This window comes from Xenopus laevis, chromosome 2S (genome assembly GCF_017654675.1).
Source record: "Xenopus laevis strain J_2021 chromosome 2S, Xenopus_laevis_v10.1, whole genome shotgun sequence".
Lineage (NCBI taxonomy): Eukaryota > Metazoa > Chordata > Amphibia > Anura > Pipidae > Xenopus > Xenopus laevis.
In genome coordinates, this window is record NC_054374.1 from 159,458,394 (window position 1) to 159,530,482 (window position 72,089).

General features: G+C 41.8%; 1 protein-coding gene across 1 annotated transcript; it reads left to right on the plus strand.

Annotated features, from left to right (window-relative positions):
- Positions 1-22,434: 22,434 nt before the first annotated feature.
- rab38.S (RAB38, member RAS oncogene family S homeolog) lies at positions 22,435-52,026 on the plus strand. The gene is made up of 3 exons (XM_018250368.2): positions 22,435-22,868; positions 37,420-37,700; positions 51,440-52,026. The coding sequence occupies exons 1-3, from the start codon at positions 22,667-22,669 to the stop codon at positions 51,593-51,595; spliced, it is 639 nt and encodes a 212-aa protein (XP_018105857.1). The 5' UTR covers positions 22,435-22,666; the 3' UTR covers positions 51,596-52,026.
- The last annotated feature ends 20,063 nt before the right edge of the window (positions 52,027-72,089 follow it).

Consider the following 72,089-nt stretch of genomic DNA (forward strand, 5'->3'; position numbering starts at 1 on the left):
GGGGGGATGTGAGTTGGTAAGTACTTTGTCTGAAGGAGATCTTTTAAAGTGGAGATTGCTAATATTTGGACAGGTGTAATGTAGAGGGTCCTTGGGATTAGAGAATACCTAAACTGCAAACTACACTGTAATATTTTTTTTTTCTACCTTTTATATAAGCAGAAGCAAAATATCGAGGAATTCCAAGCTGTGCTGCTTTGTTATTGACTGCTGGCAGTTTCAGTCTTGCTAAGGGCTCTTTAGCCAAAGTGTGAGGGCTGCTGCTTACCCAGTTTTTCCTGGGCTCCCTTTATTCCGTTCAGCTTCAGCAGAGCGCAGGAGTAGACGCACTCAATTATTGTGAAGGGGCTGTACTCACACAGACTCATGTATGCGCTGAACACAGGTGAAATGCAACATGCTGCGTCCCACCTGCATTTGGCACTTACATGCGTCTGTGTGAGTACAGCCCCCTTCACAATAATTGACTGCGTCTACTCCTGTGCTAGCGCAGGTAAAACCGCCTATTTGTAAGAGCCCTAAGCCTTCATAGGGCTGCCCACGACTTTCCTCATTAGTAGAGATGGGTAAGCAGCAGCCTTTACACTTTGGCTAAACTGCAACTCCCATCACTCTCCAACAAAACCCAGTGGAACGTCTGCTTTGGAGCCTCAAGTTGAAACCCTGGAAGCGTTAAGAATAAGGGGTTGGGTGGTAATGGAAGTTGTATTGTGAGAGCAATGGGGACCAGCATAGTTGTTATATGAGAATTTAAATGTGTTAATAAATCACGTTCCCATTTACATTATTAAAGGTTAGATATAGGCAGTGGGTACCAGCAAGGAACAAGACGAGTGCAAATTTAGGGTTAGGCTAGGTGTATGGTAAATGTGTTGCCAGTTTCATTTATAAACCTGCAGATCCCTTAGATAAATGCTGAAATAATAATGTCCAATAATGATATTGTTGAATTGTTCCCCCAGAATACAAAGTAATTGGATGTAGGAATATGACTTACCCGCATGGTCAGCGAATCAGGGATTTTCTACCCACAACTCAACCTATTTGCAGGTATTAGGCTGGTACCCTACCTGCTGCAGGACTCTTATCTTGTCCTTCTACCTTCCCTGCTGTGGTTTCCTCTCCTCATTCTTTCTCTCCCAGTTTGTTTTTCCTCCTTTTTATTATTGTATTCCTCATTCTCTCATCTTCTGTTCCTCCTCTCCTACAGGAGAGTTCCACCTCCCAGTACCACTGCTCGGCTCCCCTCAATTCTATACATATAAAAGAGCACAGTCCAAAGTGCATGGGAGTCCGGCCAATCACTATATCATGTACACCAGTGGTCCCCAACCAGTGGCTTGTGAGCTACATGCTCCTCACCAAGCCTTTGGATGTTGCTCTCAGTGGCCTCAAAGCAGATGCTTATTTTTGAATTTCAGACTTGGAGGCAAGTGTGGGTTGTATAAAAACCAGGTGTACTGCCAAACAGAACCTCCTGTAGGCTGCCAGTCCATGCAAAGTCTATCAAATGGCCAATCACAGCGCTTATTTAGCATCCCCAAGGACTTTTTTCATGTTTGTGTTGCTCCTTAACTGTTTTTAAATTTGATTGTGGCTCACTGGTAAAAAAAAAAAGGTTGGGATTCCTGATCTACACTAAACCAGTGGTTGGTGTGACTTACAAGTACTTTGTATACAGAATTGGAAGAAGAACTACATTAATTCTTAGAGCAAGATGCCATGAAACCACAGGCTAAAACTTTTTATCCCAAGAGAGGAACTCCTAGAGGAGTTATATGTCACACACTTGCAGTTCCTTTCTTGGGATAACTATTTTTGTTACCAACATAGGTATTGCCCTTTACTAAGCTCAATTCTGCAAGAACAGCCCTATATATTTGCTCATAGGCTGTAAAGAAGCTCTTGTAACTGGCCTTTAGACTACCTTCACCCCATCTTCAACTGATTTGGAACTTCCATGGGAAGGCCTCACACCTTGGATACCTGTGCCTTAGCCAATGGAAGGTTCCTATTATCTGGTAATAACCTTAGAGGTAAAGTTATGGACTTTTTTTGCACCCAACTCATGCCCATGTCTATCTGCTCTGTACTCTTGCCTGTGGTTGCAAGACAGGGAAAAGGGAGTTACTTCCCCAGTCTAACCCAACTCCAAGCAGCAATGGTCACCCAAATTTCAACCAAAGCCACTCCCAAACCATTGGTCTCCAGTCAACGGGCACATCACTAGTTTGAACATTTATGATGGGCTCTGTGCAGGTCAGTCAGGTTCTTCTACTCGGCAACTAGCTCCTAGTCTACTCGCCAACTAGCCGCCAGTCTACTTGGCAACTAGCCACTAGGGGGTGTTTTTATGCTGCCCCAGACAACATGAAGCAGCTAAATTCTACTCTATATATCTCAAGAGCAAAACCACATGTACTGCTAGAAATACAATCACAAGTAGCTTCGTTAGGCTTAATATGTCATGTTTTTATTCTCATCATTATTACTCTAGCAAATTTCTGGGGTTTAAAAAACAGAAAAAGCTCTTTATAATAATCCTGTCTGGCTCCAGGTTTGTCTCCCTGTGTACCACCATCTGACCCACAAATATGGCATTCATATACCCTAAAGCATACGGTCAATTACGTATCAGCTGAATATTCAAAATGGACGGCCTCTTTTTCATGTGAAGAGCGAATGTTTTTCTCGAATGTTAAAAAATCATCTGGGACATAAATCTCCCTGTCACCGTAAAATGTTTGTGAAACACAAAGATAGGATGAACCACTAGACCTTGGAATTCAATAAATACCATGCTTCCTGGCTAGAAATAAAGTTTCCTCATTTGTATAACTAAGCCTGCAGCCTTGTGCCTTTATATGGTCATAGAACCCCTCAGTGACTTCTAATATCCTTATCATTTACAGTAGGGGGTACATTATTCCTTATAATACATGAGTGATACTCAGAGTTCCCTGTATAACTCAGCCTGCAGCCTTGTGCCTTTATATGGTCACAGAATAACCCCTCAGTGACTTCTAATATCCTTATCATTTACAGTAGGGGGTACATTATCCCTTATAATACATGAGTGATACTCGGAGTTCCCTGTATAACTCAGCCTGCAGCCTTGTGCCTTTATATGGTCACAGAACCCCTCAGTGACTTCTAATATCCTTATCATTTACAGTAGGGGGTACATTATTCCTTATAATACATGAGTGATACTCAGAGTTCCCTGTATAACTCAGCCTGCAGCCTTGTGTCTTTATATGGTCACAGAACAACCCCTCAGTGACTTCTAGTATCCTTATAATTTACAGTAGGGGGTACATTATCCCTTATAATACATGAGTGATACTCAGAGTTCCCTGTATAACTCAGCCTGCTGCCTTGTGTCTTTATATGGTCACAGAACAACCCCTCAGTGACTTCTAGTATCCTTATAATTTACAGTAGGGGGTACATTATCCCTTATAATACATGAGTGATACTCAGAGTTCCCTGTATAACTCAGCCTGCAGCCTTGTGCCTTTATATGGTCACAGAACAAACCCTCAGTGACTTCTAATATCCTTATCATTTACAGTAGGGGGTACATTATCCCTTATAATACAGGACACCTGGTCATTACATTTAAAGAATCAACCAAAGAAAACCAACCTCACTGTACAGACGGTTCAGAGGCATTAGAACATTTGCTGTTATATTCTTTAGAATTCAACCCCCTTGAGCCAAATGGATAATAAGGTGAGAGCCATAAAAGTCACGTGTGAATGAATGAAAGTCACTAAAATGACAGGTCCGTAATCCTTTGCCGTTTCTTATTCATGTGATATGTCAGACTGATGAGCTTGACCCTTTGAGTCATGTGAATATTTGGGGTGGGCAGGGGCAGCAGGAATTCTGTCTGTACAAGGACTCTTTATTCCGGGGGCTCATCTGCTATTATTTACCCCAGGGGAGTGTGGCCACCAATCTGTGCCGGAGTCAGTTTTCCAGGGAAAGTAAATCAGGAGGAGAAGGAAAGTTCTGCAAGCCGGACTCACCCGGCAAACCGGTTTTATTTCCTAATGGAGTCAAGATGCAATAAGGAGAAATGATTAACCCCTTAAGTACAGAAGGAGCCACCATCTGATGAAAATTTGCACAAATAAAAGGGAGGGGGCAGCGGGCCTAGGGGAGCCCCCTATGTTAAAGGGATACTGTCATGGGAAAACATGTTTTTTCCAAACGCATCAGTTAATAGTGCTGCTCCAGCAGAATTCTGCACTGAAATCCGTTTCTCAAAAGAGCAAACAGATTTTTTTATATTCAATTTTGAAATCTGACATGGGGTAGACATATTGTCAGTTTCCCAGCTGCCTCCAGTCACGTGACTTGTGCTCTGACAAACTTCAGTCACTCTTTACTGCTGTACTGCAAGTTGGAGTGATATCACCTCCTTCCTTCCCACCCCCCAGCAGCCTAACAACAGAACAATGGAAAGGTAACCAGATATCAGCTCCCTAACACAAGATAACAGCTGCCTGGTAGATATAAGAACAGCACTCAATAGTAAAATCCAGGTCCTATCAGTTACATTTAAGGCATACTGTCATGGGAAAACATTTTTTTTCAAAATGAATCAGTTAATAGTGCTGCTCCAGCAGAATTCTGCACTGAAATCCATTTCTCAAAAGAGCAAACAGATTTCTTTTAGATTCAATTTTGAAATCTGACATGGGGCTAGACATAATGTCAATTTCCCAGCTGCCCCAAGTCATGTGACTTGTGCTTTGATAAACTTCAATCACTCTTTACTGCTGTACTGCAAGTTGGAGTGATATCACCCCCTCCCTTTTCCCCCCAGCAGCCAAATAAAAGAACAATGGGAAGGTAACCAGATAGCAGCTCCCTAACACAAGATAACAGCTGCCTGGTAGATCTAAGAACAACACTCAATAGTAAAAACCCATGTCCCACTGAGACACATTCAGTTACACTGAGAAGGAAAAACAGCAGCCTGCCAGAAAGAATTTCTCTCCTAAAGTGCAGGCACATGTCACATGACTTGGGGCAGCTGGGAAACTGACAATATGTCTAGCCCCATGTCAGATTTCAAAATTGAATATAAAAAAATCTGTTTGCTCTTTTGAGAAATGGATTTCAGTGCAGAATTCTGCTGGAGCAGCACTATTTACTGATGTTTTTTGGAAAAAACATGTTTTTCCATGACAGTATCCTTTTAATCCAGCCCTGCCTTGCACAGTCATACAGAAATATATTTTTTGTGGAAAGCCTTTATTGAAACAGGGTTTTCAATATACAGGTATGATATCCATTATCCAGAAATATGATATCCAAAACGCTCCGAATTATGGAATGGCTGTCTCCCATAGACTCCATTTTTTTATATAATCGAAATTTTTATAAATGATTTCCTTTTTCTGTGTAATAATAAAACAGTCGCTTGTACTTGATCCCAACTAAGATATAATTAATCCTTATTGGAAGCAAAACCAGCCTATTGGGTTTATTTAATGTTTACATGATTTTCTAGTAGATTAAGGGCAGAGACACACGGTCAGATTCGGGGAGATTAGTCGCCCAGTGACAATTCTCCTCTTCTTCAGGGCGACTAATCTGCCAGAACTGCCTTCCCATCGACTAGAATCTAAATCGCAGGAGGGATGGCAATTGGAGTGCTTTGTTTTCCAAAGTCGCCCGAGGTTTCCTCCTGAGGCAACTTTGGGTGACTTTGGAAAACGAAGCGCTCCAGGTGCATACCTCCCAACATTTGGGAAACGAAAAGAGGGACAAAAAATTTGGTCCGCGTAGTATGGCGAAATTTGTTTTTGACCACGCCCATTTTTGTGGACACACCCCCTAATGTCCATGTTCATTTTACAAAATTTGTCAGGTTATGAAAGTTTGAACATATTTCTGTGTTCAGTTATTACAGTTTTGCTAATGAAGGTGAATTGCCCTTTAAACTTCTCCCAAGGGACCTGTTATCTTATATTGTTACAATTACTTATTTGCTTGTCTCAAAATTGTTACAAAAGTATCATAACTGAACCTTGAGGCTGTTCTGGGCTCTCTGCCAAAAGCCAATTAACTTAGAAACTTTTTTCTTTTTACTTTTTCTGGCTGTTCATTGCAGAGAAAAACATGACTTTCCAGTACAAACGAGGGACTGCGGATTGAGCTGTCAAAAGAGGGACTGTCCTTCTGAAAACGGGACAGTTATAGAACATTTTGCAAGGATAACATGGGATGAGGGATAAGGAAAAAATATCCAATGTTGCAAGAACTTGCTCTGAGATGTTCCTTTTTGCATAATAAATACTTTTTATTTGCATCTATTTTGGAGTGAAGTCCAGTTTCTGTGCCACTGAATTCTATGACAGTTGGGAGGTATGCAAGTGCCATCCCGCCGATGATTTTCATTCTTGCCGGTGGGAAGGCAGTTTGGGGAGATTAGTCGCCCCGAAGAAGAGGAGATTTGTCACCAGACGACTAATCTCCCCAAATCTGACAGTGTGTCTCTGCCCTTAAAGTATGAAGATCCAAATTACAGAAAGATCCGTTATCTGGAAAACCTCAGGTCCTGAGCATTCTGGATAACAGGTCCCATACATGTATTGTGATCAGACTATAAGGGGCTGTATTTCCATTATATAAGGTACAGTCTGCTCAGTGTGTTGTTAGAATACCCCTGGGCAAGGAATGGAGGAATGACCTTATTATACAGAGCCCCGTTCCTTTGCTGGTTCCTATAGCAGATCCCAGTAACAAAGGGAGGCCTCATGTCATGTGCAGGATGGTGACTATAAGGAATTCCCTAATGAGTTGCTCCCACGCCAGGAGCTGCCGGCAGGAATTCTTACTTCTTAATCTCTCCATAAACCATGATCCCTGCTATAAACTCTTCCTACAGACACACAGCGGGGACTTATACATATATTTCCTCATGTATTCCTCCATCTGTCACTCTTTATCTGTCATATTTATCTGTCTTTTGCTGAAATGTACCTGCTATTTAACCCTTTAAATGCCCCCGGCATTTACTGGCGGCACAATTAGATCAAACTATTCCAGCACATAGAGGGTTAAATGCAGTTCTACACAACTTCCCAACATGCACTCATTCATAAACTGTCAGTTATGTGTAATTTCTATTGGAAGCAGCAGCTTATAGTTCCTTTCTGCACTGCTGGTTCTGTACGTTGATACCATGAGGCAGAAGTCAGCTTTTCCCTTGTAACTACGCTGGATTCCGCAAATTAACATTCTTTTTGCTTATTCTCTCTTACATAACGTAGTAAATAGGTTGATAAAAGACACACGTCCATCAAGTTCAACCTTTTAACTCTATAAACTGTTTAACCTGCCTAACTGCCATTTGATCCAGGTCTCAGATATTCTTTAACTCAAAGGTGGTTTATCAAAGGTTGAATTTTAGAGTAATGTGAATTGTTTTTTAACTCGGGGCAGATTTATCAAGGGTCGAATTTCAAAGTAAAGGGAGTTTTTTTTGAACTTCGAATTAAATTTTTATGGCCGAATAGGTCCATTTTCGATCAAATTCGAAACTTACGCATCGAATTAACAGCGCATTCGCATTTTTCCAAAAGAACCTTAGATTTTTCAAAGACCACAAATTGACTACAAAAAGGTTCTAGGAGGTCCCCCATAGGCTAAAACAGCAATTTGGCAGGTTTTAGATGGCGAATGATCGAAGTCGAATTTTTTAAGATACAGTACATGATAAATTTTGATATTCGAATTTTCAAATTTTTTTCAAATTCAAATAGATTTTGGACTATTTCCTAGTCGAAGTACACAAAAATTTGCTTGAAATTCTGATGTTTTTTAATTCAAATTTTCACTTCGACCTTTGATAAATCTGCCCCTAATAAATTTGATTGTATTTACAATTTGAATGGCATGTTATGTATGAAAAAATGGGAACGTCTTAAAATTCGATCGAATAGTCCCGACCTGAAAACTTGAATTGAGTTTTCCTCTGAGAAAAAAACACTTGACTTTTACGCGTCAAATTTTTTTTGACAAACAACATTTATTTTGACATGTGACATTTTTCTTCTCCCATGGGGTTTCATTTTCAAAGTGAAACTTGGCAAAAATGTGGCTCATCACTACTATTAACATCTTGCCGTTGACTTCTACATGAACTCAGCAGGTTTAAGTGGAGAATATTCAAATTAGAATCTCACATTCGAATTCAAATTGGAGTTGGTGGTTTAAATTTGAATTTGTAAGTTTTGACCAAAAAAAAATAATTTAAAATTCGAATTCGAGTTTACCATTCAAACCTTAGTAAATCTGCCCAAAAATGTTGGTTTCTCTGGGATCCTACAGAGTTTCAAGATGTGAAATTGCTCTAAGGGTCAGGGCAAACGCTCAGATTCGGGGAGATTAGTAGCCCGGTGACTAATCTCCCCGAACTGCCTCCTGATGGCTAGAATGTAAATCGCCGGGCGGGATGGCACTCGGATCGTTTTGTTTTCCGAAGTTGCCCCGACATTCTAGCCGGCTGTAGACAGTTCTGGGAGATTAGTCGCCCCCGAAGAAGAGGAGATTTGTTGCCGGGCGAGTAATCTCCCCGAATCTGAGCGTGTGCCCTGACCCTTAGAGACTCTTCTGCTCTAAGACATTCTTCTTTCTAATAAAAAACTTACTTTAGTTAAAATTCCAAGCTGCAGCACTGTATAAAATACACCCCTATAATAACACTTGGGGCAGATTTATCAATTAAAAATTTGAAGTGAAAATTTTGATAAATTTCGGTTGCTCTTTTTTTATTTGAATTTTGAAGTTATGGGAGTTCAAAAAAACCAAATTCAATAAATCTGCCCCTAAATTTTAATAATGACCCTGAGGGGTGGGGCATAAAAATCCCATGGAGGGCCACATTTGGCCCCAGCCTTCTCTGTAGTGGGCTTGAGATGTTGCCTCTAAAATATCTGAGGTTAGTGATGATCACATCTATCCCGTTTTGCTTCAGCAAAAAATTCACGAAACTGCTAAAAAAATTCGCGAGATGGTTAAAAATTTACGAAATGCATTGAGGTCAATAGGCAACAAATTTTTTTTAGTCGCAGCTATTTTTTATGTGCACAACTTTTCTTTCTCACTCCAAATGCCGACTTTTTTTCATGCCGATGACTATTTGTCCAAATGCATTAAAGCGAATGGGCATTTTCTTTCTTATGGCGACTTTTTTGTCTCCCCAACTTGAATAAGCTGTATTCGATCATTCGAATCGAATCCGGAACATATTCGATCGCATTCAATTCAAAGTTTTTCCCAAAAAAACTTAGATTTTTCAAGTCCACCAAATGACTAGGAGGTCCCCCATAGGCTAAAACAGCAATTTAGCAGATTTTAGATGGAGAATAGTCAAAGTCAAATTTTTAAAGAGATAGTAGATGTTGAATTTTAATATTCGTATTTTCGATTTTTTTTTCAAATTCGATTAGAATTTGGACTATTCCCTAGTCAAATTACACTAAAATAACCTTGAAATTCAAATTTAAAAATTAATTTTTTAAATTAGACCCTTGATAAATCTGCCCCTTAATGTATTGAAGTATCTAGAAGTTACTGTGCTGCACAGCAAAGTCATTTTAGGCATCTCCATACCCATACAATACACATACAATACCCATAAAATACCCATATAATGCTCATACAATACCCATACAATACCTATGCAATACCCATGCAATGCTCATACAATACCCATGCAATACTTATACAATACTCATACAATACCCATAAAATACCCATACAATACCCATGCAATACTCATACAATACCCATAAAATACCCATGCAATACCCATACAAAACTCATAAAATACCCATGCAATACTCATGCAATACCCATGCAATACTCATACAATACCCATACAATATCCATCCAATACCCATCCAATACTCATACAATACCCATACTATTCCCATACAATACTCATACTATACTCATATAATACCCATACAATTAGAACCTCCATTGGGCCCTTATTAGTTTTTGTCTTTTCTCTGTTACAACCTGCATCAGAAAAGTGACTATATTTGGTGAGCAAAGTTGGAGAAGGTGCTGAATCAAATGGTATATTTGCCACAAACAGGTTTCTTCTACCATGGGAAGGTACAACGGGGCTGCAGGCAGAGTTACTGTCCGGATTGGATGGACTCCATATGCCAGCCGGCAATTGCACCCAATCCTGCTCCAGATCCGCCTGCACCCGTTTACTGGGACTGTCCCATCCTGATGGGGGTGCCAACAATATGCAATTATATGCAAGCTCCACACCCCTTCAAGTGGGATGTGACATGTTCCAGTAGATACAGAGAACTTCAATGTAGAGAGAAATCTCCGCCGCTTGTGAAGTGTCAGCAGTGCGGTTTTAGAGACTGAGACAGGGCACCAGGCACATGAGCTTTATTTTGGGAAACAGAGGCAAGTTATTTCAGAGCCTATACACCCGGGACACAATATTGTGTATTATACATGGTAGATATGTTCTTCCCATACAATATCTGCAGTTTATCAGCACTGCCTGTCATTCCCAGTAACATTTGTATTTGCCTGTTCTGCGTCGCTTCCCCTGCTGCCATTAATCTTGTCTTCCCGTGGGAAATTTCCAGCATCCCAAAATACAGTGACTGGCAGTCTGGAAATAGAGATTTGGAGACACGGAATCCAGGGCACTACAATGTATGTAACACATCCAGCACATACATAAGCTCCATGTAGAGGTGCCGCCTTCTTGGCTGAAAGTTTCCCTTTTCTGATAAATGACAACATTGACTGATTTGGCACATTTCTAATTTTATTTATAATCATGAGATATATTTGTACATTTGTTAGTGTGTGTCCCCATTTAACATTGTCATACTGGAAAGATTTGTAATTCCAGAGATATTGTTTATATAAACTATAGTAGTACTTATCTGTTATCTACTGTGTATCCTGTGCTTGAATGGCTGCCCCCATGGCTACACAGCAGCTTGTTTATATAAACTATAGTAGTACTTATCTGTTAACTACTGTGTATCCTGTGCTTGAATGGCTGCCCCCATGGCTACACAGCAGCTTGTTTATATAAACTATAGTAGTACTTATCTGTTAACTACTGTGTATCCTGTGCTTGAATGGCTGCCCCCATGGCTACACAGCAGCTTGTTTATATAAACTATAGTAGTACTTATCTGTTAACTACTGTGTATCCTGTGCTTGAATGGCTGCCCCCATGGCTACACAGCAGCTTGTTTATATAAACTATAGTAGTACTTATCTGTTAACTACTGTGTATCCTGTGCTTGAATGGCTGCCCCCATGGCTAAACAGCAGCTTGTTTATATAAACTATAGTAGTACTTATCTGTTATCTACTGTGTATCCTGTGCTTGAATGGCTGCCCCCATGGCTACACAGCAGCTTGTTTATATAAACTATAGTAGTACTTATCTGTTAACTACTGTGTATCCTGTGCTTGAATGGCTGCCCCCATGGCTACACAGCAGCTTGTTTATATAAACTATAGTAGTACTTATCTGTTAACTACTGTGTATCCTGTGCTTGAATGGCTGCCCCCATGGCTACACAGCAGCTTGTTTATATAAACTATAGTAGTACTTATCTGTTAACTACTGTGTATCCTGTGCTTGAATGGCTGCCCCCATGGCTACACAGCAGCTTGTTTATATAAACTATAGTAGTACTTATCTGTTAACTACTGTGTATCCTGTGCTTGAATGGCTGCCCCCATGGCTAAACAGCAGCTTGTTTATATAAACTATAGTAGTACTTATCTGTTATCTACTGTGTATCCTGTGCTTGAATGGCTGCCCCCATGGCTACACAGCAGCTTGTTTATATAAACTATAGTAGTACTTATCTGTTAACTACTGTGTATCCTGTGCTTGAATGGCTGCCCCCATGGCTACACAGCAGCTTGTTTATATAAACTATAGTAGTACTTATCTGTTAACTACTGTGTATCCTGTGCTTGAATGGCTGCCCCCATGGCTACACAGCAGCTTGTTTATATAAACTATAGTAGTACTTATCTGTTAACTACTGTGTATCCTGTGCTTGAATGGCTGCCCCCATGGCTACACAGCAGCTTGATTATATAAACTATAGTAGTACTTATCTGTTATCTACTGTGTATCCTGTGCTTGAATGGCTGCACCCATGGCTACACAGGAGCTTGTTTATATAAACTATAGTAGTACTTATCTGTTAACTACTGTGTATCCTGTGCTTGAATGGCTGCCCCCATGGCTACACAGCAGCTTGTTTATATAAACTATAGTAGTACTTATCTGTTAACTACTGTGTATCCTGTGATTGAATGGCTGCCCCCATGGCTACACAACAGCTTGTTTATATAAACTATAGTAGTACTTATCTGTTATCTACTGTGTATCCTGTGCTTGAATGGCTGCCCCCATGGCTACACAGCAGCTTGTTTACATAAACTATTATTTCATGAAAGTACAGTAGAGTCTGTTTGGATGCATCCAGCACAATTGTGGCAGACAGTTAGAGTTGCCACTGGACACTGGCCTAGCTGGTAAAATACTAGCCAAGGGCCAATTGGCAATGTACTTGCTGGTAAATCTGTAATCCCTAGTTGTTCAGCCTCCAGCTCGCCCCTGATCTGTTCCCACTCCCCCCTTTATCCTGCCCATTAGCGCTTTCACCCTGCCTCAATCCAAGTTTAGTGGGCAGTCAAGCTTTTCAACAAAGTAATTGCCAATACTTATTGGGTCAATACTTGTTTGGGTTCTTGGTGCCGTGACTTTTGGTCAAACAATATTCACTCGGCCCTGAAATGGGCCATTGAGCATAGACAGAATCATAGCAGAAAGTTAAATAGGGCCCAATGATGGGATGTAGTTGATGGCTAAACATTGGTGCTCCCAGCATGGAAAAACCCTTATCCAAAGAAGTTTATTAAAGTTAATAATTAATAATAATAATAATAATAATAATAATTAATACTAACAATAATAATAATTAATAGATCATGTAGCTGCTTTGCCTCTCAGCTCCATACAGTAACTGCTGCATTCATTCCACATGCAGAATGGGGTCCCTGAAATTTACAAAACGAATGCCTCTCCCACAGATAATGCAAATTTCAACGTTTGTAATTAAAATATTTGATTAGGCTGACGTTGCCATGACAGCTAATCCATCCCATGAAGGTATGCTTTGTCTAATGAATTAAAATAAACCTGGGAATAAGAAACGGCGCTACCATGTCACAATTAGATGGCACATATCACAAATTTACCAATAAGCTTGTAAGACGGTAAACTTCATTGCTTATACAATAAACGTTTGAGTTCTCATTTCTGGTTGGATAGACATTAAAGGGATACTGTCATGGGAAAAAAATTTTTTTCAAAATGAATCCGTTAATAGTGCTGCTCCAGCAGAATTCTGCACTGAAATCCATTTCTCAAAAGAACAAACAGATTTTTTTATATTCAATTTTGAAATCTGACATGGGGCTAGACATTTTGTCAATTTCCCAGCTGCCCCTGGTCATGTGACTTGTGCCTGCACTTTAGGAGAGAAATGCTTTTTGGCAGGCTGCTGTTTTTCTTTTTCAATGTAACTGAATGTGTCTCAGTGGGACATGGGTTTTTACTATTGAGTGTTGTTCTTAGATCTACCAGGCAGCTGTTATCTTGTGTTAGGGAGCTGCTATCTGGTTACCTTCCCATTGTTCTTTTGTTTGGCTGCTGGGGGGAAAAAGGGAGGGGTTGATATCACTCCAACTTGCAGTACAGCAGTAAAGAGTGATTGAAGTTTATCAGAGCACAAGTCACATGACTTGGGACAGCTGGGAAATTGACAATATGTCTAGCCCCATGTCAGATTTCAAAATTGAATATAAAAAAATCTGTTTGCTCTTTTGAGAAATGGATTTCAGCTCAGAATTCTGCTGGAGCAGCACTATTAACCGATTCATTTTGAAAAAAAAATTTTTTCCCATGACAGAATCCCTTTAAGTGCTGGAGCACTGTGGCCCTAATGTGCAACTCACTTGCTTCTTATCAAACAGAGAGGTGCAAAGGGCTCACTGTATCTGCTCTGGTTGCAGATGAGACATGTATTGACCTGGGACTAATTGGGAATTAAGCTTTTAATATGGTTTCTACATGCCAAAAAGAGCAGCCATTGCTGTACAATGCTTTCCATCTCTAGTGGGTCTTTCACAAATTGGTTTTAATGGAACACAAAGGAGACTTTTAAGCCATATGGCCCATGCTGAGGCCCCCAACCACACAATTCAGACTTTCTGGTATCAGTTCTGAAAAGGAAGAGCTTCATAGGAGACATGGTTGGTGTCCTCCATATCTGACCATGCTAGTGGTCCACTCCTACTAGTGTCACTACCTCTGTGTAAGACAGATGCTACCTATTGCTGCTCAAATGCTTTTTCCTACCTGGCCATAGTCTTCCCTGGTACTCCCCTATTTCTGGCTATTCACAATCTGATTAGTTCCCTTCCACTTGTGTCTTCTTCTTACCGGCCTTCACAAAGGTGATTCCAGACCATTTATTGCTCTAGATCTGCTCACTCGTGTCTTTATGCTTCCTGGGAACCACTCGCTCTCCTCTACTCCTGCCCAACAGCTTCATATATATTTGCCCCTTTGGGTGCCCACATTTAGGAACATCCATAACATGCACACAAGCTACACCCAAGGGTTTAGAAGGCACCATAGTAGATCCATCCAAGAAGAGAAGTCACTGGTAGAGGAGTATCCCTTAAATCACACATTGCAGTACTGTAGTAGAGTATGGAGAGAATGGAGGGGGATGGAGTATGGAGAGAATGAGGGGGATGGAGTATGGAGAGAATGAGGGGGATGGAGTATGGGGAGAATGGAGGGGGATGGAGTATGGAGAGAATGGAGGGGGATGGAGTATGAAGAGAATGGCATTGAGAAGTATGGGGGATGAACAGTCAGCAGATGATTTATAAGAATGATGTAAATGGAGGACTGAACCTGATGCATCAAAGATGAGTCTCACTAATGTCATCACTGTGGAAAGGGATTGTTTATTATACAAGCTATTTTATTTGAAATAAAAGGATATAGTATTATTAGCAGCATTATGATTATATCTGGCTGCTCCTAATAGAGCCTACAGGCATTGATACAGCTGAGTAGTTCTATGGTAGTAGTATAACTCAGGTAAATAAAGTGAAGCTGAAGCAGTGGGACAGACAACAAGACTTATTGCCTATTAGGGAACAAGAGAAACAGTTATGAAAATATTAAAATACAACCAATAGCTGCTCCCAAGAAGGCAACAGAATGTGTCACTGGGAGATCATGTGACTGATAGTAGTGACAGTTACGAGTGTAGGAGGCTGATATCAGTTCAGATAAACATCCCCGAATCTGCCCATTAGCTTGTGACAATAGGAACGTGCTGCAGTTTGTGCCACGGCCAGAGTTAGACTATGGTTCAGATTGCTACACTTTTACAGGCGTAAATTCGTTCAGACAACGCTAATTCACTAACATGCGGAGTTTCGTCCCGGGCGCGAACGCGACTTTTTGCTAGCGTTACCATAGCAATGTGAGCATCTGAATATGCTCTAGCGTTCATTTCTGCCTAGCGAAACTTCCCTAGGGATCGTACGCTCAGGACGATTTGAATAAGGCAGGACATTTAAAGTTGTATGGATGTCTTTATGTTAAATTTTGGTGCAAATACTTACAAATTAAAACACATGTCCAGGGAACTTTAATAAAGACAAGGGAGTTATTCTAATGCCCTACACATGAGCTCACTGTAAAGTTAATGTTCCGTATGTTTGCAAAATGTCTGGGGAAAACAGGTTACCCAAAAAAAGTTTAAAGGAAAACTATACCCCCCAAACAATGTAGGTCTCTATAAAAAGATATTGCATAAAACAGCTCATATGTAAAATCCTGCTTCATAAATAAACCATTTTCATAATAATTTACTTTTTTAGTAGTATGTGCCATTGGGTAATCATAAATAGGAAATTGCCATTTTAAAATATAAGGGCCGCCCCCTGGGATCATATGATTCACAGTGCACACAAACATACCAACAAACCATACTTGTTAGGTCACATGAGCCAATTAACAGACAGAGTTTAGTCTTTTGCTTCCACACTTCTTCCTGTTACAGTTAGAGCTGCAGTATTTCTGGTCAGGTGATCTCTGAGGCAGCACACAGACCATCACAAAATGGTGGCTCAAGGCAAGAGATGTAAAAGGGCAATATTTACTTAAATTTATATTCCAGTTTGGTAAGATTCTTTAATATGCCACTTAATATGATATAAACTGTTGCTTAAAGGGGAAGGAAATCTAGTCGGCGCAAACCCCCCACCCCCCCTCCCGTTTGTTGCCCACCCTCCTTCCTCCCCCCTGGCCTACCCGTCCCGCTGGGCAAATGCCCCTAACTTGTTACTTACCCTTCTGCGCAGGTCCAGTCCAGGGAGTTCACCGACGACATCTTCTTCCACGCGATCTTCTTCCTGCTGTGAACGGCGTTTTGGCGCATGCGCAGTAGGATCATTTCGCCGGTATGGATCTACTGCGCATGCGCCAAAAGTCACGTGCATGCGCAGTAGATCGTACCGGCGAAATGATCCTACTGCGCATGCGCCGTTCAAAGCAGGAAGAAGATCGCGTGGAAGAAGATGTCGTCTGTGAACTCCCTGGACTGGACCTGAGCAGAAGGGTAAGTAACAAGTTAGGGGCATTTGCCCAGCGGGACGGGTAGGCCAGGGAGGAGGAGGGAGGATGGGCAACAAACGGGAGGGGGGGTGGGGGGTTTGCGCCGACTAGGTTTCCTTCCCCTTTAAGTGTTCAATTTGGGGATACAGTTTTCCTTTAAGTTAGGACTTTTGCAGGCAATCAGGCTGAAAAAAGGAAAAGTCGTCAGTGTTTTTTGGACTTTGATGCATTTTTGGCTCACAGAATATAATGTAAGTGACAGAAGATTGAGGAAGATCTAGCTACTTTAATGCCTGGTCTGAGCTGGAGATGGCAACTCTGGCAAAAGAGGTAACGTTCAGTAAAATCTGCACTTTGGTGAATTTGAGGAGTAGTGACCATTCGACAGAGTGAAAAGTCGCCTGGCGATAAAGTGCAAAGACCGCTAGCAACGGTCTCTTTCACTAGCGAATTGATGTCTGCGCCCGTTGGCTATGTCCCTGCGGGCGGTAACGCTAGCGAATTGCCACTTCACCCTTTAGTAAATCTGCCCCTATAATAGAAAAGAGCAGCCGTAAGCATGGAATACTGTGTATTGCCAGTAGAGAAGCTTGTGTGATTGGGCGTCTGCCTGTCTGTAGTGTCTCTGGTTGATGGTATGGGGATACTAATCAGGCCTGGACTGGCAATCTGTGGATTATGGCAAATGCCAGAGGGGCTGCTGTAAGATACTATAGACAGTCACTATCTAGTGGGATGGTGGAGTTTTTTTGGGCCTCTGTGTAGCTGAAATGCCAGGGCCTATTTTTATACTACTTTCTTTTGATGGCCAGTTTTGCAGTGCGCCTGCCGCTTTTTGTATCGATACGTCTCATTCGCTCCCCTAAAATGAGGGTTTGGGGCTGGAGCACATAGACCATGTTAGGATACTGGTTATTGACTATTAATTGTGTTTCAGCACAACCTTTCATTTATCTTCAGCTGCAAATTGCTGGACCCACAATTCACTGTTCCACCCCCCAAAGACGCCAGTCCCAGAGTTTTGGAAACTCTGCTCCAGAGTCATGTGACATGAATTAACACCAAAATATTAAGTTGGTGTGCACCTTTAAATTAACTGTTAGTATGATGTAGAACGGGATATTCTGAGACAATTTGCAATTGGTTTTTATTTTTTATTTGTGTTTTTTATTTTTGAGTTATTTAGCTTTTTATTCAGCAGCTCTCCGGTTTGCAATTTCAGCCATCTGGTTGCTAGGGTCCAAATTACCCTAGCAACCATGCATTGACTTGAATAAGAGACTGGATTATGAATAGGAGAAGCCTGAATAGAAAGAGGAGTAATAACAATATATTTGTAGCATTTGTTTTTTTTAGATGGGGTCAGTGACCCCCATTTAAAAGCTGGAAAGAGTCAAAAGAAGAAGGCAAATTATTCAAGAGCTATAAAAAATAAATAATGATGACCAATTGAAAAGCTGCTTAGAACTGGCCACTCTATAATATACTAAAATATAACTTAAAGGGGTTGTTCACCTTTGAGTTAACTTTTAGTATGACATAGAGAGGGATATTCTGAGACAATTTGCAATCGGTTTTCATTTTTTATTATTTGTGGTTTTTGAGTTATTTAACTTTTTATTCAGCAGTTGTCCAGTTTGCAATTTCAGCCATCTGGTTCTTAGGGTCCAGATTACCCTAGCAACCCTGCAGTGATTTGAATAAGAGACTGGAATATGAATAGGAGAGATCTGAATAGAAAGATCTTAGATGAGGAATAAAAAGTAGCAATAACAATACATTTGTAGCTTTACAGAGCATTTGTATTTAGATGGGGTCAGTGACCCCTATTTAAAAGCTGGAAAGAGTCAAAAGAAGAAGAAGGCAAATTATTCAAAAGCTATAAAAAAATAAATAATGAAGACCAATTGAAAAGCTGCTTAGAATGAGCCATTCTACAACATAATAAAGGACACCTTAAAGGTGAATTACCCCAGTAAATTGCTATTGAAAGCAGTGTCTGTCTGTTTTTGTCTCTTGATACAAAGTAGCAGAAATCTTTGTGTTCTCCTTCAGAGTCTGCCAGTCGCTTGGCTTCTGCTACAAGTTGCAAGAGACAGAAACAGACAGTTACATAGTAACAGTTACATTTACACACGACTTTCCAACCTATTGGGTTTTTTTTAGTGCTCGAAAGTTGCTGAGAATGATAGTATATCTGGTTTTTTTTTTATTAGGCAAACTATTATCTTTGGGTTTATAACCCCTTTAAATGGAAACATAAAATAGTACCAGTGATGTGGTGACAGTGTCAGTAAGGAGAATAGAGAAGCGTTGACACAAGGTAAGGTCATTAAGCACATTAATCAGGGCAGTCAGAGGAATAAGTGGGTACAGTTAGAAGGAAAAGCCATGTATTGATAATCAATAAAGAACTCATTGCATTTAGTGCCAGACTGGGCCCTTTTAGATCTTGATATATAACTTTCCAAGGGAAATTGCCTGAAGCGCACCATTGCTCCGGGCTAATTAAATTCAATCACTGTTTACTGGAGCGCTCCATACGCCCCTCTACCTGCTGGAATTAATAAATGTCATGGGGACCAGAAAGGAGACTTCTCCATGGAAAAAGCTGATTTATTCTTTAAATTCTCCTCCTGTCTTGGGGACTATATGCTGACTTAGGAAAGAAAAGTGATATATGCAGATAAGGCAAACTCATTAGCATTTTAATATCCTCAGTGCTTAATAAACTCTTCCGTTGTCTTGTAATTTACTCAATAAATAACTCATCAAAAGAGAATCAGTGGCAAATCCAAATACTCCCAGAAACGATGCTCCGCACACTGCCCCCTGCAGGTGAGTTTATTTATGTTATGAGTTAAGGGGCCCAGTCTGAAGGTCAGTTAGGAGGAGATTTGGGGTGAGTGTTTATTTGTACCCTGGGTACCCCTGGAACTATAGCAGAGTGACTGTTACCCCAATGTTTCTATATATCTGTAACCTTGTTATGAGCTAAGGGGGCCCAGTCTGAAGGTCAGTTAGGGGGAGATTTGGGGTGAGTGCTTATTTGTGCCCTGGGTACCCCTCGAACTATAGCAGGGTGACACCGCAATGTTTCTATATATCTGTAACCTTGTTATGAGCTAAGGGGGCCCAGTCTGAAGGCCAGTTAGGGGGAGATTTGGGGTGAGTGCTTATTTGTACCCTGGGTACTCCTGGAACTATAGCAGGGTGACTGTTACCCCAATGTTTCTATATATACATGTAACCTTGTTATGAGCTAAGGGGCCCAGCCTGAAGGCCAGTTAGGGGCAGATTTGGGGTGTGTGCTTATGTGTACCCTGGGTACCCCTGGAACTATAGCAGGGTGACTGTTACCCCAATGTTTCTATATATCTGTAACCTTGTTATGAGCTAAGGGGGCCCAGTCTGAAGGTCAGTTAGGGGGAGATTTGGGGTGAGTGTTTATTTGTACCCTGGGTACTCCTGGAACTATAGCAGGGTGACTGTTACCCCAATGTTTCTATATATCTGTAACCTTGTTATGAGCTAAGGGGGCCCAGTCTGAAGGCCAGTTAGGGGGAGATTTGGGGTGAGTGCTTATTTGTACCCTGGGTACTCCTGGAACTATAGCAGGGTGACTGTTACCCCAATGTTTCTATATATATATGTAACCTTGTTATGAGCTAAGGGGCCCAGCCTGAAGGCCAGTTAGGGGCAGATTTGGGGTGTGTGCTTATGTGTACCCTGGGTACCCCTGGAACTATAGCAGGGTGACTGTTACCCCAATGTTTCTATATATATATGTAACCTTGTTATGAGCTAAGGGGGCCCAGTCTGAAGGTCAGTTAGGGGGAGATTTGGGGTGAGTGCTTATTTGTACCCTGGGTACCCCTGGAACTATAGCAGGGTGACACCCCAATGTTTCTATATATCTGTAACCTTGTTATGAGCTAAGGGGTCCCAGCCTGAAGGCCAGTTAGGGTGAGATTTGGGGTGAGTGCTTATTTGTGCCCTGGGTACCCCTCGAACTATAGCAGGGTGACACCTCAATGTTTCTATATATCTGTAACCTTGTAATGAGCTAAGGGGGCCCAGTCTGAAGGCCAGTTAGGGGGAGATTTGGGGTGAGTGCTTATTTGTACCCTGGGTACTCCTGGACCTATAGCAGGGTGACACCCCAATGTTTCTATATATCTGTAACCTTGTTATGAGCTAAGGGGTCCCAGCCTGAAGGCCAGTTAGGGTGAGATTTGGGGTGAGTGCTTATTTGTGCCCTGGGTACCCCTGGAACTATAGCAGGGTGACACCCCAATGTTTCTATATATCTGTAACCTTGTAATGAGCTAAGGGGGCCCAGTCTGAAGGTCAGTTAGGGGGAGATTTGGGGTGAGTACTTATGTGTACCCTGGGTACCCCTGGAACTATAGCAGGGTGACTGTTACCCCAATGTTTCTATATATCTGTAACCTTGTTATGAGCTAAGGGGGCCCAGTCTGAAGGTCAGTTAGGGGGAGATTTGGGGTGAGTGCTTATTTGTACCCTGGGTACCCCTGGAACTATAGCAGGGTGACTGTTACCCCAATGTTTCTATATATCTGTAACCTTGTTATGAGCTAAGGGGGCCCAGTCTGAAGGTCAGTTAGGGGGAGATTTGGGGTGAGTGCTTATTTGTACCCTGGGTACCCCTGGAACTATAGCAGGGTGACACCCCAATGTTTCTATATATCTGTAACCTTGTTATGAGCTAAGGGGTCCCAGCCTGAAGGCCAGTTAGGGTGAGATTTGGGGTGAGTGCTTATTTGTGCCCTGGGTACCCCTGGAACTATAGCAGGGTGACTGTTACCCCAATGTTTCTATATATCTGTAACCTTGTTATGAGCTAAGGGGGTCCAGCCTGAAGGTCAGTTAGGGGGAGATTTGGGGTGAGTGCTTATTTGTACCCTGGGTACCATTGGAACTATAGCAGGGTGACTGTTACCCCAATGTTTCTATATATTTGTAACCTTGTTATGAGGTAAGGGGGCCCAGTCTGAAGGTCAGTTAGGGGGAGATTTGGGGTGAGTGCTTATTTGTGCCCTGGGTACCCCTGGAACTATAGCAGGGTGACTGTTACCCCAATGTTTCTATATATTTGTAACCTTGTTATGAGCTATGGGGGTCCAGCCTGAAGGTCAGTTAGGGGGAGATTTGGGGTGAGTGCTTATTTGTACCCTGGGTACCACTGGAACTATAGCAGGGTAACCTTGTTATGAGCTAAGGGGGCCCACTTTTCTATTTATTTATATCTATGGTATTGTTTCATTTTTGTAAAATCTGTTTTAAAAAAATAAATAAATAAATAAAAAGGGGCCCAGTCTGAATATGTTGGTGTTGGCACCACCATCTACGGCTGAGTCAATCTGATTACCACGTTGATAAGAAAGCAAATCAGCATTTATCACTAGATCTCAAGTGTGGACCCCCATATACTTCTGTGGGCTGGTGAGCCCCAAAATATGGTATTAAGGCATCAGAAGAGTAAAGTGAGTCCAATATATGTAATAAGGGTGTATGTATATATATATCTATGCTTGTACCCGTAACACGGATTATCTCTTTGTATCTAAATTCTCAATAATGTGTTGAACTGAGTCCAAAAGTTTTCAGTTATCTCTATCCAGTCACACCCTTGAGTGCAGAGAGTTGCATTAGAGCTACGGCACATCCTTCCCCATTACCAGTAATAATATCCATTTAATTGGCATCCGACAAAGCTCACAGCTCTGCTAATAGTCTAATTTGTCTCGTTTCTAATATTTTTTTTTCTTTGCTTTCTTCTTCTTTCGCTCTTTTTCTGTCCCCTCTTTCCCTCCCCCACTCCCTCCTCCTTATCCCTTGGCAGGATTCCACTAGAGAGCATGAGATTAGTTTGCTGGGAGTTTGGGAAACAAGATGCAGAGCCACCAGAAAGAGCACCTATACAAGATCTTGGTGATCGGTGACTTGGGCGTCGGAAAAACCAGTATCATCAAACGCTATGTCCACCAGAACTTCTCGCCCCATTACAGAGCCACCATCGGGGTCGATTTTGCCCTAAAAGTGCTGAGTTGGGATTCAGACACGGTGGTGCGGTTACAACTATGGGACATCGCTGGTGAGTGTATAAGGGGGTCCTGCCCTAATCATATTAATTACATATCTTGTTAATTGTGTTAATTGTGATCATTCAGCACTAACAGGACTTTTTCAATGATGGCAGCGCACAAATTGTTACGGGGAGGGATGGGTGGAATTTATGCAAAAAGTTCAATAGAAAATATCTTTGAAAAGGGAAGTGAAACAGAACAAATGTTTATATAGATATATACATGGAAATATACTTTATATGAACCTTAATCTTTTCTTGATTAAAGAATATATATATATGCATTTCTACAATATTTTATGCTATATATTTGCATTTTTAATTTTTTTTCCATAAACCTTAATGGCAGAGACATACGCTCAGATTTGGGGAGATTAGTCGCCCAACGACAAATCTCCTCTTCTTCGGGGCGGCTAATCTCCCCAAACTGCCTCCCGCTGCCTAGAAAGTAAATCGCCGGAGGGATGGCGATCGGTGCGCTTCGTTTTCTGAAGTCGCCCGAAGTTGCCTCACGAGATAACTTCTGAGCAACTTCGGAAAACGAAGCGCTCCGAGTGGCATCCCACAGCCTATTTATATTCTAGCCGGTGGGAGGCAGGCGACTAATCTCCCCAAATCTGAGCGTGTGTCTCTGCCCTAAAGCACAAAGGTGATTAATTCTGCCCAAAGGGAGTGCCCTGCCTTGTAAGACATATGACAACTCTGAAACCTGAAAATGTTAAATGTCACAGCTCCTGTAGAAATTCCATTGTGACCTCACTTTGCAGGTTTAAAAATTCTAACAATGTATTTTTGCCTGCTGGGTATTTAAGGGCCGTCTGTCTCTGCTCCTCACTTATATTCTGCTAATTGAAATGTTATACAAAATAAACCCAATAGGCTGGTTTTGCCTCCAATAGGGATTAATTATATCTTATTTGGGATCAAGTACAAGTTACTGTTTTATTATTACAGAGAAAAAGGAAATCATTGTTAAAAATCAGAATTATTTGATTAAAATTAGGGATGCACCGAATCCACTATTTTGCATGTGCAAATTAGGGGTGGGAAGGGGAAAAACATTTTTTACTTCCTTGTTTTGTGACAAAAAGTCATGCAATTTCCCTCCCCGCCCCTAATTTACATATGCAAATTAGGATTCATATTCAGTTCGGCCGGGCAGAATAAGTCTGCCGAATCCTGTTGAAAACGGCTGAATCCTGACCGAATCCTGACCGAATCCTGGATTCGGTGCATCCCTAATTAGAATAGAGTCAATGGAAGATGGCTTTTCTGTAATTTGGAGCATTCTGGATAGCAGGTTTCCATATAACGGATCCCATACCTGTATACGTAACTCAATTTCTTGGTAAGGCAAACACCCAAATACCCAGATATCTAAAAGTAATAATGCTTTGAAGTTTGCTTTTCATTATACATACAGTATATGGACTTGGGAAGGAAGTACACAGATGATAACCATATTCAATGTGTATATTATGGGGCAGATTTATCAAGGGTTGAAAATTCGAATTTAAAAAAAAACATTTTAGTGTAATTCGACTAAGGAATAGTTAAAATTCGATTCGAGTTTTTTAAAAAAAATAAGAATTTGAATTCAATATTTATCATGTACTTGCCCTTTAAGAATGCGAATTTGACTATTCACCACTTTAAACCTGCGGAGCTGTTTGGAGACATCCTGAAAATCTATGGGTTATTTGGTGAAAAAACTCGAATCTAATTCAGTTCGAGTTTGCGGGTCAATCCCATTCATCAGATTTTGCAAAATACTGGGGGGTTTTCGAATTTCGAGTTCATGGGAGTTTATAGGAGTTTTTACAAACTCCCATGAATTTGAAATTAGACCCTTGATAACTCTGCCCCCAAATGTTTGTATATATAGATATATATATGTCAGTTCTTGTGGCTTCTCTGCAGCAGAAGGGAGAATAATAATCTGTAGGATCTCTACTGAGTGAATCACAAGCCTCGGATAGAGAGATGTGTATCTGTAGCAGAATCAGCCAGAGAAACGTGACTTGCGCTGGTACAGGGTAGGATTGTATAAGACGTGCCGGTCATGTGTTGTCACATCATATGATGCAGCTGTCTGTGCATGTTGTCAACCGAGGAGAAAGTGTTGGTCCCCCTGCTGTGTAGAGTAAATACGGTTCTCATACCTAAAGCTGGCCATACACGCAGGCATGTTTCAGGGGCTGCTGACTCCTGAGGCAGCAGCCCCAATGCCGCCCCTCCTCCTGCTCCGCTCTTCTAACTACCAGCGTCGGAGCGGGTGGAGGAGGGGCCGCATCGCTACTGCAGTGAGCGCTATTACGCTCGCTGCGCTAGAAGAGCCGAATTTCCGTTTTAAAAAACGGAAATTCGGCTCTTAAAGTTACCAGAGGCGGCTTTTTGCCTGAGGCAAGATTCTCACCTTGCCTCATGGCCGGAGCGGCCCTGCATACACGGCCCAATAAAAGCTCCCGAAGAGTCGGCAGCTTAACGGCCCGTGTGTGGGGCCCTCCGACGGGCTTTCCCGATCGATATCTGGCTGAAAGTCTGCCAGATGTCGATTGGGCAGGATTAAAAATCCCATCAGATCGCGGTCACATCTATTCGTTGACGTAGTCACGCGATCCGAATGCCCACGTTGGCTAAATTATGATCCAATCATTGGGCCCTAGGGCCCACAATCGGATCAGCCTCAATGTGGCCATTCGGGGAGAAATCTGCTCATTTGGCGACATCTCCAAACGAGCGGATTTCTATGTGTATGGCCACCTTTACTCATTTTTAGTGTTGCAGACTTGGGGGAGGGGGGGCGGTTTCTCCCATTTTCTCTAATGGAACAGTTTTCATCTAATAATAAATCTTAAATTCTGAAATGCAAATATTTATTCTCATTTATACATTTTGATCCATTTTCTGCTTTTTTTTTTTACATTGGCCTGTATATTTATGCAGTGCTGCCTATTACATTTTTTGAATTTTAATCCGGCACGAAAGCAATGTGCACCATATACAACCTCACATGCAGGGTTATTAACATAACTAAAGCCCTATGGGCCCAAATGCAAAATTTGAATTCATCTGACCTCTCGCCCACCATCCTGCAGTTTTACAGTGCAACTCTCCCCAGTCACACCCCTAGACCCCTGACAGTTTCACCATCCTACACTTGTGCCTTTACCTTTTCTATATGTTACCCCAAGTGGCGTAACTATAGAGGAAGCAGAACCCACAGTCGCAGGGGGAACATGGGAGGCCCGGACTGTGGGGTCTTCTTAGGGTTGACACCTGTCCGGTTTTGACCCGGACAGCCTGGTATTTTGAAGGGTTGCCCGGGTCAAAACTTCCTGCCTGGTTTTCCAAATAACGAAAACTGGGCAGGATTCCCCATCATTGACACAGTGATCGGCCAATCGCTGCATCATAGCCCCACCCCCAAGGTCTGATTTCTCTATAGCTAATAAAAAAAAAACCTCCTCCCGAGCTGTTCTCTTACATGTGGCAAGGAAGGGAGACCCAAGTTGGTTGGGTTCAAGGAGTGGGCGGGGCAGAGACAGGATGTGGTGGGGGGAGGCGGGGCGGGAAGTGGGCAGGAGGATGAGAATTGGAGTGGGGGGCCCAACCCACTCTAGTCAAGCCAATGGTTACTTCTTACAGTTTAAGCATTCGTTTGTAAACTCTTCAACCTAACAACATGGTTTATGAGTGTGCTTTCTCCACCAAGCATTTGTTTCCAGGCGCAACCAACACATTCATACTGTGAGTCACTGACACATTTCCCCTGCTTTAAATGCCAGACATTTGCCATGCACCCCCAACATACAGTCCACGAATAAACCCTTTAAATCTCAAACACTATAAGAAAAACATAAAATCTATTTGTGAAAATGAATTATTAAACATCTTCTACAATTTGGTGAGCTAGTTCTGATAAATTTTTGCACCCACCCTCCAGGCCTTGCACGTGAATTCTGCAGTAGACTTTGGGTTGGGTTGCATGCCTAGCACCTGTGCAGTACAGTTTGGGTGCAATTTTGGACACAGTTTGCCACATTTTTTACCCATAGTGCAGCTTTTTTCTGCCCCAATTCCAGTGTAACTTCAACCACAGTGAAATTTGGGTCGTTTGCAGCGCTTAAGTGTCAAAATGTTTTTTTTTAGGTTCAAGCCTGCTGTGCCTATTGGGAATCACCAAGGTCAGGGTTTGCTCATCAAAACTGTAAAAAAAAAAAATAAGCAGTATCAGTTGACAAATATTCATTTTTTATATCATGCTTAGCGATGGGCGAATTTGTCCCATTTCGCTTCGCCACGAATTTCGCGTATTTCCCATGAAATTCGCAAAACTGTCGAAAAATTTGTGAAACTGAGATTTTTGACGCCGGCGTCAAAGTCTGGGCCTCCGTTTATCGTCGCAGGTGTCTAAATTGGCGCCGGTGGTGAAATCATGATGCCGTCGAATTTTCGCCAGCGAATTTTCACTGCAAATTTGCACATTTATTCGCCGGCTGTGAAACTGGCAAATTTGCCGTGAATTCGTGCCTGGCAAATAAATTCGCCCATCGCTAATCATGCTTCCTTGATCCAGTAGCATTTTACAGGAAAAAATGAGAAAACACTTTGAAGTCTATATATAACCTGCCCAACTGCCAGTTGAACCAGAGGAAGGCAAAAATAAACCCAAATTGAAGCCTCTCCAATTTGCCTCAGAGGGGGAAAATTTCCTTCCTGACTCCAAGATGCAATGGGACTAGAAAAACGTGGAAAAAATAATAATATTTCGTCACTAGTTTTACTAGTGTAAAACTTGTGAATGAAAGCGAATCCTTTTCGGGATTAGTAGTAATGTTTTTTTTTTCCCAGACTTTTACAAATTCCCGGTGGGATTATATGAGCGCAGTAATCTGTACAAGCACGTTACACATTTGTTGTGCTAGAATGAGCCACTCCTAGTGAAACTTATTTGGGTTAATCTGCCAGTACCATCCTTCTTACCCCTGTGTTTAGTTTCTCCATCGTGTAATTCCAGGGTTCCCACTGTTGACTCTGCATCAATAGACAAAGCACAAATAACATATAAACGGAGCTTTAACACTGAGTTCTACAAATGACACAAACCCCACTCTGACAGTTTTGAGGGCAGTTGTGTTGTTTATGTTTTAACACGTACAGATGAGCCCAATAGAATTATGGGGAGCTGCATTATGGGTAAGGGAAAAGGTAAGTCATTGGAAAATGTAATTGCTCTGCACAAATGGCGATAAAAGGGAATATATTGGGGAGAACATAATAATGATGAGATGGAAGAAATAAACACAGAGGAGAGATAAAGTAAGGATGAATGAGAAAGGGAAGTGTGGGAAAGAAGACAATACACAAGCGGACGGCCACAGGGATGAGGAGGACAATATTGTCAGAAACAGCATTTACTGCCGCTCATCTACTCTATATAATCCCCAGCTGTGTAAAAGAACCTCTGACAACTCACTGGCCCTGCTCCTCCTAGAGTTTCACGTCATACCCAACTTTAAAGGGATACTGTCATGGCAATACATGTGCTTTTCAAAATGTTAATAGTGCTGCTCCAGCAGAATTCTGCACTGATATCCATTTTTCAAAAGACAAATGGATTTTTTTATATTTTTTATATTTTGAAATTTGACATGGGGCTAGACATATTGTCAGTTTCCCAGGTGCCCCCAGTCATGTGACTTGTACTCTGATAAACTTCATTCACTCTTTACTGCTGCACTGTAAATTGGAGTGATATCACCACCTCCCTTCCCCCCCCCCTAGCAGCCTAACAACAGAACAATGGGAAGGTAACCAGATAACAGTTCCCTAACACAAGATAACAGCTGCCTGGTAGATCTAAGAACAGCACTCAATAGTAAAATCCAGGTCCCACTGAGACACATTCAGTTACATTGAGTAGGAGAAACAACAACCTGCCAGAAAGCAGTTCCATCCTAAAGTGCTGGCTCTTTTTGAAAGCACATGACCAGGCAAAATGACCTGAGATGCAGCTACCCAACAATATTACAACTAAAAAAATTACACTTGGATTAGGAATTACATTTTTCATGGCAGAGTGAATTATTTGCAGTGTAATTTAGAAATAAAATCTACACCATAAAAATCATGACAGTATGCAGGGCACCTCTTATTTCATAGCAAGGTCACTGATATAAGGAAACATTAGCCAATATCTAGGACAGCAAAGAAATGTTTGCCCCAAATCTGACCATAGCTGACCTTCAATGTGGGCTTTCAGGTGCATCTAGGAGAGCAGATAGACATTCTCCCCAAGATTCACTAATCTAACATTCAGGCTTGGCTCCTCTGGGAGTCACTAGATAAACATTGGAGCACTCTTCTTGCTGATATACCTGTTCTGGAGAGCTTCTAGGTGGCTTTTGGTGATGTGGCTTCAGCATGCGCTCTCAATATTATCCTCCAAAGGCTTTCTATAGAGTACAGGACATTATTCAAAGAAATAAGCTTATGGGAAGACCATGCATTATATTGTCTTAAATTCAATTCAATTTTCAGCCTGACTCTTTAGGTTGAGACACTGACCAATCCTGAATGGTAAAATCAGGTTTAGCAAAGGATGATTCTGTTGTACAGATGATCAAAACCCATGGTAACTCTGAGTGTCATCATGGAAACTCTAAATACATCTCTACATACCATAAATTCTGCAAGGGTCACAGTGAAGAAGACATTTCTCTACCATGATATCAATAAGTTCACTAAAACAAGTCCTGTTTTTTTTGCAGTTGTCTTTTCTTCTCTTTGTGAAGTATATGCAGATTTGATGATTTTAACTCAAATTGATCACAAATGTGCTTGGACTGCATAAGTGTAACTCTCAGTTTAGGGGGTTGATATAATGTGGCATCTGCAAATGAAAGAGCAATAATTTGATGGACAAACTTAAGACTGGGGGGCAAATTCACTGAGATTCGTAGTTGCGCCAGGCGTAACTTCGCCGCACTTCGCCGCACTTCGCCACACTTCGCTAGGCGTAGTTGCGCTCAGGGGTAGCGTAAGGTTGTGAAGTTGCGCTAGTGTTGATTCGCTAAGCAAAGCGAAGTTACGCTAGCGATGGTTAATTTGCATACAGCGCCAAATTCAAATTTCAATGGAGGAATACGTAGAATCACTACAAATGCCTGGGAAACCTTCAAAACATAAAATAAAATTTTTATTTTGCCCTACACATGTGCCCACTGTATAGTTAAGTTGCCATGAGTCAGGAAATGTAGGGGGGAAGGAGGGGAGCCCCAAAAAAATTTTCAATCTTTTTCAGCCTATCACCCATAATGTAGAAAACACGCCAGCGTTTTTTGGGACTTGGAAAAAAATTTGACTTTTTTTGAAGCAATCTCTATCTACTCTATTGCGCTTCTCCTGGTCTGAGGTGGCGAAGGAAGTCTAGCGTAAAAGGTAGCGTTCAGTACACTGCGCGCGTTAGTGAATTTGCGTAGTTACGTCCGTAGCGAAAATTTGCCAGGCGTAAGGGTGCGAAGTAACACTAGCGAATCTACGCCAGCGTTCCTAGTGAATTTGCGCAGTAACGAAAATGACAAACGCTAGCGAAGTAGGCTGTTAAGAAGCTAGAACACAGTACGTGCACTGTATGGTTTTTCCTTCTGGATATAATATTGTTCTATCGATCTATCTATTTGTCAATCCATCTATCTATCTCTGTCTCTATCTATCATCGATCTATTTGTCTATCAGTCTATCTATCTATCTATTTATCTATCATCTATCTATCATCTGTCTGTCTGTCTATCATCATCTATCAAAGGTCTATATCTATCTATCTATCTATCTATCTCTGTCTCTATCTATCATCGATCTATTTGTCTATCAGTCTATCTATCTATCTATTTATCTATCATCTATCTATCATCTGTCTGTCTGTCTATCATCATCTATCAAAGGTCTATATCTATCTATCTATCTATCTATCTATCTATCATCTATCTATCTATCTATCTATCTATCTATCTATCTATCTATCTATCATCTATCTATCTATCTATCTATCTATCTATCCATGGATGAGTTTTCATATGTGCTTATAACACTGTTGCTTTCTGTCTCTCTATGGGGCTCTACTTTATTATCTGTGGGGTTCTACTTTATTATCTGTGGGGTTCTACTTTATTATCTGTGGGGTTCTACTTTATTATCTGTGGGGTTCTACTTTATTATCTGTGGAGTTCTACTTTATTATCTGTGGGGTTCTACTTTATTATCTGTGGGGTTCTACTTTATTATCTGTGGGGTTCTACTTTATTATCTGTGGAGTTCTACTTTATTATCCATCATGTGCAAACCATATCTCTCCCCCAAACATGGTTAAACGTATGCAATGTTAATTTCCATGCGTTACACACATGGCATGAGCAGGATTCAGAGCAAAAAAATCCTCTAAAAAAGCTGACATTTTATACGATACCCATGGGAGAATACTTTCATAGCTGCACAGGAATCCCATCACTACTTAGCAGATCAATTACTCATTGAATTAACTGAGATTAATGACATCTCTCATGTGTTTGTAATTTCTGACAATAACAAGTGCAGTGGGGCGAGCGACTGCCGGTGCTCTTTAGATCCAAAGAACGGTTATTTGTTCATCCCCATACATAGACAACTCATACAATACCAGAACTGCTTGGCCCGGGGGCCAGACATAAACCCATGTGAGAAATAAAAACACTTTCCCACAGCTGCAGGGGACAGTTACTCATATTTTAGAATAATGTGCGTTCCTGCTGCAACACATAACACCATCAGGATTCTTATTGTAGCAGACTGGGAAAGTGTGAAAAGAGGTGAGTCCACATTCCTTGGCGTTGGTGTTGCACGTGTGAAGGATTAAATGCACGAGGGGGCTCTAGTGACACGGATGAAAGGAATCCCTGATTTAGGATTTAAAATAAATAAAGTCACATACTATAATAATGATCTGGAGAGGAATCTCCAGAAGCCTTGGTCCCATTAGAGCAGTGGTCCCCAACCAGTAGCTTATGAGTAACGTGTTGCTCACCAACCCCTTGGATGTTGCTCCCAGTGGCCTCAAAGCAGGAGCTTATTTTTGAATTCCAGACTTGGAGGCAAGTTTTAGTTGTATAAAAACCAGGTGTACTGCCAAACAGAACATCAATGTAGGCTGCCAGTCCATATAGGGGCTACCAAACAGCCAATCAAAGGCCTTATTTGACATCCCCGTGGACTTTCTCATGCTTGTGTTGCTCTCCAACTCTTTTTACATTTAAATGTGGCTCACGAGTAAAAAAGTTTGGGGACCCCTGCATTAGAGATTAAGTAGATTACATTTTTGCAATAGATTAACACTAATTACATTATCATGGTGGCCATAGACATTACAATTACGATCTTTCCTGTGAAGATCGTTCGTTTTCAATACAAACTGTAACAGAATTGTCAGATATACAGGTAGAAATAATAGAATTCTACCTGTATCTGTGGCTGACATTTGGGTGCCTTCAAAGGCACCCAATGAAAATTATGCGGCCAGCTGGATAGACGAGAGTCTTCTGCAGATATTGGTTGCTCTTTGTCACGATCGCCGCCCAGAGCAGGCCACGTGGGTAGCGGCGCCGGCGCGATGACGTCAGCGTGCCGACGTCGGCGCAATGACGCCAATGACGTCACAATGGCGCCAAATTCAAAATAAAAACGCCATCTAGACGCTAGAATGGCGCCCAAGTATAGGAATACATTTCCTAAGTGTATCCTGGGTTTCCTGTGAGCTGATATTGCTAATCCTGTTCCTGATTACTTATCTTGACCCTTGCCTGGACTTTGGACTTTGCTGTTACCTGCCTGCCCCTGAACTCTTGCCTGGATTCTGACTACTCTTTGAATTAACCCTTTGGACACCGCGACCATGCTCCCTCAAGAGGGCTTCCTCCTCGATCCTGACTACCTCCCTGAAGGGATCTCCCGGCTCCCTGACACTCTTCTCCCCTATAGACGCACCGAATATTGTATGAAGCGTGCATCTATGGCCACCTTTAGCACGGCAACAGGACTTATAAACATGTTTTACACTTTTTTTTTTGCTGTTTATTTTAACAAAATATTGACTGCATTCTATAAATGTTCCTCTTCTATAGGCATAGTAGTCTCCATTTTTTTTTTTAAAGATGCCGGCCAGTAGCGGTATCCAGAAAAAGATGCAAAATCTGCTCCTGAACTTCAGCTTCTACCATGCCATGGCAGCTGGAAAGTCACAGATTGGTTGTAAAGGGCAAAACAGTTTCAAACCCATTCGTTTTGCACCGTTTGTCATGGTCGCTGCCCATTGGCACATGTCTTTCCCATGAATACAGTGCTGCTTGTATTCATGAGAGGGTGACTGGGGGGTGGCACATGTCTGTTCCTTTTGCTGTCCTCTGTTCTTACTACCTGCCTATGGTGCAAAATTGCACAAGTGCAGTCGCCAATAGCAACCAAACCGCATTTAGTTTAAAAACTCCCAGTTGTAACTTTATTGTGGCAATAAAGTCACTTCTGGAATGTGGCGTCAATAACGGCAAGAGAATGTGAGTCACTGGGGGTGTAGGGGCAACAGGCAAAGAAAACCCTAGACATAGCAGCTCTTGAAGGCAGTAGTTAATCCCAGGGTTCATGTGCACCCTTAGTGCCCTGCACCATGCCCCTTGTGAATAATTTATCAGAGCAGACTAAACGGCACATTAGTGCCCTTTAAGCTTTGAAGGCTCATTTCCCAACATAATGCAATGCACAAACACCAATTGTCTTTTTTTTACTCCCAGTGTAATTGCCGCAGCCCCTGAGATCCACTGCTAGATGGGTGTGCTGCACAAATATGCAATTTTGCATATTCATCAATCATTTTCGTAAATCGCATACAAGTTATTCGAATGGTGTAGTGTCTGGTGCACACGGGCATTTACTTGTCGCAAGTCAGTTGCAGCTAATGGCGCAACCCTATAAGCAGGGCCGTTTCAGGGGTCCTTGCCACCCTGAAGCAGTCTTTTTGATGCCACCCCCCTCACATACCATTTTTAACGCCGGTGGGGGCCACATCACCATTGCGGAGAGCACAAATACTCTCTCCACCAGCAGAGCCAAAATTCTGATTTAAAAATAGGAATTTGATCTCTTAAAGTTACCAGCAGCGGCTTTTTTTCCTGAGTCGAGTTTCTCAGACTGACATTAATTTGAGGAATCTGTTGAGTCAAAAACCACATTTTTCACAAATACTTGCCCTTACCCACCCAGAGTGCATGCAACAGAAGGCTACTACACACACTGCCTGCAGGGAATACGAGGGAGCACTGGTTATTGTAAGGAATGGATGATGATGATGCAGGGAAAAGAGGATACACAGAGAGGAGAGCTGGAGGCCATACTGTCCGAGAGATACTGCAGAATCCTCCATAAAGGGAACATTGTTAGAGAGGCACATGATACAACAGCCCATCTGATAAACTCCCTCTCTGTGATCATGAGACCCACCAACGACACAGTGCAAACCTCATGTGAATTTGATTTCTGTGCATCGTCATACTCAGCCCCTGCCCCAGCAGAAAGGTCCCATACAGTAAGTACACCATGGCCTACTGCATCACAAGCCAGTTAACCCCACTGTACGTTTTAGGAGGGCGAGAGCAACCCCAAAGCATCCAGAGAAACCAACACAGAACATACAAACTCATAATTTACATCTGGAACGTAGGACGCCAGTGTTGTCAAGCAGCATCAACCACCGAGCCATCAATATAAACTGAATTTTGCACTTTTACCGGAATTACTCCAGCTTCACCTCCCTACAACCCAAGAGGTGTTTATAGAGCATGTCCTGTAAAACCTGAGGCTTAAAATCCAATTGAAATTTTTGGGCATCGAACAGTAAACCATTAAGCCTTATGCAAAGACATTTGCAGTTCTGTTCAACAGATATTTTATATTATATTCTAATCCATTATAAGGTATTAAAGGAACAGCTTACACTCCATTTCAACATTAGATGAATGAATAGGGTTTGTGCTGAACATACTTTTTGTCTGTTGTTTTAATTAAGAAATATCTATGGTTTCTGTTATTTCTGGCACTAAACACGACTATGAAGGCAAGTTTCACTTCGGTATCTCCTGGTCCCAAAGAACTTCAAAGGAGCTGATAAAACTAATTACCGATAGGGATGAGCAAAATATTTTGCCTCGTTGCGCCAAGAAAAAACGCCCACGGACTTAAAAAAATGTCACACGTTTTTAAAATATTGCATGGGTTGAAAAATTGCAGGGCGGAAAACCACGCATTGATTTCAATGAATTTGGCAAATATTTTTGCTGTGAATTTTTGGCGAAATGGGTCAGTTTTACCCATCACTAATTTACCAATCCACTGAGAAGCCCCTGTTGATGAGCTGCTCAAAGGCTACAGCCAGACAAGGTGGAATCTGCTCCTCCGCTGCTACTTATCTACTTACTGTAGATAAGTGAGTGGTACATATGGAGCACTAAACAAATTGCCCTGTAGTATGTTCAGTGAATATACACACACTTTCAAATTGGTGCTTTATAATGGCAAATAAAGACAATATGGATTTCTTTCAATTAAAACAATTGGCAGAATGTAATTTCAACACTGAATTTCAAGTCCTATTTACAGCAAAGATATTTCAAAGTTTGCTGGCCCTTTAGGGCTATTCCACACGGGGAGATAGGCACGCGTTTGCGGTCGCGGCGACAAAGCGCCGCGCCAGTCGCCGCTAGGGATGTAGCGAACGGCGGAAAAAATGTTCGCGAACATATTCGCGAACTTGCGACAAAACATGCGAATAGTTCGCGAACGTCGCGAACCCCATAGACTTCAATGGGAAGGCGAATTTTAAAAGCTAGAAAAGACATTTCTGGCCAGAAAAATGATTTTAAAGTTGTTTAAAGGGTGCAACGACCTGGACAGTGGCATGCCAGAGGGGGATCAAGGGCAAAAATGTATCTGAAAAATCCATTGTTGACACAGCGCTGCGTTTTGTGCTGTAAAGGGCAGAAATCACACTACGTCACTCAGGTGATGTTTCTGGACACGGAATGTGAAAAAGCTCACACAGCTAGGTGGCACTTGGTTAAAGACTGGGCAAATAATGCCTGCAAGGTCAACGTATACACTACAGCCGTTGGATACGGAATATATTATTGCTGCTTGAAAAACGTCACTCGGGTGGTGTTTCTGGAGACGGTATTATTATTGATATTTAGACAGCTAGGTGGCAGTTGTTTGAAGAACAGATGCAGATGAGAGATCAGCAGCAGGACAGCTGCCCACAGCAGCTACATACAGAGCACTGCAGTAGAAGGTAGATTACTAGCCAGCAAAGCTACCTAACCTAAAATGTCCCTCAAATCCCTGCAGAGTTCTGTCCCTACAATACAGAGCAGTATCAAGTAGATTACTAGCCAGCAAAGTTACTAGCAACTGTCCCTCAAATCACTAACAGCTCTCTCCCTACACTAGCTCTTCCAAGCACACACAGGCAGAATGAAAAAACGCTGCAGGGCTTCAGTTTATATATGGAAGGGGAGTGGTCCAGGGGGTGTGGGGGTGGTCCAGGAGGGAGAGCTTCCTGATTGGCTGCCATGTATCTGCTGGTCTGGGGTGAGAGGGCAAAAATAAGCGCCAGCTAAGGCGAACCCAAATTGGCGAACGTCGCGCGACGTTCGCGAACATTCGCCGAACGCGAATAGTCGATGTTCGCGCGAATTAGTTCGCGGGCGAACAGTCCGCGACATCCCTAGTCGCCGCGACCGGCGCAGGCGACAGTTTTGTATGGGCGCCTATGTAAAAACGCCTGTGCTAACCACACGAGGCGATGCGCTTTTCAACAAGTTGAAAAGCTTTCATAAAATACATTTCTTTACACAAAGTAGTCTAGAGGTGTTGTGTAGAGGTGTAGTCATTAAATTGTATAATTCTACATTTTATTATTATTGCAAACAGTTTCACTCTTTAATGTGTTCAAAGACATACAATATTTGATGGGCTCCAATAGCTCAGCTCCATTCTATATGAGTTGTTCTGCAGACAAAACATCAGATATTTGGGAAATATCTGAAAGAAATATCTTTTTTATTAGTTTATTATTGACATTTTTAAAGGGATGTAACTAAAGGGGGGGATGACCCCAAAGGTGTCAGTGAACAAGTTTGATTGGTACATTGGGCATTATGTTGTGAACTCTAGACTTTGGCCAAAGATCATCTATATTTAGTTGTTGTATGTTGACTATTCATGACTTGGGGGTTATGCACAAAGATGGCAAATGTTATTTCAGGCCATAAAATGCTTCTGGTTATGTGTGCAGTTTCAGCAGTTTAAGAAAAATATCAACAAACATTAGTTGGTTTGACTTGATGGCCTCGGTCCAAGTCTTCTCCACTTTTTGCCTTATTGTATTTATCTCCTTACTCTTCAACCTTTAAGGTGAACCTAACATTTGTGATCGTATTAAATGAAAAGTTCTATTAATGTCCCAAAAATATATTTTCCTTAGGCCAAGAACGATTTGGAAACATGACAAGAGTCTACTACCGAGAAGCAGTCGGCGCGTTTATCGTCTTCGACGTCACAAGGCCGGCGACCTTTGAAGCGGTGGCAAAGTGGAAGGAGGATTTAGACTCAAAACTGACTCTTTCAAATGGGGTGCCGGTATCAGCTGTGCTTCTAGCCAACAAATCTGACCAGGGAAAAGATAATTTTAAGAACCATTTCACCAAAATGGACCAGTTTTGCAAGGAACACGGTTTTGTCGCTTGGTATGAAACGTCTGCAAAGGTACGTGAGCACTGGCATAGTGTATAGGCATGACCCTTTCATTATATGTGTATCTCCAGCATTGTCATGCTTCTAGCCATTGTAAAGCTTCAATCACTCTTTGTTGGCCATTGGCTTAGCATGATGCTGCTCTTACAATAGCCAAAGGTAAAAGGTTGGACAAAGTTGCTTTATTAGTTATTTGGGGCTGCTGTCTCAGGGGCCCCTGCTGCAAAGCCCTCTCTGGACCCCTGTCACAGCTGGGGCCCACCGGATTTTTTCTCTTTGTTCGTGGCAGATTGCTTTAGGGGTATGTATGTTACTATGTTACCAATTTCAAGTATCACTACTAAAATTACAAACAGGACTATAGCCCATGAGTTGTATTGTCTGCTATTTCAACGGACAGAGTAGAACACATCACAGCCATTTAAAGCAGCCATTTACTTGAATCGGCAATTTTTTAGGCTGGATAGGGGTAGTTCCAGTGCTTGCGTCCCCTTTCAAATGAATGGCAAAAGGCATTGGCAGATTGGGGCATTTTTCCACCATCTACCAGAGCATAAATCCGTATGCCTCAGCCTCAGGGTAACAAGTGCCTACAGACTTTATAATAATTATTATTTTTATATTGCTTCCATAGTCACAGACATAATTAGACCCATTGGAATGCTGGCCTCAAAGCTTTATAAGAACTGATCTAATGCAACCCAGGAATCCTGCAATGAGAAAAATATTTTAATTTGCTTGGTATAAACAGTTTCTGTACTTATCCCCCCCCCCAGTCTCTGCACTTTTTAATACTTGCACATTAATCAAGGATTCCAACAAAATACATGGGAATAACTGTCGTTTTAAGTTGTGTTGCTTGGTAAGCTAGAAATGTTCACAAGTATGGTGTAACAGATTTGTGGTTATTGTTAATAGTAAACTAATGGACTTGTTTACCACGGTAAGGCAGGTGAAATACTGGCAGGGGCAAATATTGGCAAAGAAACGTGGCAGTTAAAACTCAAAATAAGTACTGAAGAATACCCTCCAGGTGCCCTCTGAAATTTTGAATCTAATTCCAAGGATCCCCAGAGAAAGGGGAAGGGGGATTTCCCGCAGTCCAGGCCCCTTGTGCCCTCCAGCAACCATGGTCTCTGCTTCCTCTATTGTTATACAGCTAGTGGCCTCTACATCAGTGGTATAAATAGCAAGGGGCAGGGCCGGGCACAGCCCCCCTCATGGAATCGATCGCCTGCCCCCAGCAAGTGCAACAAAAATATTCCCTCTGCCCTGTGCCTGTGAAATTGCATCCCCTGCACCCCCGGTAGTTACCCCACTACTCTACATTTCACCCCAAGCAGGCTGTAGGGTTCATTTACAACACGCAGGACAAGATGCAAAGTGCAAAGGATGGGAGCAGTAGAATTGGTGCAGGTCTGTGTTTGCCTCTTGTTTATAGAGCAACTTGCGTTCTGCAGTCAGGCCTGGATTTGTACAAAGGCCACAAAGGCCCGGGCCTATTGCTGTAGAATTTTAGTGGGGCGGCATCAGGCCTGGATTGGGAGTCAAAACAGGCCCTTCCATTCCAAGTACACAGAGGCCAAAACAGCTACCTACTTTCTATGGAACCATACAGCAGCCCCTCTGGCAGAACCCACAGATTGCCAGTCCAGGCCTGGGCAGCATGCGGCCCAACCACACCCACATTGGTTTAGAAGCACTGGGGATTCGCAGGCGATACAATAGTTTTTAACATTTCCTGTGCACCAATCCCCAGTACTCCGGACCCGATGCTGAAATAGGGTTGCCATCTGTCCAGTTTTGACCCGGATGGCCTGGCATTTTGAAGGGCTGACCTGGACAAAACCAATAAGGATTAAGGAAACCGAGCAGGATTCCCCATGATTGACATGGCGATTGGCCGATCGCCGCCTTATAGCCCCGCTTATTGACATCACTGCGTCACGGCCCCGCACCTTGCCCAGTCAGTCTCCACTGGGGGAAAGGTGGCAACCTTATGCTGAAAATATGCGCATGTTCACAAGGGAAGGGGAGGGGACGATGAACAGCAGCGGGCGTAAGGGTGCCTGCTATGTAAATCCGTCCCTGTCTGCAATGCTCTGTACCTGCAAGTTCACCTGAGACAGAATTGCTCTTTAAATGAGCACTAAAAGCCTGAGCACTTTTCTACTTCACTTCAGGGTCTATACAAATTACCCATAATAATTTCAGGGGTTCCCTGTGCATGTTGCTGCAATAAGTGTTTCTATTTGAACCAGTTGAAAGACACTCAAAGACATTTATTGACAGCCGCTTCCCTGGCATACCCAAAGTGCTGCCTATGCACAGGATTGGACTGGGCCAGTGGGACACCAGGAATAAACCCAGTGGATCCGGCCCTCATTGATCCTCGCCGACCCATGCCCATTCCTCCAACATCAGCCGCTCCCTGAAATAAAGGAGAGTATCGGCGCATGATAAGACACAGCAATTTGGCATGAAGGGGTTCGGGCAGAAGTTGGAAGGGGGCCACTGGTTGCAGCCCCGATTGTCCCCCAGTACTCTAGTCTGAAGCTGCCTCTGCAACTAGTTCCAGATTTACCAAATGGGAGCAAAACTTGTATTGACTCATACTGATACATTTGGTTCAAGTTCCACTGCACACAATTGCTGGAATGTTGCACAATAAGATATTATGGTGGGCAAGATGCATGCTGGATTGCTCTTTGCATGTAGAGCTTGGACCAATGAATACCATAGCATGGTAGTCTTGTGACCATCACAGCCAATAAGTGTCGTCTCTGAAACTGCGAAACTGTATAGAATGTTTGTGATGTGAATAAAACAGCTAATTTGTGGATAATTCCGTTCATCTTTATGGCAGAAACTGCATCTCTGTTGAGCAGCTTATAAAGGAAAATCAATCTTTTCATTAACGTTTCGCAGATAAATCTATTATTTAATCTCTTAATGTCCAGAAATAGAAATAGGCTTCTGTCCCATTACAAAGGAGAAAAGATGAATAAAAAGCTAAATTAAATGTGATAGCATTTGGAATCCAGAATTCTATCACATGACATATAATCACATTTCCAGCGCAGCAAAAAAGAATTACTGGATTTATTCAATTGTAAAAATATTTTGTTGACTCGAGATATGTAAATAATGGGGCCAGCGCTGCCTGCCTGGGAATTAGCTGCCCAATCGAATTACTTAAACAGGTCACTCCCATCAATTATAAATATAATTCAATCGAAGGTTGAGATTTAGAGAATTCTTTATATTGCCCAATAATACCGTCAATCAGTATCAACTTTTGTATCCAAAATTTAATAAATTATTTGTTATGTTTCAAAGTGCAGTGCAGAAATTAATTAGTCCACATAAATTAATTACCATATGAATTTGATAAAATAATTAATTAGAAATTGTCCACAATTTTAAAAGTAAAAAAGGTCCCCTAAAAGGGTTCTATACTCCTTTCGTGGTACAAACAAGTTCCTTAAATCATGAATTACAATTCAATGAATTAATTATACACTAGGAATGACTTTAAAGGGGAAGTAAAGTCTAAAGTAGAATAAGGCTAGAAATGCTGTATTTTGTATACTAAACATAAACATGAACTTTCTCCACCACAAGTCTAATAAAACAAGTGATTTATGCTTTCAAAGTTGGCCACAGAAGGTCACCATCTTGTAACTTTGTTAAACATCTTTGCAAGACTAAGACTGTGCACATGCTCAGTGTGGTCTGGGCTGCTTAGGGATCATCATAAATTATCAAAACAGGAAAACAAACAAAGCTGCTTGAGTTCTGCTTGGCTGGGAAGTAAGGCGGGGCTCCCCCTGCTGTTCATAAGTATGATTGTTTCCCTGCAGAGCAGTTAGGGACTGTCTGATAATTCCTATCCACAGCAGTAAATGAAGGAATAATTTCACTGCATACAGTCAGGTTTCTTATAAAAACGGTACACATTTTTTTAATTAAAGTATATTGGAGATAGGTTTCTTTTTCATTAAAGAAAGTAAAAATGGGATTTTATTTGTGTGCCTTTACATGCCCTTTAAATGAAAATTATAATTAAAAATTTAAATTTTCATTTAAAGTCATTATGTGATGAACGGCACCCTAAATCCAGAACCCAAGCTAAGCTCCCTGGTCTTGGCTCTTGCTTCTGCCTTTAACCGCCGCCTTTCACCTCGGGAGGAGCCCTTGGCTGCTCTTTTCAGAGTGGATGTAACTGCCGAATGGGCACTATGTACCCCAGAACGAGACTTAGAGGGAGTTTCACTAGGGAAGCAGCTTCCACCACTAGAGTGGAAGTTAGACATGAATCTTTACTCTTGGAACCCCACTGAATAACCTCCCCAATAACCCAATCAATGGGGTTGTGTACCTGTAGTCAAGGTAACTCCAAAATAAAACGGTGACAAGGAACCATCGAGAACGTGAAAAGCTAATTTTTCACAATGCATATTGTTTACACACATGGATAATGCCTTGGATTTTTGGGTTACCAGACCTGACCCCAGTGGGCTTTTATCAATTGCAGAAACCTTCACAGGATGTGTAAGGGGAATAAGGGGAATATTATACCTTACTGCGAAGGCAGCATCTAAGAGATTCCCTCAGCCCCAGAATCCACCAAGGCTGAAACTTGAACTGAACCCCCAGGCCAGGACAAAACAACAGGTAACAAATTTTTTGAGGCGAATTGGGGAGAGGGAATCTCTCTACCCAAATGCAGCTCCCCTTCTCCATTTAGGTTTTGAGGTTTCCCTGGCCTCTTAGAACAATTTTTAAGGAAATGACCCTTATCCCCACAATATATGCATAGACCCTGGGATCGCCTTCGGGCCCTTTCCTCAGGGGATAAACGAGTTGCATGGGTTCCCCCTGAGGACTTGGAAGCGAAGGAGTTGGAGATTCGTCATTACATATAATAGGGAGATTTGTACCCTCTTCAGCCCGTCTTTCTCTTTGCCTACTATTGATTTGGACCACTAAGCTCATAAGGTCATCCAAAGTGGATGAAGGAGGGTAGTTAACCAGGCTGTCCTTGACAGAACTAGAAAGTCCCACTCAGCATTGACTACGAAGAGCTGTATCATTCCACCCCGTCTCAACTGACCAGCGGTGGAATTTCTGTACAGTACTCTTCAATTACTCTTCTCCCTTGGCGGAGTTTACGAATCACGGAGTCGGCAGAGCTAGCACGATCCGGGTCATCGTATAACATGGCCATGGTAGCAAAGAATGTTTCTAGGGATTGACGGGCAGGGTCAGAAGGGGGTAATCTTAGTGCCCAGACTTGTGGGTCACCTTGTAGTAAGGTCATAACGAATCTTACTTCATCCTCACCAGTAGGGAAATTGTTAGGGAAAACTAAACTTATCAGGCAAGGGGATTTTTGGGTCATGGGACAAACCTCTATTACCTGGAGTAGCAGACTGGGTAGACCCCTCAGGAACCGCAGCAGAGGCTTGCTGAACTGCATCTTGCCTGTTGGAGTGGGAACGCAGACCCTAGATAATGTAGTCCTGTTTTCCCTCTTGGTCCTCTAGGTGCTGGAGGAGAGTAGAAGTTTGCAGAATAGCAGAAGCTTCTTCCATTTTCTTCCGTCTCATGGGCCCGTTGTACTGTCATGAACGGCACCCTAAATCCAGAACCCAAGCAAAGCTCCCTGGTCTCGGCTCTTGCTTCTGCCTTTAACCGCTGCACTTCACCTCGGGAGGAGCCCTCAGCTAATTGGATGCCGCCAGGTCTTATTAAGAGAGGAGCAAAGCTAACGGTTCTGGACAAGCAAAGGGGCACGATCGTCTCACCAAGAATACTGGATGGATGCCGCTTTTTTTCTGTATATTGCTATGGCCATTTCACTGTAGTACTATATAGAGGCAGGACTTAGGACTAAAAAATAACACGGTGCAACAAAATGTGAATCTCAATGGCTTCATCTGTAGATTGGTCTACAGTTGACACATGCTGCCCCAGGCGCGGGCGCTGGGTGCCTATACAATAGATACAGTCCTAGTTCTAGGCTAAGTAACTTACAGTAGTTTGCTACTTGCCTATAGTGACATGTAATGTCCTTTGTTTAGTTGCCTTGCAATAACGATCTAAGTTAGCTTGCAGTAATGTACTTAATTAGTGCCCTCTAATAGTCAGCTGACATGCCTAGATTGCACCTCTATATAGTTTTCTAGGTTGGTTAAAGATTAGTTGCGTTTTAGCAATTGTCCCCAACCCCTTGGATGTTGCTCCCAGTGTTCTCAAAGCAGCTGCTTATTTTCGAATTCCTGGAGGCAAGTTTTGGTTGTATAAAAACCAGGTGTACTTCCAAACAGAGCCTCGTGTAGGCTTCCAGTCCACATAGGGGCTACAAAACAGCCAATCACAGCCCTTATTTGGCACCCCCAGGATGTTCTACTTTAGTTACTATGTAGTTCTGTGTTCAGTTTGAACCTTACAGCAATATGCCAGTTTAGTGTCATAAACTAATGTTCTAGGTTACCTGTCATGCAATAAGGTTCTAGGTTACCTGTCATACAGTAATGTTATCGGTTAGCATTGGTACACTAATGTCTTTGATTAACTGGCTTACTATGCAATATACTTGGCTGGTTGCATTAAGGTGGCCAAAAATTGGCAACCTGTACTCCAACACCTTGAGGAACCATACACACGCTTAAGACATCTTAGTATTGTCCTGTTCATTTAGGTGAGATCCCCTTAAAGGATCAAAATAGCAGGAATTGATAGGAGATGCTGCTCCTCTTCACTTTTTTTTGGCCAGTGGATGGATCTATTAGGACAGATAAGCAATAATCCACCAGCATTATCTGTTGGAAAGGCCCCGCTTCTGGCCATATATGCCCAAATGATTAATTATACTGGCAACCAAATCTAGGAATGTATGGACAAATTTTCAGTAATGTTCTAGGTTGTAATGTTCTAGCTGTCAGGACAGTACATACAGTTAGGTCCATAAATATTTGGACAGACAACTTTTTTTTCTAATTTTGGTTCTGTACATTTCCTCAATGAATTTTAAATGAAATAACTTAGATGCAGTTGAACTGCAGACTTTCAGCTTTAATTCAGTGGGTTGAACAAAACGATTGCATAAAAATGTGAGGAACTAAAGCCTTTTTTTTAACACTATCACTACATTTCAGGTGCATTTCAAAAGTAATTGGACAAATTAAAAAACTGAAAATAAAATGTTAATTTCTAATACTTGGTTGAAAACCCATTGTTGGCAATGACAGCCTGAAGTGTTGAACTCATGGACATCACCAGATTCTGGGTTTCCTCCTTTTTAATGCTCTGCCAGGCCTTTACTGCAGTGGCTTTCACTTGCTGTTTATTTCTGGCCTTTCTGTCTCAAGTTTAGTCTTCAACAAGTGTAATGCAGCTCAATTGGGTTCAGATCAGGTGACTGACTTGGCCATTCAAGAATATTCCACTTCTTTGCTTTAATAAACTCCTGGGTTGCTTTGGCTTTATGTTTTGGGTCATTATGAAAGGCCTCCCAATCAATGTGACTGCATGAACAGCTCAGAATTCATTCTTGTGCTTCTGTCCTGTGTCACATGATGGATAAACACTAGTGTCCCAGTGCGACTGGCAGCCATGCACCCCCAAGCCATCACACTGCCCCCCAAATGTTTTATACATCATGTGCTATGCTTTGGATCATGAGCTGTTCCACTCCTTCTCCAGACTTTTTTCTTGCAATCATTCTGGTAGAGGTTGATCTTGGTTTCATCTGTCCAAACAATGTTTTTCCAGAACTGTGCTGGCTTTTTTAGATGTTTTTTTTAGCAAAGTCCAATCTAGCCTTTCTATTCTTGATGCTTATGAGTGGCTTGTACCTTGCAGTGCCCCCTCTGTATTTACTTTCATGCAGTCTTCTCTTTATGGTAGACTTGGATATGGATACTCTACCTCCTGGAGAGTGTTGTTCACTTGTTTGGCTGTTGTGAAGGGGTTTCTCTTCACCGTGGAAATGATTCTGAGATCATCCACCACTGTTGTCTTCTGTGGATGTCCAGGTCTTTTTGCGTTGCTGAGTTCACCAGTGTTTTCTTTCTTTCTCAGGATGGACCAAACTGTAGATTTTGCCACTCCTAATATTGTCGCAATTTTTCGGATGGGTTTTTGCTGTTTTTGGAGTTTAAGGATGGCTTGTTTTTTGACCGCATGTTGTTTGTTCACAGCAAAATCTACCACATACAAACACCCCCCCTCAAATTAACTCCAGGGCTTTTATCTGCTTCATTGATAATGACGTAACAAAGGAATTGCCCACACCTGCCCATGAAATAGCCTTTGAGTCAATGGTCCAATTACTTTTGAGCCCCTGAAATGAAGTGATTGTGTTTAAAAAAGGATTTAGTTCATTTTTATGCAATCTTTTTGTTCAACCCACTGAATTAAAGCTGAAAGTCTGCAGTTCAACTGCATTTCATTTAAAATGTATTGTGGTAATGTACAGAACCAAAATTAGAAAAAAAGGTATCTATGTCCAAATATTTATGAGCCTAACTGTATATATAGGCACCCTTGTCCAGGATTGCAGTTTCAGGGGGGCAGCATTGGGTACCTATATACATTTAAAAGAATTATTTGTACACACTGTTAAAAGTTAAAAAAAAATACACACCTCACTTAGGCCTCCCAGCTACTGTATCTCTAGTATTCCAGTTGTAGCCTAGATTTGTTCATACGGTGTAGCATGCAGTGCCAGGGTTCCCAGTAGGTAACACCTGCAATAACCAGGTAAGTACAAGGTTTCCTTGGCATGTTACTCCTTAAAGGAACAGTAACACTAAAAAATGTAAAGTGTTCTAAAGTAATACAAATATAATGCACTCTTGCCCTTTTCTGGTACAACTGGTGCATTTGTTTTAGAAACTCTACTATAGTTTATATAAACAAGCTGCTGTGTAGCCATGGGGGCAGCCATTCAAGCACAGGATACACAGTAGTTAACAGATAAGTACTACTATAGTTTATATAAACAAGCTGCTGTGTAGCCATGGGGCAGCCATTCAAGCACAGGATAAACAGTAGATAACAGATAAGTACTACTATAGTTTATATAAACAAGCTGTTGTTTAGCCATGGGGGTAGCCATTCAAGCACAGGATATACAGTAGATAACAGATAAGAACTACTATAGTTTATATAAACAAGCTGTTGTTTAGCCATGGGGGCAGCCATTCAAGCACATGATACACAGTAGATAACAGATAAGTACCACTATAGTTTATCTAAACAAGCTGTTGTTTAGCCATGGGGGTAGCCATTCAAGCACAGGATATACAGTAGATAACAGATAATTACTACTATAGTTTATATAAACAAGCTGCTGTGTAGCCACGGGTGCAGCCATTCAAACACAGGATACACAGTAGATAACAGATAATTACTACTATAGTTTATATAAACAAGCTGCTGTGTAGCCACGGGGGCAGCCATTCAAACACAGGATACACAGTAGATAACAGGTAAGTAGTACTATAGTTTATATAAACAAGCTGCTGTGTAGCCATGGGGGCAGCCATTCAAGCACAGGATACACAGTAGATAACAGATAAGTACTACTATAGTTTATATAAACAAGCTGCTGTGTAGCCATGGGGGCAGCCATTCAAGCACAGGATATACAGTAGATAACAGATAAGAACTACTATAGTTTATAAAAAACAAGCTGTTGTTTAGCCATGGGGGTAGCCATTCAAGCACAGGATATACAGTAGATAACAGATAAGAACTACTATAGTTTATATAAACAAGCTGCTGTGTAGCCATGGGGGCAGCCATTCAAGCACAGGATACACAGTAGATAACAGATAAGTACTACTATAGTTTATATAAACAAGCTGCTGTGTAGCCATGGGTGCAGCCATTCAAGCACAGGATACACAGTAGATAACAGATAATTACTACTATAGTTTATATAAACAAGCTGCTGTGTAGCCATGGGGGCAGCCATTCAAGCACATGATACACAGTAGATAACAGAGAAGTACTACTATAGTTTATATTAACAAGCTGCTCTGTAGCCATGGGGGTATTCATTCAAGCACAGGATATACAGTAGATAACAGATAAGTACTACTATAGTTTATATAAACAAGCTTCTGTGTAGCCATGGGGGCAGCCATTCAAGCACAGGATACACAGTAGATACAGATAAGTACTACTATAGTTTATTTAAACAAGCTGTGTAGCCATGGGGGCAGCCATTCAAGCACAGGATACATTTATATAAACTATAGTACATTTATGTAAACACACTAGTTTTACCGGTGCAGCATAACAGAACATTATTTTGGCATTCAAAAAACTTAATTTTTTTTTTGTGTTACTGTTCCTTTAAATCACACTCAGTTGAAGGTTAGAGAATTCATGTCCTGATTGGGTCAGGGGCAGTGACTCTGGATTCCGGTGACAGACTGGACTGGTGCAATGTGGGTAAAAAAAGTATGACAAACCATTCCTATTTTTTTGTTCTTTCCACTCATTTAGAAAACAAGCCCTAATGTATTGAGTTCTGTATTCATTTATAGACTTCTGATCCAGCATTCTCCTTTTAAGACCTTTCTCACAAATTCTTTCAGAACAGTGGCTGTACCTCATTAGGATATAATTGCTCAGCTTCGATATTAGTTTCTATAGCTCATGGAGAGCAATTCTGTCGCACTCTGTGAAATCAGTCCTCTGGGCAAATTGTAATATGTACAGAATCTCTGCTTTGAAATCTCCCAAATTGGTTTTCTAACCACTAAACAGCAATGAAAATCAGAATGATGCAAATATCTGTCCCCAGTTTTGCAAATATTTATTGGGATTTTGTAGATTTAGATCACTCATTCTTTTTGCTTAGTGCTTCCTAAGTTCCATGTGTGCCCCTGGGTTGGGAATCATTTTAATTCACCCGAGAAATGTGCTTTATAGGAAAGGTCTGTCCATTTCTTCTTGTTTATAAAATGCCTGTTTTGGACAGTGTTGGAGCAGAAGTGTATCCTGGGGGAATAAGTTGGGCAGAATTATGGTGGCCATTCACAGGCCAATAAAATGGTTTCAGAAGCTTAATGATCCACCTGATCAACCAACATTTGGCCAGATATCTATCAAGAAGGTTGGAATATGACCTTGGTAAGACTTATATTGGAATGTCAACGCAGTCATCTCTCAATAGTTCTCCTTGGATTCATAATCAGAATTGGGAGACCAGAAATGATTGGATGATTCCAATTTGACCCAGTCTCGCATGTTTGGCGACCAGTAATGCAGGATCAGGATTACAGATGGAGAGGAACCCGAGGAGCTAGAGAGAGAGAGAGAGATTTCTTTCAGTTGGGGTAGAACAATTGGCTTGAGCTGAGACAAGGGAGAGGATTGAAGCAGAGTTTAGGTATTTTTGGGTGATTTGTAATTTAGAAGTGCGAAAAAGCATTAGGCCCAGAAGGGACGACTTGGACATAGACATTGCTGATGTTTCCGCTGGCAAAGATAATTCAGATATAGATGTGGCTGGCAAAAGACAGGATAAAAGCAGTGATGGGACATTAGAGACCTTAGGCACCTTCCCTCCATTAACTGTTGGCTCTTATTGCTCTGCTCTCTGTTTTCAGTACAGGAGGGGCAGGTGGTTGGCAACACATTGGCATCCTCTGGCACATCCCTAGTTTGCATGCTATTCAGAACATACAAGCCTGGAGTGCCAGCGGATGCAAGCAATTAAAGGGCTTGTAAAGGCAAAAAAATAAAATCCCATTTTTACTTTCTTTAATGAAAAAGAATCCTATCTCCAATAAACTTTCATTAAAAAATGTGTACCGTTTTTATAAGAAACCTGACTGTATGCAGTGAAATTCTCCCTTCATTTACTCCTGTGGATAGGAATTGTCAGACGGTCCCTAACTGCTCTGCAGGGAAACAATCATACTTATGAACAGCAGGGGGAGCTCCCGCCTTACTTCACAACCATGCAGAACTCAAGCAGCTTTGTTTATGACGATCCCTAAGCAGCCCAGACCACACTGAGCATGTGCACAGTCTTAGTCTTGCAAAGATGTTTAACAAAGTTACAAGATGGTGACCCCCTGTAGCCAACTTTGAAAGCATAAATCATTTGTTTGATTAGGCTTGTGGTGCAGTAAGTTCATGTGTATGTTTAGTATACAAAATACAGCATTTCTAGCCTTATTCTATTTTACACTTTACATGTCCTTTAAGGAGCCCTGTACCTTTCACCTGCTTGAATCTTTGAAGATCAATGGCAGGGATACTGTTTTTTTGCATGGGGATCTAAGGGTGGAAGGGCCCTTGCGACTAGTCATTAATAAACAATACCCTAAAGCTGAATGTTGTTGGGATGAGCGAATTCTGCAGAAGATAAAGAAAATGACTCCACCTAGCCTGCTGATAAATAACCAGCAAAGAGGCGCTCATGCACATTCAGCTCATTATGAATTGATAAAAGAATATATTCATGATGAATGGTTTCAGCACGACTAGACAATGAAGTAAATGTAGAATTACAAGACCAAGCTCCTCATTTATCAACACAACGATGTCGACTGCAAAACAATAATGATTTTGTGATTTATTGATACAGTGCAGTCGCCATTTCCAGAAGATTTAACCTTTCAGGCTTAGATATTTTTCTTTTAATGGAAAATTAGCTGAGTATCTGGTGCAGATCATCCTGTTGCTGAACCACTTATTTGCCGATTAATCCCTAATGGTTCTGTGCTTGCTCAGTTAAGGACAGAGGTGTTACATTGCACATGTGCACTTATCAATAGTGATAGGAAATAACTGAGCAGGGTACACAGGTCTCTGGCAAGTCTGATCCAGCTTGGAGGGCCGGTGGATGTGGATTGGCCTTAGGGTGGTCATACACAGGGAGATCCGCTCGTTTGGTGATGTCGCCAAATAAGCGGATCTCTCCCCGATATGCGGTCCTGCAATCCGAAAGCCCGTATTGCCTACATTCTGGTCCGATTGTTAGGCCCTGGGGCCCACGATCGGATCAGCTCGATATCGCCCGATATCGCCTACCAGGTGGGCGATATCGGGCTGATCCGATCGTGGGCCCCAGGGCCCAACAATCGGACCAGAATGTAGGCAATACGGGCTTTCGGATCGCAGGACCGCATCAATGAACATAGGCGGCCACGATCCGACGGGATTTTTTACCCTGCCCGATCAACATCAGGCTGACTTTCAGCCAGATATCGATCAGGGATGCCCATCGGATGGCCCCGTACACTGGCCAATAAGCTGACAATTCGGTCTGTTGTCAGCTTTTATCGGCCCGTGTATGGGGGCCTTTAGGCCATAGACTGAGATGTCATAAAAGGGGTAAGTAGACATGTAGCAAGAAGAAAAAGAGTGCATATGGCATGGACTGTAAAACTACCGTGGACCAATACCATCAGGACATTGGTAACACAAAATGTATTGGGTGAGTGCCAAATTCTTAGTTTGTATTATGTGTTTTGCTGCTCAATGCGTCATTGTTTCAGAATAGGTTGAAGCAGTCAAACGCCATTCCATTAAACACTTACTGTACTCTTACTGTATTCTAATAAAATGTTGGAAATATGATTTGGTCCATGGTAACCTTACATAAGCGGAGGAGCTGTAGATCTTTCATAATTAGAATCAGCAATAAAAATTATCTTAGCCTGGAGCCTTCTATTCCACTGCAATGAATAACAGCTTCTTCTTCTCTCTTTGTACAGGAAAATATAAATATTGATGAAGCCTCCAGATGCCTCGTGAGCCACATAATCGCCAGTGAGAGTGATCAAATGCAGCCCGTGGAACCCGACATTGTAAAGCCCCAAATGAATTCTTCCAAGATTCTTCCAAGTTGTTCTGCTTGCTTTAAGTCCTAGGAGCTGCTCCTCTGAACCTTTGTTAAATAATGAAGCCAATAAATGCTTTCTGCTTGGTAAATTCGTGTTTTTTTATTAATGTCTCGCCTTCAGCTGATAATACGAGGAAAGGGGTCATTTACGCAACTGCTTGATAAAAAGATGAAATGGATGAAAGCTGAAATTTGCAACATTAAGTTGTGTCCAAACATGCTCCTGCACTTTCATATAGGTATAAATTACATCCATCCTAACTCAGCTAATGAATGGAGCTCAAGTATACTGATGCTGGAGCTACCTCCATCCTGGACTTGGCAGTAGCTCCAGCATACTCTGAGGAAGTGCCAGAAAATAGGGCACGAAACGTGTCAGTAGTTGATACACTGTACCAGTCTGAATGGCTTTGAATGTAATTATTAAATAAAGGAATTAAGTTTTTTTTTGGTCCTGGAGATAACGTGTTTCAATTAGAGTCTTTACATGAAGTAGCTCCAGGATTCCAACAGTGAGTTACATTCATGGGCATACCATACTTGCACACAGCACCGCTTCTGAAATGATGGTGGGCTGAGCACACCGGAAGATCCTCTGGTAATCTGAAAAGCCAGTCCTACCCTGTCTTTTAACTGAAATGTCCAAGGAATATTATAAATAATAATGTTTTATACTTGGATATTTCACCACCTTTGATAACCTATGCTCTTATTGAATATCAGCTGTTATCAGGAACAGATGGTTAATATAATAGCAGGCATAATGGCCAGAATTAGGGGTAGGCATCAGAGGTGGCTGCTTAGTGGCAAGGGATGGAGGGAAGACCTGGTGGAGGGCATTGTTGCTTTGCAACTGGCACAAGAGTAGGTAAATGAGAAGTTGACAGCAGAGGTGGTAGTGAGTGATAGAGAGTGGTGAGATGGATGGGAGTCATAGAGTGGTGGGATGGATGGGAGTCATAGGGGCAAATTCACTAACGCGCGAAGCGCCGAACGCTAGCGTTTGGCATTTTCGCTACTGCGCAAATTCACTAACGAACGCTGGCGTAGTTTCGCTAGTGTTACTTCGCAACCTTACGCCAGGCGAATCTTCGCTAGCGATGAAACTACGCAAATTCACTAACTTGCGCAGTGTAGCGAACGCTACCTTTTACGCTAGACTTCCTTCGCCCCCTCAGACCTGGCGAAGCGCAATAGAGTAGATAGTGATTGTTTCAAAAAAAGTCAAAAATTTTTCTAAGTCCCAAAAAACGCTGGCGTGTTTTCTACATGATGGCTGATAGGCTGAAAAAGATCGAAAATTTTTTGGGGCTCCCCTTCCTCCCCCCCTACATTTCCTGACTCATGGCAACTTACCTAGACAGTGGGCACATGTGTAGGGCAAAATAAAAATTTTATTGGCTGATTTGAAGGTTTTCTAGGCATTTGTAGTGCAGATACGTGTTCCTCCATTGAAATTTGAATTTCGCGCCGTATGCAAATTAGCCTTCGCTAGCGCAACTTCGCTTTATATAGCGAAACAACGCTAGCGCAACTTCGCAACCTTACGCTACCCCTGTGCGCAACTTCGGATTTTAGTGAATTTGCGGAGCCCTGGCGAAAATTCGCCTGGCGAAGTGCGGCGAAGAGCAGCGAAGTTGCGCCTGGCGCAACTTCGCATTTTAGTGAATTTGCCCCATAGAGTGGTGGGATGGATGGGGAGTCATAGAGTGGTGGGATGGATGGGAATCATAGAGTGGTGGGATGGATGGGAGTCATAGAGTGGTGGGATGGATGGGGAGTCATAGAGTGGTGGGATGGATGGGGAGTCATAGAGTGGTGGGATGGATGGGAGTCATAGAGTGGTGGGATGGATGGGAGTCATAGAGTGGTGGGATGGATGGGAGTCATAGAGTGGTGGGATGGATGGGAGTCATGCCTTGGACACTAATACAACTTGGACCAGCACTGTCAGGTATTGGCTTTGACCCAGGTCTATTATACCATAACAGTTACAGACAAAACATCAGACAGTAAATGCTAACTTTAAATGATTACTATGGGTTACTAGAACAGTAGCAATATTGGAATCTCATTACATTATCACCATAAAGTAGATCTAACCAGTGCTGTCCAAATTTGCCCATGTGTAGGGTCAGATATAAACCTGATCCTATCAAAACAATGATGTTCTACACATTAGATGGGTCATGATGATGGAATTGCATTTGGGATCCTTCTCTACAGTCAGTTGCTGGTAAAGCTCCTTTCATTAAAGAAGAAACTCAACCGCCCAATTAAGAAAAGCTCTTACCTACTAAACTAGATAGTCTCCCCTCCCTGCTTCCCCTCCTTATACTTCAATAGCCTTGAATATGTCCTTAAAATATTTCTCACCTAGCAGTGCGGAGTAAGCACAACAGAGCTTGTGGGCACCATCTTCTGGATCGCCAATGTTCATCTGTAATAGAGCGCCATATTGGCGAATCTGCGGTTGGAGCAGTCTTCCAGTTCGTACCGACTGCACATGCTCCAAAAGTGCTGGAAATTGCAGAAGAGGACCCGCATTGCTGTAGAGGACCCGAAGATATCTGAAGAGGACCTGAAAAATCGAAAGATCCGGAAGATGGTGCCAACAAACTCCACTGCCCTTACTCTGCATTGATAGGTGAGAAATATTTTAGGGACATTTTCAGGGCTATTGAAGTATGCAATGGGGAAGCAGGGAGGGTGGACTATCTAGGTTAGTAGGTAGGGGCTTTTCTTAATGGAAGGTTGAGTTCTCCTTAAAGCTCCTTGCGTTCCCATATAGTTGCACTTGGCGCTGTTCAGTAGTGATGGGCGAATTTATTCGCCAGGCGCAAATTTGCGGCGAATTTGTGTGATTTGCGGCCAGCGAATAAATTCGAGAAACGGCCGCGAAAATTTGCGGCAAAAATTCGCCGGCGTCAACATCCCAGGGGGTGGCCTGAACTGATCAAGGTACACAACTGGACCTCTAGACTGAAGCCTTGGACTAGTGTACCTAACAAATTACAATCATGTAGAGCAGGTTTATGGCCTACAATGGTTTTATTAATATAAAGTCAACAGAACACAGGAGATTATATTTTATATATTAATACCTAGTTCTCCATTTGTCTTCCTGTCAACCTTGTGCCCCTGCCCAATAACATTTGGAGGACCCTGGATGGAAATCCACATCTTGTTTCCTTATAAATAAATATCAGGCTGTAGTATTCCTTGAATTACATTTGTAAAATACATTTGTTAGACTCTATCAACCACACTTACAGGGAGCATTGATCTTGCTGATGTATCACAATGTGTAGCGCAAGACATACAGTCTAATGAATCCACTATTCTAACACAAGGCAATGAACTTTGTCAATGTCGCCATGAACCACAGTAATTATGATGGATGACTAATAGGGTGGAATACAGCAGCTGAGCTCAGCATATTTATAAAGAAATAAATGGCATCCAGTAGCCACATCACATCGGTTCAGCTGGGTTACATCCCCAATAAGAATGCATATGAACATCAGGGTAGATAATATTTGAATTAAGGACATGTTGGATGTTGGGCATTTATTGGGCTGAGGCCACACAAGGGTTTGGTGCCCAAGGAGTATTTCCACTTACTGCTCAATAAACACTACGATTTACTGTAGCCTCATGGATTGCACCGTTCAACACCAACGAAAGGGTTTACTACAAAAGGGATAGTCAGAAATCAAATTAGGAGACAAGAGGGGTCACTTACAAAGCTTAAGACCACTATGGGGAGCAAAACTGTGACCCTAAGTTCAGGGAACCCTGCTGTCGGGGGTCTTACTGCACCCTGCCTTTTCTGAATGATTCTTAAGGTATTCTCATCTAATTGAATCTAGACCATTCTGTAGAAATATATGCAGGTCTAGTAACCCATAGCAACCGATCAGATTTTTGTTTCCAGACTCCTAACTTGTAAATGCTATTTGCTGATATATTGTTATGAGTTACTAGATCAACAGCAATGTTGTTGGAACGTTATTGGTGGCATTTGTTTCCATTAGTACATAAGAGGGTGAGCATTAATTTTCAGGGGACCAGGCCTGGCTCACATCAGTGTCCAAATTCATTCCGCAAGTGCTGAGTTGGGTTGAGGTCAGGGCTCAGTGATGACCAGTCAAGTTCTTCCATTCCCGTCCCCACAAACCCATTCTGCATGGACCTTATTTTATGCACAGAGATTTATTATCTTCGTGAAACAGTAAAGAGCCTTCCCCAAACTGTCGCCTCAAGGTGGGAAATACAAAATTGTCGACTTCATTGTATTCTGTAGTGACACCTGACTGTATTAGCAATGAAGCTTAGTTTAACTAGCCATTTCCAATAATTAGAAAGAATTTCTGCATACTTTTGGCCAACACAGACACTTTAGGGTGAATTTCAACAGGAGCCAATAAACACAGTTTATTTATGTGTTTCTGAAGAATCTAATGAAACCCACAAAGACACAGGGAATACAGACAAATAATATTGTGCAAAATACCCTGGTTGGAATCAAACCCAGTACCCCAGTGCTGCAAGGCAACAGTGCTGACCATAATATTTTATTTCTACGGGTATGAGGCCTATTACCTAGAATGCTCGGGACCTGGGGTTTTCCTGGTAATGGATCTTTCTATAATTTGGATCTCCATACCTTAAGTCTACTAGAAAATCATGTAAATATTAAATAAACCCAATAGGCTGGTTTTGCTTCCAATAAGGATTAATTATATCTTAGTTGGGATCAAGTACAAGCTTCTGTTTTATTATTACAGAGAAAAAGGAAATCACTTTTAAAAATTTGGAGTATTTGATTAAAATGAAGTCTATGGGAGACGATCTTCTGCGTAATTCTGAGCTTTCTGGATAATGGGTTTCTGGATATCGGATTCCATACCTGTATTAGATTCTATACCTATTAACTGGCTCCATGCAAGTCTATGATTAAAGAGAACTCAAATACAAATCAAATGTTAAAGGGATACTGTCATGGGAAAAAAAATAATTTCAAAATGAATCAGTTAATAGTGCTGCTCCGGCAGAATTCTGCACTGAAATCCATTTCTCAAAAGAGCAAACAGATTTTTTTATATTCAATTTTGAAATCTGACATGGGGCTAGACATATTGTCAATTTCCCAGCTGTCCCAAGTCATGTGACTTCTGCTCTGATAAACTTCAATCACTCTTTACTGCTGTACTGCAAGTTAGAGTGATATCACCCCCCTCCCTTTTTCCTCCCAGCAGCCAAAGAAAAGAACAATGGGAAGGTAACCGGATAACAGCTCCCTAACACAAGATAACAGCTGCCTGGTAGATCTAAGAACAGCACTCAATAGTAAAAATCCAGGTCCCACTGAGACACATTCAGTTACATTGAGAAGGAAAAACAGCAGCCTGCCAGAAAGCATTTCTCTCCTAAAGTGCAGGCACAAGTCACATGACCAGGGGCAGCTGGGAAATTGACAATATGTCTAGCCCCATGTCAGATTTCAAAATTGAATATAAAAAAATCTGTTTGCTCTTTTGAGAAATGGATTTCAGTGCAGAATTCTGCTGGAGCAGCACTATTAACTGATGCGTTTTGAAAAAAACATGTTTTCTGATGACAGTATCCCTTTAATATGCAGAGGAAAATGTTAAAAATAAAGCAGCTGCATGAAGATAGCGTCCTGTAAAGATGCCTTTCTGTGTTTATAACAGGAGACATTATCCATAAAGAAGCAGACAACTGTCGGCAGCCCCTGTTCTGCATAGTAATGGCAAAAGCTGCAATAAATTCAGTCTCAGCTGCATTTGTACGACACGGATTTGCTGCGTTGCGCAGGGAAGCGCATTCTCAGGGGATATTACCACGATTCAACATGAACATTTCTTGCTTAGAAGAAATAAGTTTCAGAGAAGGGGAGGCTTGAACAGGTTTCCCAGAATATGAACATTAAATTGATGGATTGGGAGATTATGCTGGAAAGAGATTTTGTCAGGTAGTGCCCATAAAGGGTAAATGTTCTCTGTTCTCTGTGACAATCCCATGGCTCTGTCAGAGAAGCAGAACTAGACAAATGACAAGAAACTCTGTGATAGACGCGAATGTAACATTGAAGTCTTCCATTGGAACAATAACAAGGATTTTAACACTGTGCTACATATACATAATTCCAGAGTTTGTTTTGGTTGAAACAAGACAACTGTCCATCTGCCTATCAAATTCAAACCCCAAGCATTTATATATATATATATATGTGAATGTGTATACCTACATATATATATATAAATAAAGTGGGTGTATATAGATGTGCCAATTGTGCGCTGTGCAGCTCTTTAATGGTTGGCGACAAAGTTTTTTACCTGCACACGGGTGAGAAATACTTTATCAAGTAGAGACTGACTTGTACGTCTCAAAATGTAGTGTATATAATCAAATGCCCGTACGGATTTTTATATTGGGGCAAAACATGCAGATAGTTAAAGGGAAAATGTGTTCAAAACACATCAGTTAATAGTGCTGCTCCAGCAAAATTCTGCACTGAAATCCATTTCTCAAAAGAGCAAACAGATTTTTTTATATTTAATTTTGAAATCTGACATGGGGCTAGACATATTGTCAGTTTCCCAGCTGCCCCAAGTCATGTGACTTGTGCTCTGATAAACTTCAATCACTCTTTACTGCTGTACTGCAAGTTGGAGTGATATCACCCCCTCCCTTTCCCCCCTCCCCAGCAGCCTAGCAAAAGAACAATGGGAAGGTAACCAGATAACAGCTCCCTAACACAAGATAACAGCTGCCTGGTAGATCTAAGAACAACACTCAATAGTTAAAGCCCACTGAGGCTGAAAATACAGCCTGCCAGAAAGTAGTTCCATCCTAATGTGCAGGCAAAGGTCATATGACTGGGGGCAGCTGGGAAACTGACAATATGTCTAGCCCCATGTCAGATTTCAAAATTCAATATTAAAAAATCTGTTTGCTCTTTTGAGAAATGGATTTCACTGCAGAATTCTGCTGGAGTAGCACTATTAACTAATGCATCCCATTGAGGGAAGGAATAAACATGCACCGAGCAACCATTAGGGCAGCACTTGATCCTAAACCAAGAAAGGAAACTAAACAGGACATTTCCAAGCAACCGGTGGCTCAACACTGGTTGCTAATTAAACATCCAGCCTCCGCATTTAAATGCGGATTTTACTGAACTTTACCTCTTGCGCCAGACTTACCTTCGCCACCTCAGTATATTGATACTGAAAGAATACAAAAAATGTATATCGGCTTAGCGTGACAAGATGATTGTTTTTAATAGACATGTTTTTAACGATATCACGTATGCACTATTATAATTCGACTTTTTACACATATAATATGTAACTTATACTGTATCTTAATTGACTTTTTTTAACATTATGTACACAATTTTAGACATAATGCATATAGGGATACACATGTTTATTGTCATTATGATGACATCTAACACACTAAACAACAATAGTCACTTTTAAGCACATCCACTTTTGAAGTAAAGGGAAAGTAAAGTCTAAAAAAGAATAAGGCTAGAAATGCTGTATTTTGTATACTAAATATAAACATGAACTTACTGCACCACAAGTCTAATCAAACAAATGATTTATGCTTTAAAGTTGGCCACAAGGGGTCACCATCTTGTAACTTTGTTAAACATCTTTGCAAGACCAAGACTGTGCACATGCTCAGTGTGATCTGGGCTGCTTAGGGATCATCATAAATTATCAAAATAGGGAAACAAACAAAGCTGCTTGAGTTCTGCAGAGCTAGGAAGTAAGGCGGGGGCTCCCCCTGCTGTTCATAAGTATGATTGTTTCCCTGCTCAGCAGTTAGGGACTGTCTGACAATTCCTATCCACAGCAGTAAATGAAGGGAGAATCTCACTGCATACAGTCAAGTTTCGTATACAAACGGTACACATTTTTTAATTAAAGTATATTGGGGATACATGCCCTTTAACACAGTAGCCACTTGAAGGTAATGATGTCACTTCCTGTTGATGGGTATATATGTGGGTTTTGAATATGAGCATGGTTGCCATGAGGAAGTTCCCTGTGTGGACCTAAACGTCACGTCGGCTATTCATGCAAATTTGAACTTTGATGCACAAGATATCTCGGTGTTGCTGGTCTTTTTTGTGAAATTATCAGAATTATTTACTGTGCAAGCCATACAAGCAGGGTGCTGCCCCTAAGAAGATATATCTATATACCTGTTATCCAGAATGCTCGGGACCTGGGGGTTTCCGCATAACAGATATTTCCATAATTTCATACCTTAAGTCTGTTAGAAGATCATGTAAACATTAAATAAACCCAACAGACTGCATTTGATTCCAATAAGGGTTAATTATATCTTAGTTGGGATCAAGATACTGTTTTATTATTACACAGAAAAAGGAAATCATTTCTAAAAAAATTTGGATTATTTGGAGCCTATGGGAGATGGCCTTTCCAGAATTCTGAGCTTTCCAAATAATAGATCCGACACCTGTACACACATTCATACACATCTATACATACAAAGATACCCACATCCATATGTACACAGAGCCAAATACCCAGCCTACAAAATGGAATTTAGTCTTTTAGCGCTAAACTCCATGGGAGACGTGTCACATTGGTAATGGGTAAACTGAACTGAAAGTTTTCCAGCCGACTTGACACGACTGTCAGATGCGACTGCTGCATGCTACATCTTCATCATCTTCATCAAACAAGATAAAATTTGTCTGACTAACTTTTTTTTCCCCCATTGAAATACATAGATGTAGATGCATGCACAAATTACACCATCCAACTTTTATCTGATCCGACTTTACATTCTAGCTACAAGGGGGATCAGATTTTGTAGCATTCTACAAATCTCATGCTGTTGTGTGTTGCTGCATGGCATACCTCCCAACATTTTGGAAGCAAAAAGAGGGACAAAAATTTTTTTGACCACACCCCTTTCTGTGGCCACACCCCCTAATTACCATGTTTGTTTTACAAAATTTGGCAGGTTATGAAAGTTTGAAAATATTTCTCCTTATCTAAACTGTGTTTTTGTGACTCAAAAGTGTTACAAAGTATCTTATTTGCACCTGTTAGCTGTTCTGGGCTCTCTGCTAAAAGCCAATTAAGTGAGAAACTTTGTTTCTTTTTCTGGCTGTTCAGTGCATAGAAAAGAGGGACTTTCCAGTACAAATGAGGGACTGCGGGTTGAGCTGTCAAAAGAGGGACTGTCCCTCCTAAAAAGTGACAGTTGGGAGGTATGGCATGGTATCGTGTGCTGTTGCATAGTGGCATGTGCTGCTGCTTGGTGATGCGTGTTGTTGCATGGTACCGTGTACTGTTGCATAGTGCCATGTGCTGTTGCTTGGTGATGTGTGCTGTTTCATGGCGTTGCATGTTATTGCATGCCATTGCATACTGTTGCTTGGTGTTGCATACTGTTGCATGGTGTCACATACTTTTGTATGGCATCGGGTGCTGTTGTGTGCTGCTGCCGGGCATGATCAGATAAAATCTTACCCACAAAATCTGATAAAAATCCTTTGCGGAGTTTTACCCTTAAAATTACTATGGTCAAGGTTTCCCATCCAGGTTAAGCTTGCTCTGTTGAAGAAGGTAGCTTCTTTTTGGCCATGGGTATCAGGTGGGTTTCCACAGTCTATAGTTGGGTGCAGGATCCCACAATTTTACTGCTTTAGAAGGTATTGGGAGCTTAAAGGAAAACTATACCCCCAAAATGAATACTTAAGCAACAGATAGTTTACATCATATTAAGTGGTATGTTAAAGATTCTTATCAAACTGGAATATATATTTAAGTAGAAATTGCCCTTTTACATCTCTTGCCTTGAGCCACCATTTTGTGATGGTCTGTGTGCTGCCTCAGAGATCACCTGACCAGAAATACTGCAGCTCTAACTGTAACAAGAAGAGATCACCTGACCAGAAATACTGCAGCTCTAACTGTAACAGGAAGAGATCACCTGACCAGAAATACTGCAGCTCTAACTGTAACAGGAAGAGATCACCTGACCAGAAATACTGCAGCTCTAACTGTAACAGGAAGAGATCACCTGACCAGAAATACTGCAGCTCTAACTGTAACAGGAAGAAGTGAGGAAGCAGAAGACACAACTCTGTCTGTTAATTGGCGCATTTGACCTAACATGTATAGTTTGCTTGGTATGTTTGTGTGCACAGTGAATCGTAAGATCCCAGGGGGCGGCCCTTAATTTTTAAAATGGCAATTTTCTATTTATGATTACCCAATGGCACATACTACTAAAAAAAATATATTATTATGAAAATGGTTTATTTACATGAAGCAGGATTTTACATATGAGCTGTTTTATGCAATATCTTTTTATAGAGACCTACATTGTTTGGGGGTATAGTTTTCCTTTAAGGTAGAGTAGGCCTCAATAAATCAATAGCCACTAGCTAGTTTGGGTTAACTACAGCTTACACAGGAGGTGAGAAGTGACCTTATCAAGTAGTAAATTAAGCAGATAAATATTTAATATTTCTGAGCCATTGACATTATTACCATGAAAAAATTAGTATTGACAAAATTAGCCCTGAACATGTTAATGTACTTTAATGTGGACATTTTTATTGAAAATCAATCCCATACAACAGACCCCATTATAAATGTTTCTCTTAGTACATGAAACAAGGAGCTTTCTGCTCACCTTTGTTTGGATTACGGAATGGAAGTGCCTTTATTTACTTGGAGGTGCCCAGATGACAAGAGAACTTCACTTGCATTAATGACATTCCATGAACAGGAATAAACTATAAATACAAAGGAGAAACTATATAATGGGCAGAGTAGAAGGTATGACAGTGTGATACTCTTTAGATTTAGATGGTAAGCTCTTCTTCACCTCTTGTATCAGTTATGTATTTTTGTGTATAATCTATATGTTCAGTGTATACACTCGTGTTGTACAACGCTCTTGTGGTGCTACATAAATACGTATTATTATAATAATAGTGAAGGTTGCTAAGGAACTTTTTGCAGACAAACAGGGTAATTTTATTTGGGCACAAAACGAATAGAAAGAGCAGCGTGCTGTTAATTCTTAGTAACATTCCTGCCAACATTCAACTTGAAAAAACATAGGGACCCTTCTGGATAAGGTACTGGGTTTTTCTTCCAACTCTACAACAAGAAGGAGACTAATGAAGTGCACCTGGTACTGGGCTAAACACATTCCAGCGCAGCTGTGCACAATACATTTGCATTTGGAGGCCTCCGACTAGCCAGGACCCTGACCTGCTTGCCAAACACTAAATTCTACCTTAGGGCTCTTACACACAGCCGTTTTTGCTGGAGTAGACGCATGTATGCGCCGAGCGCAGGTGAAATGCAAAATGCTGCATCCCAACTTGCCTTTGGCGCTTACATGCGTCTGTGTGGGTACAGACCCCTTCAAAATAATTGACTGCATCTACTCCTGCGCTCCCCTGCAGCTGAACGGAAGAAAGTGCAATGCAGGGGAGCGCAGGCAAAAACGGCCAAAAAAAAGCAAGACCAGGTAGGGACCCATAAGGTTAATGCTCCCCATGGATTTAAATCCCTACACTTCCTTGTTCCATAGTTGCCGGGCGGAAGGGGGGATGCATCTACAGTAGTTGTGCTCATTAGCATAAGACTATCATTGGCCCAGAAGCTGATGACCACTTCCTGTTACACTTCAGTAGAGGGTGGAGCTTTCTCTTCAGGAGGGAGTGGATGGTGCTGGGAGCTTGGGACTTAGTAGGGAAAAGGCCCCAATCGTATGGAGACCCTTGGTGAAGTCAGGGAGCAGGGACCCTGTCAATGATGAGTAGTCAGGACAGGGTAATTCTCTATACTTTCTAGGAAAGTGAGACAGACAGAACTAGTGAGCAAGAGAAGCCTGTGCTCCAACTAGGAGGGATAGCAAGGGGGTAGCTCTGGACTGTAGTGTAGAGATCACTAAGCTGAATAGGGATTTAGGGCATGTGTAGTCCCTGATCCAACATGCGGGGATCCAGGTCACTGTCCAGAGATCCAGAGTGTGCATCTATCAATATGGTACACTATTTCCACATGGGTATCACAAGGTGTTGGCTCTGAGTTGCTGCGATGTTACCTGACATGTATTTCAACAGCTCAGGGATTGTGAGTATGAGTTCCTTGGTTTTAAGAGAATAAAGCCTGTTGCTATATGTTTTGTTCAAGAACCTTCTGGCTTCCAGTTCCAGTGTAGTTGCACAACACCATTCCTTTACCCTCTCAAGTAGCAAAAGCCACTGGTCTTGGGGATGGGCTAGTCTTATCTGGTTGTGAGTGGCAGAGTCAGAGCCAATCCACTTAGCATACCTCCCAACATTTTGGAAACAAAAAGAGGGACAAAAAGATTTGGCGTGCTCCACTTAGTGATTTTTGACCATGCCCATTTTTGTGGCCGCACCCCCTAATTACCATGTCCATTTTACAAAATTTAAAAGTTTGAACACATTTCTGTGGTTTTTAATATATTTTAAAAAAGTTTTTCTAATGAAGGTGCAGCAAATCAGTTTCCCCAAGAGACCTGCTTATCTTTAATTGTTGCAATTGATTCTTTGCTTATTTTAAATTGTTACAAAAGTATCTAAGTCTCTATTCTGGGCTCTCTGCCAAAAGCCAATTAAGTTAGAGACTTTGTATCTTTCTTCTGGATGTTCAGTGCAGGAGATCAAAGAGAAAGTCGGGAGCTGTCAAAAATCGGAAATGTCCCATGAAAAACGGGATATTTGGGAGGTATGCACTTAGTAAAGCTATTAATAATGCTGAAGCCTGAAACCAGTGCCTGATAAAGGCCAATCTTAAAGCGCCCCATGCAGTACACACTCTCTCATGAGGCAGATAGCTGGAGAAGGAGGAATTTGAGAGCCAAGATTGTACTACATGAAGTAGTTAAGTAGTAAGAGAAATAGAGGATGAACTGTAGCAATAGATCAGACAGGAATTAAGTCAAGAGAGGAGGCAGAGTAAAGAAATAGTCAGGAGAGAAGAGATCCAAGGTCAATTACAAATATGCAGGAACAATACCAGCAGAGAGGCACAGGAGGAATGGCAAAACAATATACAAGTGCCAAATAATCCTGGGAATGATCTTAATGATGTAATCGGTGTGATGTAAAAATACGCTAAAAACTTGCATGTACCTTTGTGAAAACTATAAGACAGAGAGGGGAGCCCGGTGCAGTTTATAATTAAAAGAGGACTTTGAGTTGGGTTGGGTGTTGATTGAGAGAGCGGGTTTAGGTACGTCATCATATAAAATATGTCATATACTTAGGGTTGCCACCTGGCCGGCCTGCATATACTGTATACATACATAGAAATCTCAAGTAATGTATCTACCAGACTCCATGACTAACTGCCACACACATGGCCATCATCAGGGGGCACAGCTGTACCAGGCACTTCTTTTTTTTGAAGCGTGAAGGGGGGCCCAGCAGTGCTACATTTCCTGGATTTGCTGGACCCCGCTTGAGTTGCGAAAAATCAAAAGCCACTGCTGCCACCAAATGAACCCAAAAGCCACCGAAAAGACCCAAAGCAGCCGAAAGGACCCCAAAGGTGCCGAAAGGATCCAAAGGCCGTAGAAAGGATCTGATGCTGACGAATTGAGCCGAAGTAGAGGAGAATGAAGAAGACCTTTAAAGGTAAGTTCCCCTAAACATCAATGGTCTTTTTTTTTTTTTTAAACCACTGACCACCAATTTTTTTTTATGTAACTTTTATGGGGGACCTGGGCACCAATGTTTTTCTTTTTTTAACTTATGGGGGACCCTGGACACCAATGTTTTTCTTTTTTTAACTTATGGGGGGCCCTGGGCACCAATGTTTTTATTTTTTTAAATTATGGGGGGCCCTGGTCACCAATGTTTTTTTTTAACTTAAGGGAGGGCCCTAGGCACCAATGACTTATTTTAACTTGTGGGGGGTCTGGCTACCAATGGTATTTAACTTGTGGGGGGGCCCATGCCCCAACGTTTTTTATAACTTGTGGAAGGGGGCCTTTTACTGTTTTAGCCTGGATTAATTTGTGACTTTTTTACTGCGGTGGGCTGGATCTGGGATGGGGCTTTGGGTCATGCTGGGGCTCAGACAATTTTGTTGTATTGGGCCCCTGGGATTTCTGATGGTGGCCCTGGTCACATATCACATTCTTTCGTAGATATTTGAAGGACTGTATGTACGACTAGGGATGGGCGAATTTTTCTGCCTTGTTTCGCCGTGGAAATGACACCCATAGACTTGTATGGCATTGAGCGTCCAAAAACACTTTCGCGTGTCAAAAAAAATTTGTAGCCCGGCAAATTTTTTTGACGGCCATAGACTTTAATGGACGTCAGCGTCATTTTGCTGGCGGCAAATTTTTTGGCGAAAAGAAACGGGTCAAATTCACCAAAGCATATGTACAACCGTTGGTTTTCTGACTACACCTAATCTTACAATGTAATGTATCTACCAGATTCTTGTCCTGCCTCCAGCACATTCCGCTACCTTGAATTATCTTGGTGCATTAAATTTAAGGAACTATACCCTTGACAGGACTTATATATATTTTAATAACACATTTCCACTTGACTCATAAAAATAGGGAATAATCTGGATAGCAAAGAGCAGAAATGCCACTGAGATAACCTAACTGGATCTTCCTGAGGAATGCGGAGCCACATGCCGTGCCCCAGTCATCAAATGATCTTTTTTCCAATTACTGGTTCATTAATCTGAAGAAAATATTAGTCATTGATCAAAGCCCAGTTCATGAAGGTCAACGTGCTGACTGCATAAAAAAAGTAGCAGAAGACTCTCAGGCTCCACTGCAAAGGAAACGTGACCGGCCTCGTAAGTTGGAGACTAGAAGATGTTCTTGTTCCACTGCACATTGTACAAACAAACACAGCCCTGTACATTTATTGGCGGTTCCTAAAAGTGTCAAAATTAAAAATAAAAAAAAACACAGCAACTGTAATTACCGTGTCTGTTCCCGCATCAAAGCAATCAATGTGTTTAATTGCCCCCCCCCCCGCTGTTTGGATGTGTTTCGTGCCAAAAGTGCACAAATCCGTGTCCTTAGGAACACTGCCTCAACTATTTCTGGTATTTGAACCGACTCGGCTCTTGGAAGCTAAAAAAGCTTGTTAGAATGTTACGGAGAGCGGGCACTCCTGGTCTCGTGGTGATGGCATTCTTTGAATGCAAGGTCAATTTGGGGGAAAATAATAGGGTTGCAACCAAGACAGCCCAGTTTTTGGAAGGGCTGCCAGGGTGAAAATCAGGACCAGAACTAGGGGTAGGCAGAGTAGGCACATGCCTAGGGCACAAAGCTGGAGGGGCACCAGGCATGCACCTTCTCTGCCTCTCGTACCCCTAGTCCGGTCCCCTCTTTGGCCAGCGTGTGTGTTCCTGTGCATCGCCTCTGATTTTGCGCAACTGCGCACACAAGTTCTTTTGCGCATGCGCAAACACAGGTTTTCTCGCATGCGCACGCACACGGGTTTTTTGCGCGCGCACACAGTTTTCCGCGCATGTGCCTCTGTGGGGTGCTCAAACCAGCTGGGCTGCCTAGGGCGTCTGCCCAGGCTGGCTCGGCACTGGTGAAAATTGCCTGTCCGCATTTCCAAATTAGGAAATCCGTACAGGACATTTAAATGAATGACATGGCACATCAGTCCCACCCCCTATGTCACCAACCCTGCCCCCGATGCCATCCATTCCACCCCCCGACATCACCACCCCGTCCCCAACATCACAACCAGCCTGCCCCCCAATGTCACCCAGCCTGTCACTGCCCGTTTTCCCCAAACAAAGAAGGTGGTAACCCTAGAAAATAACCATGGAAGTCCTGCCTAGCAGTCTCCTTACTAAGAGCCCAAGATTTGGAAGGTTCAGATGGGGGGCTCATTAAGTGGAACACAGGGTTTTCATATAACATCTCCATGCAGTAGTACTTGCGTGTCTGAATGATGTGCAAGTTAGGGAATGAGTAGGGAGGAAACCTTTATAGTTTTTTAATTATTTGCCTTCTTCTTCTGAATCTTTCCAGCTTTCAAATGGGGGTCACTGACCCCATCTAAAAACACAAATTCTCTGTAAGGCATTTGTAACATTTATTGTTATTTTTACTTTTTATTAGTGATCTTTCTATTCGGGCCTCTCCTATTCATATTCCAGTCTCTTATTCAATTCAGTGTATGGTTGCTAGGGTCATTTGGACCCAACATCCAGATGGCTGAAAATGCAAACTGGAGAGCTGCTGAATAAAACATTAACGTAAAAACCACAAATAATAAAAAATGAAAACTAGTTGCAAATTGCCTCTCTCTACATCATACTAAAAGTTAACTTAAAGGTAAACAACTATGAGCCCAATGTATTTATGCTCATTTTGGGGACCCTCTGTGGCTGCTGGGCACAGTTTGGCTGAATGAAATGCCACATAGGATCCACTTGGAGTTGTAGCTCAGCAAGAGCCAGAGGGGAGTCTCTCTCTGTCTCTCTCTGTCTCTCTCTGTCTCTCTCTGTCTCTGTCTCTGTCTCTCTCTCTCTCTCTCTCTCTCTCTCTCTCTCTCTCTCTATTTTAAACTCACAGGAATGGAAGAACTTCACTGGGCTGGACACAGCCAAGACCTTAACCCAACTGAATCACTGTGGGATGAACTGGATGCAGAACTGTCAACCTTTCACGATGTCTTCTCTTTTTGCTCAAAATTGGGGTAATGTTTAGGACTGACGGGACACCAGGGGAGAGTGCCTAAATCTGGTAAATACCAAACAATAGGGTCTTGAGGGGGGAATTAACAGCTGTGAGGAAGATCAGATGCAATTTACCTTAAAGGTTCCGTTTGCCCAACCTCACTAGTGCTCTTGTGAATGGAAGCAACTCCAGGAACTATGTTCCAACATCTGGTGGAAACCTTCACAGAAGAGTGGGGACTGCTTAGTATCAATACTTCTTTAGCTGTTGGACCCAAGGCAGATTTTTTTGCAAATACATTTTAGCTTTACAGTAATACAGATGGACACAGGCTTGTTTGCTTCTCTATGCTGGAGGAGTCAGTAGGGAAGAGATGGAGTCATGTACTGTAGCAGCTGCAAGCTCCATCAGCCTGGGCAGTTACTGGGGGCATAGGTCAAAAACTGACCATTAGAAAATAAGATTAAAAAACTTTGATATGGGGGACCGGTTAGGTGGAGTGTAGCAATGGGCGAATTTTTTCGGCCGGCGCTAATTTGCGGCGAATTTGCCCGTTTCTCTCTTGGCAAATACATTGGCGAATTTACAGCAAAAATTCGTCCGCGTCAAAAACATTTTTTCATCGTTTTTTCGACGCCGGAGGAAATTTAGACTTTGAAAACTTTGAAAATCGCCGTTTCGCGAATTTTTCACCAGTTTCGGAAACGGGACAAATTCGCCCATCACTAGTAGAATGATATCTCCTTTAAACAGAACTCCGAACTGTATGATGCGCTTGCCAAGCTCCCGGTGAATACTACATTTACAAATTTGCAGCGAAAATTTGCCGGCGTCGAAAAAGTTTTTTCAACGTTTTTCCGACGCCAGCACCGGTTCCAACGCCAGTGGAAATTTAGACTTTGAAAACTTTGAAAATCTCCATTTCGAGAATTTTTCATTAGTTTCGCAAATTTCGCGAAATTCATGGCGAATCGAAATGGGACAAATTCGCCCATCACTAGTAGAATGATATCTCCTTTAAACAGAACTCCGAACTGTATGATGCGCTTGCCAAGCTCCCGGTGAATACATTTGCAAATTTGCACCGAAAATTTGCCGGCGTCGAAAAAATTTTTTCAAAGTTTTTTCAACCTTTTTCCAACGCCGGTGATGGTCCCAACGCCAGTGGAAATTTAGACTTTGAAAACTTTGAAAATCGCCGTTTCGAGAATTTTTCGCCAGTTTTGCAAATTTCGCTGGAAATTCGCTAAATTTGTGGCGAAGCGAAACGGGAAAAATTCGCCCATCACTAGTAGAATGATATCTCCTTTAAACAGAACTGAATGATGCGCTTGCCAAGTAATGATGCGCATTATGAAATCACAGTCCAGCCAAAAATGAGACCTTTATAAAATCCAATAAAAATGAGCTGCTTCATAATAAAGGCAGGCATCAGACAGGAAAGCAATTTTTTAAGAAAAAAACCGAAACATCAGTCTGTGTTTTATGATAAAAGAAATAAAACCGGTGACTTCTCGGCAATAAAGCGTGCCGCTGGCAGGAATAAAGACAATATAACGGCACAAAGAAATGTAGCCCAGGCCTGAGAGTGACAGACACATAAATACTAGAGAGACATTCCCCCGAGGGTAACAGAGACGCGACCTCCAGGCGCAGCTCATTCCAAAGCCGCGTTTTCCCACCCTAACGAGAAATTTTTATTAATCCTCAGATCAGAATCTTTTGTCGCTGTTTAATTGTGCAGCAGTAATGTGATTGTTTGGGAAATTGGCCTGTGCTTTGCAGAATGTTTCATAACTTTTAAGGATTTTTGTAACGTTGGTCTTGTCTGTTTCACACTGATCAGCGATTCCACCTCAGCGCACCCAGGGGGGCTGATTCACATCATTTCCAACAGGGGAGGATTCCCAGCAAGCAGGCCCGGATTTGTGGAAAGGCCACCTAGGCCCGGGCCTAGGGCGGCAGGATTTTAGGGGGGCGGCAGGATTTTAAGGGGGTGGCATGCTGCCCAACCACACCCACATTGGTTCGAAAATACTGGGTACAATAATTTTTTTAATTTTCGGTGCGCCAATCCCCATTGCTCCAGTCCAGGTTATGAAAATTTGCACGAATAAGGGGGAGGCGACAGGGGCGACGGACGGTAGTGGGCCTACCACTATGTAAGTCCGGCCCTGCCAGCAAGTTCCATCAAAGCAGAAAAATGTGCAGAACACCATTATTTTCGGTGGGGGACTGAGGTTTAATTATTTAAGGGGTTGTTCATCTTTAAGTTAACTTTTAGTATGTTATAGAATGGTCAATTCTAAGCAACTTTTCATCTGTTTTATAGTTTTTAATTATTTGCCTTCATATTCTGACTCTTTCCAGCTTTCAAATGGGGGTCACCGACCCCATCTAAAAAAAACAAATGCTCTGTAAGGCTACAAATGTATTGTTGTTGCTACTTTTAATTACTCCTCTTTCTATTCAGGCCTCTCCTATTCATATTCCAGTCTCTTGTTCACATCAGTGCATGGTTGCTAGGGGTATTTGGACCCTAGCAACCAGATGGCTGAAATTACAAACCGGAGAATTGCTGAATAAAAAGCAAAATAACTGAAAAATCACAAATAATAAAAAATGAAAATGAGCAGTAATGTAAAAGTTACCCCAGGGGTAAGGGAATATGTGAAATTGCGCCCCTGCTGGGAATAGTAGGCACAGCTCCACTGGGCATTTCCTGCCCTTCCATTGGTCAGGACAAGCACAGTAAAGAACATGCAGATTTCCATACTATGAATGCGCCCAGCACCCAACCAAGCCTTGATTCATATTTTACGCATTTATCTTGAGCAACGGAACACACTCTAGCGGGGTGGGGGGTTCATTTCACATAACTGGCAAGATTTGCCCTATTGCAGTCAGGGCCGGACTGGGGGGCCAGGGGCCCACAAGGGCTGTTGCTTCGGGATCCCCAAACCCACCCCCGGGGCCCACCAGCGTTAGTAAATAATCCGGACTCACAATAGGGTAGCAAAGTTTTGTAAACAGATGCGTCATTTATTTAAAAATATTAAAAAAAAACTAGAAATCCTTTACCCTGCCCTTACTGTACCGTTCTATTCTTCTCTTTTTATTTACTGCAGTTTTAAGAGTAGTCGCTAGGGTAAAGTTCTGCTGCAAATTCATTTGATATAAAGGGGGTTATTTATCAGACTCACTTTTTCTGAAAACCACTCCGACCAAATCCGCATGGACTTTTCCCCCTTATTTAATACATTTTCACAATTTTTTCTTGTGCGGAAAAAGTCATGATAAAATCATAAAAAATCTGAATCCTACGATTTTTTCGGATTTTATGCTTAAAACCTATAATTTTGCCATACAGAATCCCAGCATAACCCTGAAAATCTTCCAATTGCTAACGGGACATCTGCCTTTTAACATGTTCTCGGCAGGTCTGAGTTGGAGTACTTTTTTTTCATCTGACTTTTAACACCATCAGTGTTAAATCTAGAAAAAAACTATTTTTTTTCCTCCGGAAAAATTGTATTTTCCCCTTTAAAAGCCAACGAGAAAAATTTGAGAGCTTAATAAATAACCCCCAAATATTCTGCTGCCCCTTCTGTCAGTATTGAAAGATTCTGATATGAATGGTGTTATAGTAAGAGAAAAATCTGCATATCGTTATGAATAAATGGTTTCGCTTTTCACTGGATTTCTATGGATACATTTTCGTAACGAGCACATAAATGTTATAAATATTGGATATTGTTATTTACACAGAAAAG

Bases quoted from the DNA above. Each gene is read 5' to 3' on its own strand.
- rab38.S (XM_018250368.2), top strand. From the start codon at position 22,667: ATGCAGAGCCACCAGAAAGAGCACCTATACAAGATCTTGGTGATCGGT. The intron at 22,869-37,419 runs GTGAGTGTATAA...TATTTTCCTTAG, and splicing joins ACAACTATGGGACATCGCTG to GCCAAGAACGATTTGGAAAC. The intron at 37,701-51,439 runs GTACGTGAGCAC...CTCTTTGTACAG, and splicing joins GGTATGAAACGTCTGCAAAG to GAAAATATAAATATTGATGA.